This window comes from Gastrolobium bilobum, unplaced genomic scaffold (assembly GCF_033153095.1).
Source record: "Gastrolobium bilobum isolate Gb01-03AN ecotype WA unplaced genomic scaffold, APGP_CSIRO_Gbil_v1 utg34604, whole genome shotgun sequence".
NCBI lineage: Eukaryota > Viridiplantae > Streptophyta > Magnoliopsida > Fabales > Fabaceae > Gastrolobium > Gastrolobium bilobum.
Window position 1 is genome coordinate 738 of NW_026895416.1, and position 72089 is coordinate 72826.

Sequence of the window (72089 nt, forward strand, 5' to 3'; positions counted from 1 at the left end):
GTGCATGGAATGCTAAAGCTCCTTGGATCCTTAAGCTTGGTAGGTAACTTCTTTTGGATAATGGCACTGCATTCCTCTGTCAGAGTTACTGTCTCACATTCCTGCAACTTACGCTTTCTTGATAGTAGATCTTTCATGAATTTAGCATAGTTGGGCATGTTCTCTAAAGCTTCAGCAAAAGGAATGTTAATCTGCAACCTCCTGAATATGTCTAGAAACTTTGAATATTGCTGCTTCTGAATGTCTTGCTTCAATCTATGAGGATAAGGGATTCGAGCATATGGAGAGAGATCGAATGGCTTGTTCTGTCTTTCTAGAGCTTTCATCTTCTCCCACTTGAATAGTTTCTTTTCGGCTTTATCAGGATTTCTTTTGTCAACTTCAATAATATCATTTGCCTTTTCTTTCTTCTCTTCCTCAACCGATGCTTCTTCATCCTTTTTCTTTTCTTCGGGCTGCTTCTCTATAGGCTGAATCATTGCCCCACTTCTTGTGGTAATTGCATTGCAGTGGTCTCTAGGATTAATGATAGCGTCTCCAGGGAAAGTGCCCTGATTTCTTTCAGCAAACTGTCGTGACAACTAGCCAATCTGAGTTTCAAGATTCCAGATAGAAGCTTCTTGTTTCCGGAATGAAGCTCTTGTTTTATCTCTGAAGGCATTTGCATTTTGAATATAGTCTGAGGTGGTCTTGGACAGCTGTGCAAAGGCTTTCTCCCACTCTGAAGTGTTACCTTATGTGGAGGCTGTTGTTGCACTGGTGGAGGAGGATTCAACTGATGATTTGATTTGTAACTAAACCATGGGTATTGATTTTGATTTTTCCACCCTGGATTGTAGTTATTTCCATATTGGTTCCTCTTCGAATTATTCTGGTTATGTTGATCATACCAGATTCCATTGACTTCTGCATTTTTAGGTGCCTTCATGAAATCGCAATCTTCAGTAGAATGAGTACCTGCACAAATACCACAAGTAACTCGAGGATTATGAACAGAAGAGACTTGAGAATTGACAAATTGCTTTGTGAGAGCATCTAATTGTGCTTGTTATTTCTTATTTATTTGCCTTATTTGTACATTCTGGGCCAACTGCGCATCATAGCTGTCAAGCTTCATGATCCCTTCTCTCCTTTGTGTGACTAGAGCATTATCGAACTCCTGAGAGGCTAAAGATTCCAGCAATTCCAGCACTTTCTCTGGGGGTTTTGTTTTCAATGATCCCCCTGATGCAACATTCACCAAGGTTCTTGTGTTGGGTGTCATTCCTTGGAAGAAGATTCATCATTTCTCCCAAGCTTCAAAGCCATGTTGGGGACACTTCCGGAGTAGTCCTTTAAACCTTTCCCATGCCTCATACAAGGATTCATTTTCTTTTTGTTCAAAAGCAGTGATCTCTGCTTTGAGCCTTGCCATCTTTGAAGCTGAGAAGAATCTGGCCAAGAACTTGGTCGCCAAATCATCCCAGTTGGTGATGCTTCCTTGAGGCAGTGACTGCAACCACCATCTTGCTTCTTCCTTCAGTGAGCATGGGAAGAATCTGAGCAAGATGGCGTCACGTGAGACTCCATTCATCTTCAAGGTGTCACAGTAGAGCAAGAAATTCTCTAAATGATTGTAGGGGTCATCGGTGCTTCCTCCATCGAAATGATCTTTTTGAATCAGTTGCAGCAGTGCTGGCTTGAGCTCAAAGTTGTTAGCTTCCACATTGGGTCTAACAATACTCGTCGTCTTTAGAACTCGGGCTGGAGTCATGTAATAACCTAAAGTTCTGGGAGGATTCTCAATTGCGTTGTTGTCAGCCATAGTTTCTTCCTTTGGTTCCATCGAGCTTGATGCTTTTTCTTCTTTTGCTTTTCTTTCTTTTGTGCTTTTTCTGAGTTTTCTGGCTGTCTTTTCTATCTCGGGATCAAACTGCAAGGATCGTGGGTTAATAGCACCTCGTATAAACTAAGAGTAAAAGATTATGCAGAAAACAGGAAAAATGATAAAAAATAAAATTAAAAAATAAAATTAAAATAAATTAAAAATTTAAAAATTTAAAAAATTAAAAAAACAAAATTAAAAAAATTAAGAAAAAAAATTAATGCAGAATTTAAATTGCAGAAATTTAAAACGTCCAATCTAAACAGTTTTTAGTTACTTCAAATGTTGAAGGATCCAATCCCCGGCAACGGCGCCAACTCGGCAAGTGCACCGGTCGTTAAGTAATAAAAGTGTACCGTAGTACGAGATCGTTCCCACGAGGATTGGGTTTCAAACACTAGTTCGCTAATCGCGGTTTAGTTGGACAATCAATATTTAGATGAAGAAAATTGAAATTAAAAAGAAAACAATTAATAACATGCAAATTAAAATTCAGAATTAAAAGCAATTGGAAAGATGATTGATTTAAAGATTAAAAACAAGCGTAGTTAGGGTTTCGACTTCCCTCAATCTCCTCTATATGTTATGAATTAAACTGTCAAGAATCTGCTCTTAATATAATGTCAATCAATTCTTTCTAAGTTAATTAGGGCTCAATTCCTTGTTACCCTAAATCTATGTGATCTTGAAAGAACTCTAGTTCTCCGATTATTCTTCAAGAAAACATGCATTAAGATCAAGAATTTAAAGATTGCACAATTGCCCTATGTCTATCCTTAGATCACGAGGATTGTGATAAATTTATCAAATCAGGATTCATGCATCAACATCCATATTGTCATACAATTCCCTAAATCAATCTATAAGGAGCAAACTCATAGAAAGAATTAAAGACAGATAAATCTATTCAAATATAAAAAGAGATGAAGTCAGAAACAATTTAATTCAAAAACATAAGGATTCAATTGGGTTCTATCTACCCCTAACTACAAAAACACTTAGCCTAGCATACTCAATTCAAAAGCAATAAGAAAGAAAATAGTTTCCCAAGCCTCCATTGGTATGATGTTGACTTGGCTCCCCAGTGCTCCAACGCTCCGCAACAGGATTCCTCTTTTGGGTCTCTGTGTATTTCTCATGGTGTGTGTGAATGAGTGAATTTCATTGACCCCAAGCTGCCTATTTATAACCTTTGAAGCCATATCTTTTAATTCTTCATCAAATTTCCCCATGAATCTCTATCAATTCCCAATCAAATCTTGATTTGTTTCTGTTTTTATTTAAGATCCTGCAGATTGGGCTTGCATTGGTTTCTTTTGGTTCAGATTGAGCTTCAAATCTTTTGTTATGATTATTTGATCACTTCTTAGCACCAAATCTTGTGAATTTACCTTCAAAATATGCAAGATATCAAAACATTTGCTCAATTTTCAAATCTTTATGATTTTATCATATAACACCTTGAATTCCATGCAATCTACCATATAATTCTTGTAGAATTTAGCATAAAAATATGATAAACCAAGGGTTTAGCAGAGAGCATTGCTTGTGAAATTGAAGTAAACTCTTGAAACTGGGGTTAATCCCCTTGCATGTTCCACCATGACAAAGTTGGGGGTGATCGTTGGATGTATGCTCTTTCATAGTGTGTGTAATAGTATGTTCATGCATTACTGACATGTTGGTTAACATGCGTGTGGCATGTTGTGTGATATTGCAAATGTGATCTCTGGCCAGTAGATGTGTTGGTTTGGACTTTCGCCGGTTTATGCTCCTTTGGGAAGCTCTAGTCGGGTTTCGCCGTAGAGTCATCTTTGGAAACGACACTAGGGAGCTCCGAACATGGGGCTTCCACTGGATAGGTCTCCTTGGGGTTTCAGTTGGGTTTGCCATGAAGTCTCTAAACCATAGGAGAAGCGCCAAGAAGCGTCCCGGGAGAAGTTTGATGAGGTCCTTGAACGGAATCCTTGTAGGGATATTCTTGGACTGTCCCGGTTGGTTATGTGATTTTGTATGTTATATTGTTCATATATGTATCATTACATGCATAGTGAGAGACCTATTCGGTGGAGTGACCCTCCAGTAACCTGAGTTTACTGAGATATATGTATATCTCACCCCATATTTTGGGGCACTATTTTAGGTTCAAGTGAGCACATTGGAGCTTCGAGAAAGAGGCCCACCTAGTGGTGGAGATAGATTTTGGTGCATGAGATTTATACGTCGTTTTGGAAGATTTGTATATGCACATATTAGCATTCATTGTGTAGAGGACTTAGTATATGAATATGGTATTGCATGTAGTTATATTTACCATGCTTTTGTTGTTCATATGTAATTCTTTTTTTTTTTTGATATCAGTTCATATGTAATTCTAAGCCTCTTGATCATTAGTTGTATTACGAAATCCAATTGTATATACCTCATTTTATCATTTTGGATATTGGTGAGCATGGGGGATGTCCATGTCATTTGGATTATGTTTAAGACTTGGTTGTTGTAAAGAATATCATATGGAGGGTATAAATTGATGGAAGGTTCAATGACCTATTGGATATTATGATACATGAGTTTAATGTTGTTTATGTACCAATAAGTTGGAGAAGAAGGAAGGAACTCCTTCAATTAAACCACTAAAAACAGGGGAGATCAAGTCTGCCCCAAGAGGAGCGCGATCAAGCGCTGATAAAAGCACTCAAGCGCTGATAAAAGCACTCAAGCGCGCCATGTGCGTCAAATAGAGGAAAAATCTCTGCCCTTGGGCGCTCAAGCACGCTGAAGACCTGGAGATGGCCAAAAAAATTTCCTCTAGGCGCTTCAGCGCCTAGTAGAGCGCTCCCCGAAAATTGCACGAATATAATTTGGTAAAATTGGCATAACTCGAGCTACAGAGCTTTGAATTGAGCGCGGTTTGAACTCACGTGAAGCTAATGGAGAGATCTATAACATATTGGAAGATGAAAACCATAAAGGAAGTAGAGAATTCCCAATTTAATAAAATTAAAGATAGCTTAGTATTGAACTTGAACAAAATAAGAAAATGATGATAAACTTAGTTTCATTTATTCCACAATATCATACAGTTATGGTCACACAATTGGTTATTTTAAATTCGGTGTTGTTCAAAAGGAAAATAGTAATTTTTAAAAAGAAAAAGTTATCCGAGTTTTTAATTGAACTAATGTTATTGTAACTGTGCTTAGTATCATAAAGCAATGTTAACAAACTGGTTCTAGAACGGGGTGTTATACTTGGTCCCAAGCACCAATGGCTTCATAATGGTCCAAGGAGTATTCTCCAAGCTTTATATGAACCAAAACTCTTCTCCTTCCTTCAAGGCACCATGAAAATTGCCACCTTCCCATCATGTTTTCTCCTCCCACACTTGCTTTCACTAGGCTTTCTTTACATGATTTTGATCACAAGAAACTAAACCATTTTCATGTTGGAAGTTTGTTGATTTAGTAGCTAACCAAAATTTGCAAATCCAAGACTAAGTAACTATGGTGGTTCAGCCCAAATGAAGAGAAGCACGAAAATAATATAGTTTTTAACCCAAAAAGATGACTTAGTCTTCATATAATTAACTTTGACCAAGTCAAACTTCTAGTAAATATCTAATTTGGCTATTTACATAATTAACCTTGCCTTAAATCCTTAATAATTCAAGACGTAGACATATTTTCATAATTCAAATCTTCACCAATGAAGTTTAATAATGTCATACTACATTACTTTTAAGTTTCGAACAACTTTTACATAATTATATTTTGTCCCAAAACTTTTATTATTTGCACTTTTGCTTAAAAGTGACTTTAATTGTTTTGCTTAGATCTCTCACCTAATTAATTCATTTAATCCATGATTAATTCCCTTAATCAAGTCATAATTCTATAATTCACAAGTTAGGATTATTATAGCTTGAATAAAAGAAGGTGGGAACATAATTATAGGAAATAGGTTATGTAAAAGGTTAGAGTTGACATATCTTCTTCCAAAAGGAAAGAAAAAAAGTCTAGGAGATATTTGGTTTGTTCTATGTTTTTATTTTTATGGTTTTTTTAATTAAGTACAAAATTGTCAAATCCCGAAAGGAAAGAAGCACCAGGAATATAATTTTTTTATTATTTATGAAGATATATTATCCAAAAATGAGAAGACAAAATGAATCAAACACCTTTTACATTCATGAATTTCATTATTACGTTATTTATTTTAAATTAAATTGAATCCCTAATGGTTACAAAAATGTGTATCCTTTGTTTCCTAATTTTTATGAGGGAAAAAGTTTAGAATATTATATTGTAAATAAAAAATTATGAAATTCAAGGAATTTTCAAAGTATCTACAAAACTAATGCAACCAATTGTGCATAATGTTAGAATTTTTTATAATCTTTGTAGGCTTCGACCAATTGTTTTTTTTCTTGTTTTGATAAAAATAGGCTAAGTCATTATACATATAAGGATGCAGTATGAAGACCATTTAATTAAGTGATCTTTTGGTTTAGACTTGGATTTTGTAAATTAATTTATGTGGGTAAGAACGTAGGCATAACCCATCGACTCATGATGGGAAGGGGGTTAATAAATTTGGTTAGGTTCCCTCAGCATTCACAATGTGTAGAAAAACTATAACACCTCACATATTTGAAATGTATTTTAATAATTAAATTGTGGGTTATATGGTGTATTTAGTGAAAATATTAAGTTTTAAGTCAAAACACATTGACAAATATGTAACCCTGATTTGTGAAATGGTGAAATTAAACCTAAATTCTTTTGGTGTTCTAATTTCATATAATCATATTTTATGATTTCTTATGCATAGATGTACACTAAAATGTTATATCTAGGTGACACAAAATTATTGAATGTATTAATCCAAATTTTTTAAAATAAAGAATTATATATAACCAGTGTTATTAAACTTGACTTGAACCAGCCGGGTTGTCCCAAAAATCAATAAATAGGTGATACAATCGGTCCGACTGAGTTAACGGATCAGCCATGTAACAAACCTGGTGAGAATTGATTCAACTCGACCATTTTTGGCAAAAACTAGTGTCTCGGCCAATTTTCTTTAAACCTGTTGAATCAGTGGTCATATAATTTTTATGTTAGAGTAAATATCATTTTGGGTCCTCAACAAAAAACACTGAACTCATTTTAATCCCTTAGAAAAAAAAAGTATGACTCGTGGTCCCTCTGAAATTTCAGTTCTTTGAAATTGTGGTCCTCTGAAATTCAAAGAAGACCCACGTCAGTCCCTCAAAAAGGACTAATATGGGTACTTTTTTTCTAAAGGATTAAAATGGGTTCTGCGTTTTTTGTTGAGGATCCAAAAGAGTATTTACTCTTTATGTTAGAGAAAAATAAAATCATTAATGTAATCGAAGTCGATTTGCTTTATAAAAAGAGGATATCAATGAACTTCTATGAAATGGTTTCACGGGATTCAGCCAATTGTCTTGATCGTGGGATTTACCCTCAACCAATAGCTTAAGCTTTTAGGTCACCATTCAAGCCCAATGAGCTCTCGTATCAGAGGACATATTAGAGAAGTATAAAATTATCAATGAAATCTCACTCAATAGCTTAAACTTTTGAGTTGAATTGATTCTTTACATTTAAAAAAAAACAAAAAAACAGTAAAATATTGTGTTTTTACATCATTACTAATAACCCAAATCCAAAAATTGCAATATATATATATATATATATATATATATGAGTTTATATTTCTGCAGCTGCTGTACGTGCATCAATCAAATAATTGTCATATATATATTTGAAAGCATTAAATGCAAGAAATCACAACCATACAAAGGATAAAAGCATTAAATATGGAGAATTATAACCATACACGTGTTGTTGTTTTATGTAAAGCGGTTGCAGAAATGATTTTATCATATATATATTTAAGTATTTGAATTCTTTATAAATTTTAAATATAAAATATAAATTTACATATATTTAATATATTTATTGGTATCAATTGATTTAACTAATAATCCATTAAAACGATATTTCGGCCGATCGAGTTGATAAACAAATTGGGTTGAATAACATTGTACATAGCCATGGGAAAGCCTGGAAATGGCAATCAATTGAGCCATAGCATGAAGGCTAGACTTTACCCGATAATAATCATGAGGTGTGGTGTCCACATATAAGAAAGATAAAGAGAAGATTTCCAAAAGAAAAAAAGAAAAGAAAATTAGAAAGAAAGAAAGATAAAGAGAAAGCTGAGCTAGTTATCTAAGGAATCTTCAGGCTCATAGAAATAAAGGAAAGATAAGAACATGTCATAGTTACAAACCCACAGGATGTGGAAACTGAAAAATACAGTGGCTGTGCTGACTCTATGTCATAATTGTCTCTCTTCTTGTTGGTCCTACACCTTGCCAAAGCATATCCATATTGGTTTTTCGGTATTTTCACCATTTCAATGTTATTTGAAAAAAAAAATTCAAAACTAAAAAAAATTACACAAAATAATACGGTAAAATATACATTGAATAAATGCGTGTTTAGTTATTGGTCGAATTAATGAGTGTTAACTAATATAAATTAAATTAATCACGATTATTTTGATAACCTATCACATACTCATTTCATGTGCAATCGAGGTAAATACCACACCTCTCCTTAACGAAAATTATGGCTAATATAATTTGTACTAAAACCATTGATTCTAGGCTTTTACACCCTTTTGCCCCTCATTAATTAATTAATAATCATTTTGCTCCTGATTCGAAACTATATACCAATATGTCCCTCTTTAATCGACTACCTTGCATTTTTAATAGATTAAATGGTCAAAACAGGCAAAAATGACTGTTGGGAGATTTAATCGACTAAATCTCCATATTTAATCGATTAAATCTCCAACAGGCAACAAAGGGAAACGAGTCAGTATGATTTTTAATCGATTAAGTATGGAGATTTAGTCGATTAAATCTCCCAACAACCATTTAATCGATTAAAAATGCAAGTTAATCGATTAAAGAGGGGCAGATTGATGGATAATTTTGAATCAGGGACAAAATGATTATTAATTAATTAATGAGGGACAAAATAGTCAAATAGCCATTGATTCTACCAATACCTAATATGCACTCTATGCAACTTAAATATGCTTTTTACTGTATTATTTTGATAATTCATTTAAATTTTGGATTGTTTTGATTATTTATTTTTTTTCTAAATAAATGACTTTGCAATGGATAAAAGGCCTGGTTTTTCGTTTCAACTTGGCAAGGTTTCATTTACTAGTTCAAACTGATCATTTTTCACTAATTTAAAATTTTAATAGCGCATCACTTGTATTGCTAAGTATGGTATAAATGGACAAATATCTTTATCTTCGTCTATTTTGGAAGCTCACACTAGCCAGTTACTACACGCAATTCAGAAAGCTGAAAAGAAACACAGAAGATAATTGTTTTTTTAAAAAGAAAATTCCAAATTGAAGGCCATAATTGAGTGACTTTGATGTCCAAACAAGGGAAACTGCCTCCAATCTCCCACAGAAATTGCAAATGGCGTGCAATTTGGGGAGGAGGCGAAGACAGTGACCTCATGGGGCCAAATACTATCTTCAGAAGGGAAAAAAAAAATTCTTATATGTTTTTAAAAGAAAGATATTTTTCTTGACTATGAGTGATTATATGCGTTATTGTAGCATTATTATCTCATATTTCAATTATATTTCTAATATTATAATTAATGTAGCATATTTAATCTCATGATAAGATTAAGAGTATACCTCTTGGAATTTGATACTTATCCATCAAACAAGGGACCCACCCACGCCCACAACTTGCAGACAAGGCCACCTTAACCACCCCAAACTCTTCTTGTTCACTTGGGGGGAAGTACTAGGTAATCCATATAACTAGGAGTGTCAAAACGAGTTGATACGACACGAATATATTAATACTAACACGACACGAATTTTTATTCGTGTCAAAATTTTCAACACTGACATGACACGAATTTTTTGCGGGTTGATACGACACGAATAATACGCAAAATAGAGGTCAAAACGGCAATTGACAAAAAAAAAATTTAAAAATGGATCGAAATTAAAAAAAATTTAAAAAATAATAATAAAAAATTAAAAAAAAATACGGGTCAACACGGACACGAATAAATCAACACTAACACGACACGAATTTTTTATGTGACATTTTTTCCAACACGAATACGACACGAAATTTTTTGCAGGTCAACCCAACACGAATTTTCGTGTCGTGCCGCGGGTCGACCCGCGTGTCAAAACCTATATTGACACCGTTATAACCATATAAATATACAATTACCCTCCCTTGACAATCCCTGCTTTCATTTTTTTAACTTGTGTAGCTAATTGGGATTCATTTTCCCTATTTTGAGGCCTGAGATATTGGTGCAGAATCAAAATGTTGGCAATTTTCCACAAGGCTTTTGCTCATCCACCTGAAGAGCTAAACAGTCCTGCATCTCACAAAGGTTCCAAAAAGCCTAAAGTTCCTGAGGAAACTCTTAAGGATTTCCTTTCCCATCATCCTCATAACACTTGCTCTATGAGCTTTGGTCATGCTGCTGTGTTGGCTTATGTTCGACCTGATAAGCCTTTCTCAGTTCATCAAAGGTTATTCATCTGCCCTCTTGAACAAAGATCAATATTTCTACTCTTAAAGCTTGTACTTATAAGTAGTATGTGGGATCTTGGAACAGTGATAAAGGTTTTTTTTTTTTTATGATTAAAAGGTTATAAATTCGAGTGTAGAAATAGTCTTTTTGCAAAAATATAAATACTTGCAAGTGCGGGAGTGTTGTGTACCGATTTTGCCTTTTTGCATATGAGTAGTATGTATGAAGAAAACTCATTTTGCCTGGTCACAATTGCAGGTTGTTTTGTGGGGTTGATGACATATACTGTCTCTTCTTGGGAAGCTTGAACAATCTGAACTTACTCAATAAGCAATATGGTTTGTCAAAGGGTACTGATGAGGCCATGTTTGTGATTGAAGCTTATAAGACTCTCCGTGACCGTGGTCCATACCCTGCAGATCAAGTTGTCAAGGACCTTGATGGAAGCTTTGCCTTTGTTGTCTATGACAGCAAAATTGGCAGTGTCTTTGCAGCACTGGTATATGCTAAGCTAGCTAGCTAGCTATCTACCATCTTCTTCTTGCTTTTTTTATTTTTATTTTCCCATCTTTAAATATTCTAGTGCATCTATATAATAAAGATGTTGATCATGGTTTGTAGGGCTCTGATGGTGGAGTGAAGTTGTATTGGGGTATTGCAGCTGATGGATCTGTGGTTATCTCTGATGATCTAGATGTCATTAAAGAGGGTTGTGCTAAATCCTTTGCTCCCTTTCCAACAGGTGTACTATTTTAGCCACAATTGATTGGTCTTTTATCTAGAAAAAAACAGTTCAAATTAGTGAAATTGCATTAATTCAAAGGCTAGTAAGAGTTTCAAATAAAAGAGGGTGAGTCTTGATTAGTGATAAATCTGTTATTTTGTGACCAGAAAGTTATGAATTCGAATTTGAAAAATAATTTCTTTTACAAATATGTAAAAGGAAGATTGTGTATAGAAATTACCCTTCGTCCTATCTTCGTTAGTCTGGATTTAATAGAATTAATATAATATGAATTTTCAATAGACTTTTTTTTGAAAAAAAGTAATAGACTAATTGTATAGATATGAGATGAATGACATGTTGGTATTGGTATGCAGGGTGCATGTTTCACAGTGAAGGAGGTTTGATGAGCTTTGAGCATCCAATGAACAAGTTGAAGGCAATGCCTAGGGTAGACAGTGAAGGGGCCATGTGTGGGGCCAACTTCAAGGTTGATAAGTTTGCAAGAGTAAACAGCATTCCTCGAGTTGGAAGCCAATCCAATTGGATGGAATGGGACCAACATTAGGCCTTAAAATGTAAATACACCCTTATGTATGGTTCATATAAAATAAAAATGTCATCAATGCTCCTTTCCTAACTTACCCACCCTACCCTTCTGAATTTGTTTTATTTTCTTCTTACTTGTGTTGTTTTCCTGTTTCCTTCTGAGTAATCATGTATACATATTGAAGTGCTTTTCCAAAGATAGTGTCATGTTAACTGTTGAACATGGTGACCGAGAGATATTAACTTCTGTTCTATCTGTATCTTTATACATGAAGATGCAGTAAGTAGGTAATAAGAATTTGGAAAAGGATCCGTTTATAAATTTTTTTTACAAATTACGTTAAATATGACGAGTCATATACTCTTGATTGAAATATGACCAGTCATACTTAGTGTAATTTGTAAAAGTTTATAAACAAATAATTTATAAATATAATATTTTCTTACGAATTTATAATGTATTATGGATGACAGCGTACCAAATGTGAAAAATGGATGAACAGTCACAGCTGTCAAAGTTAACACGTGCTTCCACTGGCTTAATGCCATATTAAAATTCATACGACAAAAAAAATACCAAATCATCATGCTAGCCTCATTTGTCTTGTCTTAACTCTCAATTCCCATATATATTAAAATAATTATTGTCTACCGTTAGTGTAATATAGATTTATATTTTTATTTAATAACATATTACACATTATTTATTTGAGTTTGATATTTTATATAATTATTAACATATTTTGAATTTTTAAATGATATATTAATAAAAAAATTGGATAATGTAAACCCCAAAAATATTCATTTGACTAGTACTAATCATAATGCAATGACTTAATATAATCTTTCAGGTTATTATCAATTGATATTTTGTACTAGTCCACAAAATTAAAAAAGGATTAGCTATTTACCGAGAAAAAAAAAAAAGGATTAGTATGTACCAAAAAAAAAAAAATGATTAGCCACACTTGCGTGAGGCTTCGACCCAAAATAAACTCAACAACTTTCCCTTTTTGATAGCATGCATGGGTTGTAGTATCTAGTTAGGTTTTTCTTCTATTTGATCAATCATGTTCAGATATACAGAATTTAATTTTATTCAAACACATTATAATTTTAATATAGTCATTCTATTTTTTTAAATTATTTGCCTTATCATATAATAATATAACGATGTATTATTAAAAAATAGAATAAGGATGATTTTGCACAAGTAAAAGAATCATTTAGAGGTGTCAAAACGGATTGACACGACACGACACGAATTTGACACGATGCGAATTCAACACGAATTTTTATTCATGTCCAAATTTTCAATACGACACGATACAATTGACACACAAATTATGGGTCAAAATGGTAATTGACCTAAAAAATGGGTCAAAATTTAAAAAAATTAAAAAAATAATAATATAATTAAAAAAATATGGGTTAACACAAATTTGATGAATTTTTTGCGATTTATATTTCCCAACACGAAAATGACATGAATTTTTTTGCTCATCTACTCGAACATAAATTTCCGTGCCTTGTTGTGGGTCAATATGGGTTAACACCCCTAATTTGTACCGGTATAAATTATAGTCTCAATTTTCATCATTAATCATTTTTATATCTAATGTTTCTAATTTATTAAATATATTAACTATTACATGCAATGAAATCAATAATTAACGGTTCACTTTTTCTGCAGTTACTCAGATAAGTTATATACGACATCGTTTTGCGGTGGAAATCATGGTATTTTTGTAATTTTAATTTATTTCAGGATTATAATAGTTTTTATATTTATAATTATTTAAGATTTTAATACCAAAACAACGTCGTTTTGAGAATAAATGCAGATAACTTATCTGCAGTAACTCTGCATAAATATTTTTCCTATAATCAAATTCCATATAATAATAACCTGCCAAAAAAATATTAAACTTTTTAAGCAGTTAATATGATGGTCTAACTACTTTAATTCTAAACTCCTTATCATCCATTTTATAGCAATTTGACAATTTCTACACTCTTCTCTTACGCTCGCACTGCTGTTTGGTGCCTTTGGTTGGTGATGGCCGATCGATTCTATCGCAACGATATGCCACGTTTCGTGGCAGAGACCACACTTGAAGAACAACAACAAACTCCAACAACAGAATCACTCAACACCCTTCTTTCTCTTCCTTCCCAAACGCTCTCTGCAAAGTTCCAATCAGCAGCATTTCACTTGAAACAATCGGTACTTTAACGCCACCCCAACTTCATTTTTCAGATTTCTATAGGTTCTTGATGGGTCTTCGGGTTAATGGGTTTCTTTCAATTTGCTTTCTTTGATTTTGGGTATGCTCAAGTTAGTAACTTTTGCGTTGGTGCTATAGTGGGTCGATGTGTGTTTTCCTATCCAAGTGTTTGTGCTTTGTTTTCTAATATTCTTCTTCAGGTGGTGAGGGAGACTTGGGGTTCGAGTGGGAAGCGTGTGAAGGACTATACTCTTTACACTGGGGCTCTTGGTACAGCGTACCTGGTTTTCAAGGCCTACCTAGTAACCAAGAATGGGAATGATCTTAAGTTATGCTCAGAGATTGTTAAGGCTTGTGATTCTGCTTCAGCAATTTCTGGGTACCCTCTCTTTCTTGTATCAGAGGTTATCATGGCTTAGTTATTCTGAAGGGTTGGTTTAAAATGCTCATGTAGGATTTTATTTTTTAAGGATTGCTTCACTTGAATGGTTGGATTGAAGAACAAAAGCGTTTGCTTGGATATTAGCTTACCTATTAATTAAAAATCTGATATTGTCTTGTTATGTACTTGTGAAATTTCCACTTGTATTTATTCCTTATACTTAAGTTAGGGAAATTACTTGAACCAGAGTTTTAAACTAGTGTTTGGAAAAACCTAAAAGTAAACAGTTATAGGAATTTATTTTAGTTAAATTTGCTAATGTATTAGTTGCAGCCGTGTGACATTCATCTGTGGGCGTGCTGGTGTTTGTGCTCTTGGTGCTGTCATAGCTAAGCACATTGGTGATGAAACACTACTTAACTATTACCTAAGACAATTCAAAGAGGTATTTTTATTTTTATATTTATTTTTTACCCTTATGATACTTCCAATTTATATATATAATTCTGTTGATTAACTGCTTTTCATATATGTGCCTTTTCTTTGAGAACAGATTGGGCTACCTCGTGATTCGCCCTATGAGCTATTGTATGGCAGAGCAGGTTACTTATGGGCTTGTTCATTCTTAAACAAGCATATTGGTAAAGACACCATACCTTCTACCAACATGGTAAGGCATATGAGCTTCATGAGTCATGGCATTCTTCTTTTGCAATTTATTTTGATGAAATCATTTGGACTTGCCATGAAAATGGGTTTTTAACTTTTATAGAGATCAGTTGTGGATGAAGTTATCACAGCTGGTAGACAATTGGCCCACGAGGGAAGATGTCCTTTGATGTATGAATGGCATGGGAAGAAATACTGGGGTGCCGCCCATGGACTTGCAGGAATTATGAATGTTTTGATGGACATGGAACTCAAGCCAGATGAGGTTGAAGATGTCAAGGGTACACTGCTTTACATGATTAAGAATCGTTTCCCTAGTGGCAATTATCCCTCCAGTGAAGGAAGTGAATCTGACCGTCTTGTGCATTGGTGTCATGGAGCCCCTGGAGTCACTCTCACACTAGCAAAAGCAGCTGAGGTAATATTTTCCTTAGTTACCAAATTCAAATGCAAACTGCATGTGGAGTCTATAAGATGTGAAGGAACTGATAAATTGATAATTTGCATGAATGTGGTTGCAATGGATTTTATATCTTTTTGTTTCATTTCAAAAGAATGACTAATGGTAATTAATGCATATAGTGGTAATGAAACTGAAGAGTGATATAGGCAATTCAATTAGTAAATCAAACCACTCCCCATTAAACTCCAACCAGCGAGGGTGGGATGAGGGCAATCCTTGTACATAGCCTTACACTTGCATATTTGCATAGAGGTGGTTTCCCGGATTCGAACTTGTTACCTTTCAATCACAAAGGAGCAATTTTACCACTCCTCGGAATGAAATTACGTACTATATCGTGATTTTCTTTTAATTCATATAACACTATTTATGCAATAATTATCGAGCCTAGATATCTAAAATCCAATGTTCAGATCTCATGAATTGATTCTTTTCCATAATCATTAGGTGTTTGGGGATAAGGAATTTTTGCAAGCAGCCACAGATGCAGGGGAAGTAGTATGGGAGAGGGGTCTGCTTAAGCGAGTTGGAATTTGTCATGGCATCAGTGGAAACACCTATGTCTTTCTTTCTCTATACAGATTGACAGGAAATGTGGAGTACTTGTACAGAGCTAAAGCATTTTCTTGCTTTCTACTTGATAGAGCACAGAAATTGATCTCGGAAGGAAAGATGCATGGAGGAGATCGTCCTTATTCCTTATTTGAAGGTCTTGGAGGAATGGCATATACCTTTCTAGACATGGTTGAACCACAAGTGGCAAAGTTCCCAGGGTATGAACTTTGAAAAGAAAAGAAAAGAAATAAACAACTTTTGGGGTTGACAATGATATGATGTAATCTGACAAATTTTGTAAATATGGAAAAAAAAAAAAAAAAAAAAAACTCCGGAGTTGTGTCTTTGAAGTGCAATCTGAGATGTAACAGTAGAGTGTGATGCATTGTTCCAGCTCCTAGTGCTCTATGATACTTGCTAAAATAAATTAGGTTTTCTATTTTGAAGTGTTTCGGCTAGAAGCATTTTTTTTTTTTTTTTTTTTTGGATAAATCACAAATATCCTTTACAGTAAGCAATCTGAATGAGTTGAAACATCCAGATATGGTTAATGGCCCCAAAATACTCCTTTTAGGTTCAATTTGCTATGCCCTTAAAATTAAGAGTGAAAAACATTAAGAATCGACATATATGATTTGCATACGAAACATGTACTTTTCACTCACAATTTTTTTTTTTTTTTTTTTTTGCTAATTCTTTTATTCAACTAATAAACTTACTATTTTTTCAAAGGAATAAGCTCTAACACGCCAATCTGGTTTTTCTCCCCTGCATTTTGCCTGTGCGATTGCTCTGTTATGAAGCAAGATCTCTTAAACCATTTACTCTGGAGTTCAACTTAAATAACTATTACTGAAAATTGAAGAGAAATTATGCTAGCTCAATATAGGCAATAAGAACACCACATAACTTTAGTTTGCAGTCACTATGTTCAGTTATTTCAGAAAGTTTATAAGCACTTCGCCACATGGTTGAATGATTTTATTGATAGTCTTAAATCTCAGAAGTCATCGACTCCTACATCAATGCAAAAAAAAGTTCCTAGCTCACAAAACAATATTAACTCTTCTGAGATGTCATTTTGCTCCATGGCAAGGTCAAATGATACAACATGAATATTGGAGGCTCCCAGTTAGGCCAAACCAACGAGTTTCTCACTAATCTCCCAAACCTTGCGAGCCTTTTCTGCATCGCTGGCCTCTTGGGACAACTGATTTTCAAATGAAGCAGAAGTTTTATTCCAGCTCCAGTAAACACCAGATTTTGTTAGGCTTGGATCACTTACAACCTATATTAAAAACAAACAACCATATATGAGAAATGAAGATATTTCAATAACCTATGCTCTTTTCATCATTGTCTTTTTAGAGTCCCATTACTATTACCTGAGCAAGTCTCTTTCCTGCTTCATCTTCTGATACAAAGCCTTTGGTTATATACTTTTGAAATGGAGGGAATAGAGTCCTGAACAAAGGAATGTGCTCTCTAAACAAGCCTGTTGTGGCAATGCAACCCGGGTAAAGGGAAGCAAATGTGACTCCAGTTTCCTCATGGAATCTTTTATGGAACTCTTGCATTGTGAGCATATTACAAACTTTGCTGTCCTTGTATGCCTTGGCACCATCAAAGTCTCCACCATCTATCATGGATGAAGTGTTTAGCCCATTCAAGCCACCCGCAAGTCCCCTCAAGTCACCAAGGTTAGCCTTGGGAGGTACATTTCCAGCCAATGTATTTGTGTTCCCTGTTTAATCTACACAATCAGCACACAAAAAAGCAACCAAAAGAACTCGACTTCACAATAAACATATAGGAATGTAATAATATAAAACCATTACGTGGCCTTCATCAAATAGCTTTAAGTTTTTGGATTAAATTAGTTCCTTGCATGGTATCCGAACTGATCAAGTGATTACGAGTTTCGATTCTTACTACCCCTATTCTATTAATAAATAATTAAATATAATGAAATTTCTTAAGACAAATAGGTATGTCTGTGTATTATCCAATGGACTCTAGTGTAAAGAGACATGTTAGAGAAATATAATATAAAACTATTAATGTGGCCTTCGTCAAATAGTTTTAAGCTTTTGGGTTGAATTAGTTATTTATACATACTAATAAATTGGACCTGTGATTGAGCCAACAATGATCATGCGCTTTGAAGGGTAATCAGATTTGTTCAAGTCCTCAAGCAAGAGGCGTGCAAGGAGAAAATGCCCCAGATGGTTTGTGCCAACACTAAGTTCAAAGCCTTCAGCAGTGAATCTAGGTTCCTTAGCAGTTGGCAAGTAAACAGCAGCATTGCAAACCAGCACATCAAGTGGCATCCCTGATCTTCTGAAGTTATCTACAAATTGGCGAACACTGTCAAGAGAGGCAAGGTCTAAGTGCATAATGGTGTAGTTTTCCTTAGCTATGCCAGCAGATTTTGCAGCTCTTGCAGCTTTGAGGAAATCCCTGCAGGCCATTATAACATGCCATTTTCCTGTCTCAGCCAAAGCCTTAGCAGTGGCAAGGCCCAATCCAGAGGAAGCACCAGTTATCACAACACTTCCTTTCCTCAATGTTTTCTTGCCTTCTGGTGCTGACTTGTTAACTGCTGGAGTGGTTGTAGCCACTGTCTCTGCCCTCACAGCACCAACTCTTTGTTGGAATTCCCTCTGATAAAAGAAAACAAAAATTAGACAATGGCCCCAAAAACTTAGGGAGGAGATTACATAAGTGCTTTGTTTTTTGTTGTTAAACTCTGGAATTGATTAAAGAATAAAGATCAATAACCCATTTTCAACAAGTATAATCACATATCAGAGGCTAACGGATTCTTAATCCTTGTGGTACAGTGTTTTGACCATTTACTAAAATTTACATGAGAAACCTTAATACATGTGGAGCCTTAAAAAAAATCCCCAGAAAAGGAATTAAGCCAAATTTGTTAATATACTCAGATATAAGTAGAAGATAGCAAAACTTTAGTTACACTTACCTTGTACCTCAATGCAGAAGAGCTGAAGTCAGCTTTGAGAGGTTCAGACAATGAAAGACCAAAAAGGGTGGAGTCCTTGAGAGATAAACTAGACTTTCCCTGCAACAAAGACAAAAAGGAATTTCCCAAAAGCTCAATTCAATTATCACTCTGGTAAAGTAATATAAGAAGGCGAAGAAGCAGCATGGGAAGTTGAAGCAAACCTCTTTAGGAATGGAGAAAGAAGCAGGAACCAAAGAAGCAGCTTGGAGAGCCATTGATTGTAACTTGCAAGGAAATAAAAAATTAAAAACTTGGTTTTTTTTTTTGGTTGTACAATGTAAGCACTCAGCAAGAAAATCTAGTAAGTGGTGCTACCCACTGGGAATGAGTACTTGAAAATGAATTTATAATTTTATATAGTGAAGTGCTTATTTTGATATGAGTGGATAAGATAATTAGCAGCATGTGGACTTGCCACGTCCTTTCAAACCAACCAATGGGGTGTCTAGTTTTGGATTTCTTAAAGAAGGGATATTTTGATGCGTTACCAAAAGAGCCAATCCATGTCCCACAACTAAGCCAACAATAGTAATGGCCTATGGACTGTGAATATCAGAGCTGAAAGTAAGTGGGGTATTTAAGGCAAATACATGTCTTTTTTGGCAGCTTCCTTAATGGGGATATGGGGGGATTGTTCATTTCTTCTCAAAAGAAGAAACTAGAAGGTTTTGAACGCTCCATCATGTGTGCAAGTTGCAGCCTCACCATGTTGTCCTAACCCAATTACCTCATGGGAACCCAATGAGTTGCTACATTGGGCCTAATTTTACAGAATGGGGCTTAGTTTGTTGTAGTCTAAGCCCAGTAAACTGCAGTTCTGCCAATACAATACATAGATAATCGACTAGCCTAGAACTGTGGTGCTACTGTTCAAATATGTTCATGGTCATTATTTGTGTGCATTGTTGACAAGAAAAACGACTAGTGAATTGACGAATCCTAAATAATGAGACAAAAAAGACCCAAAACTAGTTTTAACACACAAAGTATTTGACATGCCAGCTTGTGTTAAATTGATGTCAAAGATTGTGCTCTATTTTTTAATTTCTATATTTGGAATTAGGGATGTGTAAAGGTCGAACCGAATCGGATTTTTTGAAAAATCGAACCGAATTGGTTTAAATAGTTCGGTTCAAAACTGGTTCGGTTCGGAAGTAGTTCGAAACCGGTTCGGGTCGACCCACTTTTGAAAAGAAAAAAAATTTAAAATTTAAAAAATAAAGTTATAAAAATTAATTTGGTTCGGTTCGGAAACGGTTCGGTTATTAAACCGGTTCGGTTCATGAACCGGTTCTTTAAAAACCGGTTCGGCTCATGAACTAGTTTTTAAAAACCGATTATTTTATGGGGCGGTTCGGTTCGGTTTGGTTTGGTTCATGGTTCGACTCAATTTTTTGGTTATTTTGCACACCCCTAATTGGAACGTTGATATTCCAGGAATATCCCATATTTTGGAATCCAAGCTCTTCGCATTTTTACGTACATGTAATTTTAAGGAATTTGACAAGTTTTCCCCGTAATGAGTTTAACTATAATGCCATGAACTTGATTGTCATAACCATGCTCTTGAATCTTTTAACATTTTGGCTCTTCAGCCAAGAGAGGTTATCAGATCAGATAGCATTTTCCAAGTGCCTTGCACGATTAGATTCTATTAAGTTTTATTTGAATGAATTGAAAATTATATCTAAGACACCACACGCTTAAAACGAATACACCATTATCTTCATCACCGCCAGTAGCGTGCGTGGAATATGTAGGTAAATTAGCTGATGAGAGCAGAAAAAATTGGCACGCCACGGTTTAATCACAACTTGTAATTAAGCTATCCCAAACGCAACGTCAACACTTAACAAATAACAAAGAGAATAAGCAACTAGGCGCTTCAGCCTTGAAATTTTCTCACAAGATAATCTTTAAAATCTTTTATCTCATACTGTTGCAATTAAGTTTCTAGACTGAACAATGCTCTAGTCACACTAATACGCCATGCTGTTATCCTGCAATTGATTAACTTGGACAAGATAATGAATTTCCATGACAAAAGAAAAGTATAAAAGAATCATCATTTCTAATTTCAATAAGCTTTTCTCCAGAGTAACTCTACATTTCCTGATTACATAAAAATCCATCGGTTTCTAAATTCTTGGTGTGCCTTTTTTTTTTTTTTTCTTGTTTGACAATGTTTCCCCATTTTCCCCCATCAGTGGCTGATTGGAATGGCAACCTACCTTCATCCAACAAGCACAATATCAAGAAAAGAAATAGAACCCCGCTAATATTACAAATCTCACCCACTTTCTGTACAGGTTTTCGCCAACTAAAGAAATGTGAAGCCTACTGCCTTCTGAGCTGATATTATGAACTCATTCCCTGCCATGCCCATAAGTATGCATATCCAATCACCTCTTATATCCGAAGGGGCAATCCAAAATTTTGGAAAGTTCTAATTTCACCTCGAAGGCCGGCAGTTACAATCACCATACCCCAGGCTGACATTTTTTGACTAACCCCATTAGAGAAATCCAAACTGACACGGGGGCTATGATTTCTTGCACTTAGAAGAAGTTTTTCTTCTGGCCATGTTGCAATTCTATCAAAAAAGTAACTGTTTGTCGCACTTCCAATGGTTGCATGACGCGGACTATTGTTGTAAACTGAGGCAGATCGGGAACCCTCGGTACCAAAGTTTTCATCTACAGGGGTAGGAGGATGATTGGCCGATGAGACTTCATCAGTGTTGTTATCAAGCTCAGGTTGTTCTCCAGAAAATGCATCATGCATGTCCCATGCATCACCAATGCCAGGCCAAGGAATGGCCACTGACACATCTTTACAGTGAAAAAGTTCATATGAACGCGTGACAGTCACACTTTTACTTCTGTTAGGCCTGCAATCGGCTTCATTTTTCCAGATGTATACATGAGAATCCTCACTCGCAGCGACAACATATTTACCATTTGCTGTGAGGGAGGCTGAAATTGAGCTAGTTGCATTACGAAAGCCTGCACAAAACTTGCATCAGTTTGACCAGCAAGGAAATAAATATACTGAAGGCCTATTGCCATTTGACCAAAGTTGCAGACCTAGCAAGACCACAATTCTTTTTCATCTGTCAAAATAAATTTACAATATGTCTTTCTGCCTTAGTAGAACAAATCACGGAGAGATAAATATTCCCCCAATCCAGACAAAACGTAAAAAAATTTGTAAAAGTTTTGCTTTGACCACAGAATAGAGCGCACCAAATCTTGACACGGATGAAAGCAGTTTACCAAATGGTTTATTCACTTGCTATATTATCTTTTTGAATAAATTTCACTTGATATATAACTAGTGTTACATAACAGAGGGCGAACCAAAGCAGTGGTAAAGCTATTCCTTTGTAACTGAAAGGTCACGAGTTCGAATCCGGAAAACAGCCTCTTTGCAATGATTTGCAAGGGTAAGGCTGCGTACAAGGATTTCCCTCTCCCCACACTCCCTAGTCGGGTTTAATATAACTAGTGTTACATACCTTTAAACTTATGAACCAGATCAACACCATCAACAACCCGTATTCGTGAATCAGCAGATGTGATAAGTACTTCTGATGAACTTCCTGGGGCAAACTGTTTATAAAATTCAGTGTGGAAGACAAGCATAAGCATTGTAACTTAGTCAAAGCAAATCCACTATAGTTGTGCACCCTCCCATTGCTTTTTATTTCCCCCCTGTTCAACATTTTGGAAGGGGATACAAAAAAAAGGGAGCATATCATATAACACAGCAGTAAATCATTACAATACCTGGAAACCAGTAATTTTCTTGTGATGTGATTTCTTTTTCTTGTTCTGCAGATTGATCTGACTTTTCTGTTGCAACTTATTTTCTGAGTGAAATATAAAACGAATATGATAATCAGTGGCTCAACAATAACCACAATATAGATTGATAGACAGAGTTATACGGAAAAAAGAGAAAACAAACGCCTTTCACAGTACCAGATGTATTATATAAATGGCAGCTACCCTTGTATGAACCAACTAGGGCACCCTGCACCAGCAAATTTAACTGAGTTTAAAAATTGAAAATCTGAGCGTTCAAATAGATGCATATTAACCTTGGACCAACCTGACCGTCAGGAGTATAACAAGCAGCAGTGACCATCTCATGCAGATCAACCCAATCAACAACTTTTCGTTCAGGTATGCTCCATATGCGAACCTTAGCATCCAAAGATCCGCTAATGAAGTATCTATCATCAACAGGATTAAACTGGATGCAAGTTACTGTGCCAGACAAAAACAGATTGAAGCAAACTTATAATTAGCAAAGAACAAAAAAAGGGGAGGGAGAGGAATATTTTAAAAAAATGGGCCGGTGGGCCGTAATGTGGTAACCCAGTCGTAAAAAAATGGGGTCTATCTTGAATTAGATTGGATAGGGACCGGATGGACTGGGAATCTAATTTAAATTTTAGTTGGGAAGAGGCAGAAGAAGTTCTGATAAAAATGATTGAAAATATATCAGTGTTCTGCCCTTTAATCAAAATTATGTGACCATAGGAGTGGCTATGTGACATTTACCCAGATTAAGGGTTAGCAAAGATGAGAGCATTACAAGATGTAATAACTGCATTTACTCACCAAAGTCACTGTGTGAAAAAATTTTCAAACAAGACTTGCTCGACAAATGCCATAGCCGCACTGTTTTGTCCATTGAAGATGAAAGCAAGTGCTGAGCAAAGTGGAGGGAAAAAAATATTAGAAGGATGATCCAAAATTACACACTTTAATTCATATTTCTAGAATACACTGCACTTCTTTATGACAAATATTTGAATTTTAAAGATTATTCAACAAACATTAATCAAGAACATTGAATAAATAAATAGATGGTAAAAAAACCCCATTGAAGCTTTTCAGAGGCATTGTCAGAGCTTGCAATAATATCAATCGTTAAAATTTTTAAATTTTAATCACTCCGAAAGGTTCTCATCCTAATCCCACTAGTGTTACTGTATCTATAAGGTATGACTCAAATAGGGATATTATGTATTAAAACAACCTGTTTAGGTATGCGTCCACTTCTATGTGGATAATAGAGGGAAGTTTGGCAAATGAAAAAATCCATTCAAAACTTTTGAAGTTGAATGTGGTTTCATAACAATATAAATCAGAACCAGTTTCAAACATCTTGAGTTTGTATAAACATTGGGTCTGAACTAGTTCACAACAATTATTATTTGGTACGTGTAAGCCAATCATTTTTTAAAATTTTAAACAAATTAGGAGATCAGGGGAGATAAATAAAGATTTTTTTGTAGGGAAAAAAAGATTGCATATAGCCAATTTAATTTAGAATTTGTTTCGGGCCAGTTTTGACTTGGAAACTTATTAAATAAAAACTGATTTTTAAAATTTGAGTCTCTAAAGTACCTAACTAGTAGTTATCCACTTTTTTAAGTTTGGCAAACACTACCTAAAACTAACATAGGGAATAATGATAAATTGACCTGAAGTTAAGCTTAAAACAAGATAAAATCTCAGCCGGTCATCATAATGACATCAACAAACCATCTAATAAGCACTCTTAAGTTACAAATAGAGCATCCTAAGCAAGTTACTGACCTGAACACAATTTTTCTGTCTTTTAAGCAGTAAACTTCAGTTCCATTTTCCTTATAGCCAAGCCAAACTATCTCTACATTTATTATTCACTATAGTGAATGCTGGAAAAATTGGATATACCCGTGGAGCATTTCACAGTCAAAGTAAACATTAATTATAAAGAAATCTTAACATATACCCACCATCCTGGTGTTTATAAATTACCTCCTTAAATTGATAATTTTTAAATGCCTTTCCAAGGAACTCTAGGAAAAATCAACCATTTTAGACTCATTAAATTCAAAAGTTTAAAAATATAAATTTCAATCTGATAGGGAGTAGAAAAGAAAACAATCCGAAAAACCTTCTCACTGGGACAGAACTGTATCTATTTGTTCCTCCAATATGTATTTTAAGACTACACTAACTCAACCCAAACTAGTGCCACAAAAAACTAGCGATAGTCTAGTAGACTGTGTACTGTGCACAAATATTTTCCGCAATGTAATAACCAGACATCTCCCTCAAATAATATAACCATTGTTGCGTAAACTGCAGATTAAACGCAACAGATATTGTTAACACTAAATATATTCTAATGCAATTTGAAATCCATATTTGTCCCTTGATGCCTATTCAGCCACTGGAAAACTGTCCTATTCCAATCAATTATATAACGAATACTGAATCTTTGTGGTACAGATACAAAGCAGAAAACTAACTCAAACTGCCAGTAAAAGTGAATTAATCAGTTAACAGGGAAATATAGAAAAACCAATAAAACAACAACATATCCAACACAAGATCAACTAAGGCCATATAAGAGTGAATAATAAACTTTACAGACACACTGAGAAATTAAACACACTGCCGGAATTACAGAATAATAAGATCAAGACCTATCTTAAAAATAGAAGCTAACCTGAGACTTTGACCAGGAAAGGTCAAGCACATCATCGACATGGCCTTGAAAGGAGCAAATGGGTTTTTCTGTGAGTGCAAACACAGTTTCTGGCACCACGAATTGGTCCAAGCTCAGTGACTTTCTGCTAATGGATGACCTCCCCTTTCTCCTCTTCTCCGGATGGTTGCTATCCATGGTAGGGGACAGAAGCGCAGCAGATTCCGGCGACGCATTTACGACAAACAACATATTGACATTCCCATCGTCTGGTCTCTCCATCAGCAGCTCCCCTTTCCTCTCTGACTCCACAACCTGCCAAACATGAATCACAGAATCCTCACCAGCACTGGCAAGATACTTCCCATCCAAACTAAACTTAATACTCCATATAGATCCATTATGAGCCCGTATCTCCTGGCTCTTATACATTGCAGTAAGCTCTTTACATGACTTCCCATACTGTCTAACCCTCACCCTCTCAGGTCCATGAAATGAAGTAGCAGCAGCAGCAGCATCCTGGCTATCATCAGTGGCAGAACTCGACCTCCTTCCACCCTTCTCCGACGAGGTATCCCTCTCGTCGCTACTCCGCCTCTCCTTATGACCCGCCATTGAACTTGCAACACTCTTGATACTCTTCAACCACCCACCTTTCTTCTTCACCTTGAAACCACCACCACCACCACTACCACCGCCACCTCCTCCTCCTCCTCCACTTCCATTCCCTCCATTAGCATTGAAAATGTTATCAACATTGTCCTTAGCATTACCATTACCATTACCCTCCTCCACGTTCTGCCGGCGCATTAACTCCTGAACAATCGGCGAGTGCCCCACCACCGTCATCTGGAACTCTTCCATGGTAAACTGCCTACCTGTCTCGACCTCCCTGAGCTTGTCCCACATCCCATCTTCCCTAACCTCCTTCACCACAAACTCCTTCCCATTATCAAGATCTCTTATGGTGCACACTTGTTGTTCCTTTTCCTTTTCCGTTTCCGTTTCCTTCACCCTCTCCACCTCCTCCTCCACAACCACCACCGCCGACGGCGACGATTCGCTCCCCTTGCAACTCTTCCCCGAAGGAGGCTTCCCTGGGGACCCACCCTCGCCATTCCGGTTATTTACAGAAAGAATGGAAAGAATCGAAGAAGACGAATCATTATTATTATTACTGTTGTTGTTACTATTATTATAATTCTCACACGCGCCGTCTGATTTCGATCGGACCATGGAAGCGGCGGCTGCTGCGGCGGAGGCGGAGGTTTTGGGCGGGTGTTGGTTGAGGTGATCGGAGGAAACGGATCGGGAGAAGTCGGCATTGATGATGTCAGGCTTGCCACGTGTCAGGGAAGGGTCGTCGGAGAGTCCCATGTTTTGGAGGAGGCGGGTGCGGCGTTCGGAGACGGAGGAAGGTTGGGAGATCCATATGTCGTAGTTGTTGAGGGCGAAATTGTAATTGTAGTAATTGTTGTTTGTGGAGTGTTGTTGTTGCGGTTGCGGTTGTGGTTGTGGTGGTTGTTGCGGTGGTTGTTTTTCGTCGTCGTCGTCGTCGGAGTTGGAGGCTGAGCATGAGCAAGAGGATGAAAGAGAAAGCAAACGGTCTTGTGACTCGTAGAAGCACTCTTCTTCTTCTTCTTCTTCTTCTTCTTCTTCTTTACGCACCGTTTTGCTCATCGTTCGTGTTCCTCCAGATTCCGATCGGGCATTCCCATTTCAATAATGAAAATGCCTAATCGATCCGATCACGTTCCCAAACCCCCACTTCGATTCCAACTCTGACCCGATTCGATTCGTTTCGGGTTCGGTTACAGATCCAATTCCGAAACCAAAGCGAGAGACAGAGAGAGAGAGAGATTTGGGAACGAAGCCCTATGCTATTGCTGTGTATGTGGTGGTGTGAAGGGGAAGTTGGGGTTTGGACAGGCAGCAATGTTTCTGTGTAGAGAAGAAAGACACAGAAAGAGAGAGAGAGAGAGAGAGAGAGAGGTTTTCTTTCTTTTGCAGTTACAATAGAATATGTCTGAGAAAGGGGAAACGAAATTTCTTTTGGGTTTTTTTTTTTTTTTTCACGATTTTCAGATGCTAACACTTAACACACCAATTTCGAATATGGAAAAAATTTTCTACCCTTTTGCTTTTGCTGTTTATCTTTTTCCCTCCCTTTCAACACTATATAGACTAGTGTTATTATGGATTTCATTTACTTTCCAACTTCGTGAGGTGTTTAATGGTAGTACTTTCAACTAATAAAAATAAGTTTAGTCAAAATAATTTATTTATTCATTTATTTAAGGATTCATAAATATGTTATATTATTTTAATATAAAATTTAATGAAATACTTTTGACCGATCCCGTGATTTCCTGGTCAATTTCTAAAACGTCTCGTTGACTGGAAGATTGATATCGTAATCAAGTGTTAAAATATCTTATTAACCGAAAAGATTGATAGGTCAAATGTTAAAACGTTTTGTCAACCTAAACATTTATTGTATAACCCAAACATTTATTATTTGACATTTCTGGTAATCAGTTGCGGAAACGTTTCGTGAACCCAAACATTTACTATATAATACTTCTCGTAGTGAGTTGCCGAAACGTTTCGTCAACCTAAATATTTAATGTCTAAAAATTCTCGTAGTCATGAAACGTTTTGTCAACCCAAACATTTACTATATGACACTTCTTGTAATCAGCTGCGAAAACATTTCGTCAACCAAATCATTTACTATCTAACGCTTCTCGTAGTGAGTTGCGAAAACGTTTCGTCAACCTAAACATTTATTGTCTAACACTTCAACCCAGAAATTTACTATCTAGCACTTCAAACAAATGAAGGAAAGATGCATTAAGACATTAATAATCAAGTAATAAGTTTACGTCAAGATCCATCTAACCCTAGACTACAAGAAGATTTAGTCAAACATGTTCAAATCAAAAACACGAAAGAAAATAAAGCTTCCCCAAAACTACATCTCTAGATGTTGAAGGTAAAGCTCCTCTTGATTGTGCCTCCAAATCTCCAAAACATTGTCTCCTTTAAGTTCTAGTCGTCTCTCTGTCGCTTCTCTTTTCAAAAGCTCTAAAAATCTCTTTTATATCAGATAAAATGAGCTAGGTTTCTAAGAACGCACAGCTGCAAAATTTGTTCCGCAGGATAGCGCGTTTAAACGTGCTCTGACAGTTCCTAAATTCTATTTTTCTTCTTTAAGCACGCTTAAGCACTCTATATCACGCTTAAGCGTGCTATGGCAGTGTCCGAATTCTCTCAATCATCATGATTTTTTCATATGCTTCCTTAACTCCCTTTTGTCTTTGTCTTTGTCTTTGTCTTATCCAAGCACATCCTTGCTCCAATTAGCTCCGTTCATCTACAAAATTAGCAAAGATTACTCAAATATGCCGAGAAAGAAGGATACAACTTCCTAACCAAATAACAATAACTGTTTATGCTTTAGGCTAGATTTGAAAGTTAATAACTATGATTTTAGTCCATTAAAGCATGATAAACTATGAGTTTATTAGAGCTCATCTCGGTGAGATTATTATCAATAGGTTAACCAATAATTCACCACAATAAGTAAGCCAACATTATATCTTAACTAAAATCTTTAAGGCATTAATTTCATGAATTATTACATTTATATAATTCTGACTTGATTAATTTTTTATGAATGTAAGACTTCACCACTTAAATTTAAACTACCAACATGGAGAAGGGGAAGGCAGAGAACTGTTTTTGGGTTAAATAACACAAACATATTTCACGGGGTAACATTGATTCCCAGCAATCCCATTTGCATCATCTTTTGCTAATTGCAAATGTCTTGGTCATTCGTTTTTTTTCTTAGTAATGAATATTATAATTAAATATGAGTGCCATATGTTTCAATGATTTTGTTTTGTGTCTTCCGAATATATTATATTATTAAACACATAAACATGACTTTCCACGATTTAAGTTCAAAGTAACAGCGCTGTAGATCTCCAACCAACAAAAGTTTTCGTGCTTTATAATTTGTCCCTTAAACAGTTTTGTGTTTCTCAAAGCGTATTGTAGTCTAGTGAGGCATTATGATTATGTCTTGGATTAGCACCCAACAAAATATTTGTTTTGTTTTCGGTGATTCACATGTACCATCACAACAAAGTCATTAAGAGAGGATTTTATTGCTAACCGGGGACAAAATAAAAGGTAAAGGGGTGTCATTATGCGATAAACACTGTATCTTTGAAAAGTAGTGACTTCCACCCTCCTTACAAGGCTCACCTGAATCATGTATAGGTAGGGATCACTAAATATCTTTTTTACAATTAAGGACCATGGACTATTATTTTAATAAATCTATCTTTCCTTTAACTTTTTAAGACTATTCTTATGCTGAATATGATAATAACTCAAATCCATGTACATTAATTATCTTTAACTTTCTTTGAGAAATAATCCAAATTAAATATGTTGGTTATTTATACCTGAAACTGAATTAATGAGGTCATTAGGGCTTTGAATATCGATTAGTATTTATAATAAAAATATTGGTTATTTATGACGCTATTTTATTTGTTTTGAAATAATGAAAGGAAATTTTACCCGTTACAAATAGTATCCGATCCTTCATTTTTAGGAAAATAAAATAAAAATAAAATTGTTCAAATAAATAGTACCTGATCTCTCAATCATTGTACCAAAAAATTAAAAAAGAAAACAAAAGGTTCGGCTTAGCATTATACTTTTATTTTAAGTTTCCTGAATATAAAATTTTAACATAATGACAGCTGCACGAGAGCATTGGGAAGTGAGAAGAATTATAACAAATACATAAGAGTTCAAGTAAAAAATTTATTCCATGGCTTAAAAGAGAAAAATGTGAGGAAATTCGAAAAAATAAATCGTATATGTGTAAGCAACATTAGTTTATTGATGGAATTAAATAAATTGTATTCACTGTTACCAGAAAATAAATAAATTTTATTCATGAGCACAAAAATAAATTTTGCATAGCGCTTACATGAGGAATTTTTCCAATAAACTTTATCCTTATTTCTTTCATTTTTTTCGTAAATGATGATGGCATGATTTATTTTCAAGATTCTGTAGTCATTATTCCATTTCAAAAGAACCTTATCAATGAGTCTTAGCCTTCAATTTGAAATATCTCTCTCTCTCTCTCTCTCTCTCTCTCTCTCTCTCTCTCTATATATATATATATATATATATATATATATATATATATGCGTTTGCAGTATCCTCAAATAAAAACTTGAATTTTCACATGGAAGATTTTTACTATCTACTAACACTAGTTACTACTACATGATAAAAACAAATTAGCTCTTTCCAATAACATATGAAAGGAATATCCATATAAGGAAAAGGGGGGAAAATTGCAGAAATCTTTACCCTTACATTTTTTCCAATATAAAGCCATAATGTCATAGGATGCATTATTATGGCAAGCACAATTTATAGTATCCTTGTAGCTGAATGTTAGCAACAATCTATTATTATTTTTATTTTTAATGTCAATTTATAAATTGATGTATTTCATAGACAATGTCTATATATATTTTTATGACATTAGCTTAATCGTATCGCTTATAGCATAAATTGTCCATAAGTGAAGACTAAGAATAGTAGAAAAATTGCAAATAGTATTATTTAATTAATTACTTTACAGATCATCATAACATGGAGACATATAATGAGCAATCAAGGCGTAACAAGTGCAAAATACATATACACACGGGTATATATTCTTAGGACAAGGTGACTTCTTTCCAAATAGCTGACACTTATTCTTCTCCTCCTTCCCTTTCTTTTTCTACTTTTCCTGGTCATAGTTCTATACTTTTATTTCATCCTCTAAGAATGATCACTTTTGTTTCTTATAAGTTTGCAATTAAATGGTCATGAAGCATCTTCCTTTGTTCAAACCACCCCACAAAAAAGAAAAACAGAACAAAATCAAACATAACCAAGCACACATAAGATGTTCAATTGCTTATGTCAAATAAAATGTTAAATAGGACTAGGTATGCAGTTTATATACATATATATATATATATATATATATATAGTATGATGTGAATAATTTATCTTGTTCATAATAAAAATTCAATTAAAAATATTAAATGCTGGTGGCTCAGTTGGCGCATAAGAGCTAAACAGGTGGGAGTGAGAGCATGTTCGAATCTTCCCAGTACCACTTTGGAAGAGGTTTAAAACCTTAATCCTGAACACGCCCTAAATCGAATTAGTTGCGAAGTAATGAACCGATTGGAATATTTTTAAAAAAAATTCAATTAAAAATAAATAGGTGAGCATATCATTAAGAATATGAAAGTATGGCTGCTCAAATATATACAAGAGTTCATTAACTTCACAAAATTAAATTGGACTTCTTTTTCAACATAATTACAGTGAATTACAACTCAATATATAACATATGGAAACATGTTGAAGAGAGAGAAAAGCCTGTCTTGTTTTTTATTTGTTGCCTCTTTGCAAATGAAAGCACTGTCCAAAAAGCACTCTGTCCATGGTAAATAGTTAGAAAGGAAAAGAAAGGTATAGAATATTATTGTCCTAATAGTGACATTCCTTGCATATGTCATGCAATGATTGACTTCATCTTCATCTTGTAGGTTCTGGTCAAAGTAAACCTTGCATAGCTCACACGCTATGTACATATTTGTATAATTTAGTTTAATAATTTACCCCTTCTTTTTGGTATGTGCAAGCGGGAGAGAGTATTTTTTTTTATTCAAAAAATAAGTCCAACTTTAAGGAAATCCAGAGCATAATTAGCTAGAAATACGGCAAATAAAATATAAATAATGTAAAGGGGGCGTTTGGTACGCGACATTTGGCCGGATTCCCGGGAAACTGAATTTTTCTAAATTTTAAATTTTCGAATATTATCGTAAACTGAATGTAAAAATCATATTTTTGAAAATTGAGATTCCCGGACAAATAAAAATTTCTCCTGTACCAAACACCCCTAGAAGACAAATTTTATGTGTTTGAGGGAGTAAACCAGATATCTTACTTCTGCATAAAATTATTTTTTTCAAAAGCAAGTATGATTACTCTCTTGATCATATGACTCATACACTCACACAAACAGTTAACTGAAAACCTATATAATTATTCTGTGATTGAACAGGTAATATGAATTAGTTCATTTATCTACTTAATTGAATTCAAATATGTGTAATGTTCTTTTGCACAAAAATTAATTTGCGAATATCAATTATCATTGATTTCAGTGGTAAGAAACTTATTTTTTTTTAAAAATTAAAATACCAAGTTTGAGTATGAAAAAATTTTGAGACGAATTTTAAGAAAACATTATCTCAAAAGCTAATTTGAAATATAGTTAAAAGTCTATATAAACTCCACACTAGAATCTTGTGTTTTTGATACGAGACTCATGTCTCATACTTTACAATTGGATTATAACATCCAATTATGCTCTGCATTCTCGATGCTCACGCAGTCTAACTTGACTCTAATTTTTTATTAGCTCTAGACAAACACTTCAGTGCTAACATCATATACACATCATTTGATTGCAGCTAGCAAATATAATGAACTTTAATACCGAACTTTTGAAGTGAGGCTTTTTCAAAATTCGTATGAATTCTTATTAGACTTTTCTTTGCCCTTCGTCTCTTTCAATTCACAGGGAATTGAGATTCAAACCTGGGTCTTCTATATCCTTGTGAGGAAAAATAATTCCCTGCTTCCCGTCTCTCTCCTCCTTCTTTCTTTCTCTCTCTCCTCTCTCCTCTCTCAATGGCGGTGCATTATACCAGGACCACTACATATTGGCTCCCTTGTGAGATACTTTTACACCAATTTGTGTGCTATGTGCTGTTGGCATATAAACATTGATTGTTTGAATAGTATTAAGTTACGAAAAAGTGTATATCCTTTTAAAAATACAAATTTAGGTTCTTTTAAAAGAGATATAAATATAAAGAGGTGTGAGTTTTATTGAAAAGAAATAAAGACAAAATAAAAATAAAAATGGTTCGCTTTTTTTTTTTTGCAGTTATCACAGATAAGTTATGTGCAGTAAGTCTAATACGACGTCGTTTTGGGACAAAAACTATGGTATTTTTGTAATTTTAATTTATTTCAGGGTTATTATAGTCTTTATAATTATAATTATTTAATTTTTCAATTTTAAAACAACGTCGTTTTGGAAGTAAATACAAATAACTTATCTGCAGTAACTGCAAAAATATTATTATGAAATAAAAATATAAGTCTCATCTCTTTATATCTATATATCTTGTAAAATGATTTAAATTTGTATTCTTTAAAAGCATGTATATTTTCCCCTTAGATTATAGGAAAAAGTATGTATTATTTTAAAGGATGTAAAATTGTGTCATTTTAAGTGAGAAAAAGAGATAGATAAAGAAGGAAAGAGAGTGGACAGAAAAATATAAAGGTGTGAGTTCCACCTCTTTGTGGAAGTGAAAGAATATAAGTTGTGTCATTTAAAAGTACAATCCCTAAATTATATCATATAAAAGTAGCTCTTAATTTTAGGGGACCAAAAAGAAAATGAGGTACAAAATCTAGGGGTTGATGAGACTAAAGAGGATAGAAGTTGGGGGGTTCAAACCACCACAGTGTGGTTTTTATTTACTTTTATATTTTCAGTTTATCACTGGAGGGACACAATGAGATATTGTCTTTTATTTGTAAAGTATATTAATTGACACTTTCTAAAAGCAGTAAAATTTTAAACTTATGAGCAAGAATAGTTATGTTTATTTTTTCAGTAAGAATTGAAGAAGTGGGCTTTAACTTAATTGTGAAAGAGAGAGCCCAGGGAAGGGTGGTGTTGGTGGTGACAGGAGATTAAAAACCAGTGCAGGCTGGTGTGTGGCCAACAACTTAAGTTACTGTTCTCCCACTTCCACATGGTGTCCACTTCTTAGCCCATTGTGTTTACTGTTAACTGAAGGCGACACAATTTGCGTCTTTCAAAATGCTTGTGTGTGCGCCTTTTGGGACCGTCTTATTAATGTCTCCCATTCCCCACAGTTTTTTTTTTTATTAATGTTTATTGTATTATAGTAGATAAAATTATCTTCTACACACAAAAAAATATCTGAAGTTCATGTGGGATTATGTGAAAAGAAAAGAGGAAAAACAAAAATATAGATCCCTTAAACTTTTATGTCTGTATAAGAACTAAAATTATTTTCTATAATATAAAAAACATCAATTTTTTTGTTGTTCTCTTTTCTTCGGATCACAAAATTCTCCGGTGCATATATTTTTATAGGTTGGTGGATTTGTGGTCCAAATAACAAGAAGCATAAATGGCCAACATCTACTCCTCCTGTTAAGGGCGTTTGGTTGAGGAAATTTTTTTTGAATATTAGGAGAATGTAATTGATAGAGAAATGGTTGGAAAGTGAGTTTGGTAGAAAAATATAAAAAAAATTGTTTGGTTGAGTAAAATTTTACCAGAAAAATTATGTGAAATTCCTGAAGAGTGTGTTTGGTTGAATAGAAAATATTGATGGGAAACTAATTCGAATTACGAAACTATCCCTTTAAAAATAATATTACCTTTGTAACTTTTGCCAACTTTACGGTCATGGATTTATAAAACTTTTGCCACTTTTGCAACTTATCTGGTTTTTAGAAATAATACCACCTTCCAAGAAGGAAAATGTAACAGTGATTTTTGGACAAAAAACGTGCAATTCAAGATAGATAGGGAACAAGAAAAGCTGGGTAAAAATTATAAAATAAGTGAACCAAACATGGATTAATGATAATGCAGGCATCACTACCCATGATTATTTAACAAAATCCTGCATTTCTTATAAACTGGAATTAGCCATCTTGCTTTTCAGATTGTGATCACAACGCATAAAAAGATATTTAATAAAAACAATTTAAAACTTCTTGAGGTTAAATTTTGAATTCTTTTGCAATGATATTCTTTTTCTTATCAAAGAAAAGAAATCATTCCTTTACCAATGAGCTCTGATTAATATGGGTGTGTATAACCCCGTTTTTAGAATTTTCTCTCTCTCTCTCTCCCTCTCTCTTAATTTTTAGTTTGGGAAATAAAAAAGATTAGAAATAAAATTTGATAAAATATGTTTATTTTTCTGTTTTAGAAAATAAACCGGTTTTTTGGGAACACAAATTGTCAGAAATAAGTAAAAAAAAAATTACTTTTTTTTGCCTAACACACTATATAAATACAAACATAATAAAATGTATTACCAATATTAAATACATATTATTTATTAAATAAAAAGAGTTATATTTACAAATTTTTCGTTTACAAATATGTATTTCGGGCCGAAATACATAGTTAAGTTTATAAATGAAAAGTTTGTAAATATAACTTTTTCTTTATTAAATACATTTTGTCTCTTTTTTTTTATACAAGTGAGAATTGAATGCATAATATAATATAACCTACTCAAATTTCTTATCACTACATCAATCCTAGTAACTAATAACCTAATATACTTTTTCTATTTGGATATAAAAATAAGTTGTATTTTCAAATATATATATATATTTAAGAAACTCTTTTTAAACACAAAAATAAAATAAAAATTATTTTCAGAAACAGGAAAAAGAATTGTTGTGATGCACACGTTAGTTCGACCAAATTGCCCTTTAATTCAATACATACTTATAAGTATTTTATCCAAGCTTTATGATAGCTAAGGTCCTAATTTTATATATTGTTCAAATAAATTTAAAAGGTGTTGGATTTGGAGAGTTTACTCCAACCCCATTCTTTAATTCCTCACTACCACACATACTACAGGACAAAATTTATTCAAAAACGCTCAATTAATAAATTTCAATTTCAAGTTTTTTTTTTATGAATTATCTAATAATAAGACTTAAGTTTGAATACCTAACCCGTGAATAAACAATAAACTATATATAGGTTATTCTCTCGAAAATGGTGCAATTCAAAGCAATCGAGTTATAATATATATATATATATATATATATATATATTTACATTTTGAATCATATATACAATACGAGTAGGGTTATGTTTAAAAACTTTTGCTTACAAACTACACTATATATTATGGGTAGTACATTTTACTTGAGCATGTATTATCCATAATATATAATGTAGCTTGTAAAAGTTTATAAATAAAAAATTTATAAATTTAACCTTCCTCGTACAATATTTATCATTGAGTATCACATTTGTTTATCTCAAATAAATATTTTTTATTTTATTTGGAAAGGGCATTAATATATTTCAACTAACAAGGGATCAAATATGAACAAACGCTTTTACCAAAAAAATAATAAAAAGGTGAACAAATGCTGCTGAACTAAAACCTATGTTTTTGGTGGCATTTGGGTAGGGAGTCAAAAAATTACTCAGTCCAAACCTAATGACTAGGTCGTAGACCAAATTTGTCAACTTGCATTTAATGGGACAAAGTCAAACAGAGTTACAGCTCCCATTTTTCAGTTCTTGCTTATCAGTATTAATACCTCTCCACTCACTCATCAAGCATTAACCTTCAATCACGTGTTGCGTGCCAGTGCTAGTGGCTTACCCCTACCCACATGAAGAAATAACTAGTCTATGTTAATTATAGAAAATTAAGAGCTTTTTATATTTTTGAGGAAAATTTCCCCCACAACCAAATGGTGGAAAACAACAAATGAAATATATCTTAGTCAAATACTCAAAAGTCTCGGCCAAAAGATATTATCCTCCCTCAACTTATCTTGAAGGGAGAGCCCTATATCCAAACATGCCATTTATTTATATGTTTTCTCTTATCCCTTTGGTTATATAGAACTGTGTAAAAGTGTCTTAATAAATAGTTGTATGAATTGTCCAGCTCAGAATGACTTTTTGACCAACTTGGAAAGAGCATTACAACTCATTCTTGCGATTGAAGTTTTGTGAACATCGTGCAACATTATTTTAAGTTCTTTGAGAGGAAGAAGAAGCAAAAGAAAGAAGAGGGGACGGTGGTGACGGTGAGGATATATAGCACGAGAAGCCAAAAGATGCACCTAGTCATATTAGTGTTAAAGAAATTAATATATAATATAAAATTATTAATTAACTTTCACCTAAAATCTTAAACTAATTCTTTACAATACATGATATCAAAGTCCTATGTGACTAAGTGGAGTCTTTCATGATTAAGTGATCAGAGTTTAATTAAATATTAACTATGAATTTTCTTACTATAAGTAAGTAGATCTATGCATTATCTACGTGAGAGAATGTATTAGAAAAATCTATTATAAAACTATTAACCTAGCCCTTACTTAATAACTTTTGAGTTGAAATAGTTTTTTATAACTATATAATGAGGAGGAAAAAAGTATTTGTGGAAATTTGTAAGAGACATTTAGGATTTTTTTAAGCTTCTCTTTTTCTTATTAGGAGATATTTAATCAAAAATATTTTTATAATTTCTTTTTTTATCAAAAAGAGCTTTTTTATAATAAAGAAATTAATAAAATCTAAAAGCTCTCAGTTTGTTTTTAACATGTACGTCAATTTTTTTTTGAGTTCGCATATTTTTTCCCAATTATTTCCTTATTTTAAAATTATATTTACAAATTTTTTTCTCAATCTAACGACAAATCATTCGATTTCCTCTTCCCTTTCATAATGATGAAAACTTCAGCATGGAAAATAAAAAAATTATATCTTATTTATTATTGGATTTATTTTTTCCTTTAATTTTTTTTATTTCTTATCATATTTGTGTTTATCTAAATAATAGAGATTTCTAATACCCTTTATAATAATTGTAATTAGAAACAGAATTTAGAAAAGTTATTTTACCTAATAATTTATTTTCGATTTAAGCTTTAAAGTAATTTTTAAGTTACATTTTTTTAATTATCACAAACAATTTTTAATTTTATTTTTTAAACTCTTATTTATAAGTTTAGCTTAAAAGTAACTTTTAATTTAAAAAAATTACCAAACCTTATGAAATTTAAAAGTTTTAAGGGTTGGAATCATGAAATCTAAAGCAATTATGAGATGCTTGGCAGTTTTGGTCAGATTGTCAGGTGAGTTAATCATGTTCTTTGGCCTGGCTATTTATTTAGACATCATTTGGTTGAGGCACATGGCACAGGTATTGAGCTATAAGAGAGTTGTTCATGTGCATAGCAATTGGCTATCTGTTTCTTGTTGAGTAGAGAGTAACATGGATTTGGAAATTTTGGACTAGTTTGGAGTAGTTCCTAGGAGCTAATGTAAATAGCCCAAGGAAGGAAAAATAATCATTATTGCCCTACACGTAGTTGGTTGAAGAATTTATATACATGATATTTAACACCCATAGGCGTGTTAGGTCTTCTTTTATTGGGAAATCGGTGGAGAGGCTCCAATTTTCCATTGGTCACTCGTATTAGATAAAATGGTTATTGTTAAACTGAACAATTTGTTATGAGTTGCATTTTATATTGGGGCAATTGTTATTAGGGTTTAAAGTTTTTCATATTGTGCCAATGAGGTTTGGCACAATTGGTTACGGGTTCACTGCCATCCCAAAAGGATGGTGGTTCGAACCCCGCTGACCGATGTGAGGTCCTCTTTAATGAGTGATATGTAATCATTCCCGGAAATCCTCAAAGAGGTTAGGGGGTCTTTCCTGACCCTGGTGGGATACCGGTACCTACCCCCACCTAAACTTTTCTTTATACAAAAAAAAGTTTTTCATATTGTATGAGATAAAATTATCTATTTTACACACATAAAATTATATGGAGCATGACCTCACATAGATTTCACATATTTTTATGTGTGTAGAATTTTTTTTTAACTCTTATAACATAAGAAACTTTAAACAGTTGTTATAATTAATTGAGGATATATATATATATATATATATATATATATATATATATATATATATATATGAGGCAGGATCCTTTGACACCTCATCTGATAGCCATTAGATCAAAAAAGATCAATGGCTCTGATTTGTAAGCATGTGACACCATTGATCTTTTATGATCTCATGACTCTCATACGAGGTGTCAAACTTTAAATTTAACACTGGTGTCAAAGTATCCTACCTCTATATATATATATATACATATAGGGGTAGGATATTCTTACACCGGTGTAAGAGTTAGAAGTCTTACACTCAATCTTGATCATTGATCCTCTTGTATTCAATGACTCACATTACTAAAAAATTTAAGCCCTTAGATATAAGTGGGATCAACGGACAATATTGAGAGTGTAACTTACACTGGTATAAAATGATCCTGACCCATATATATATATATATATATATATATATATATATATATATATATATATATTGTTACAAATGTTGGACCTCTCATTCAAAAATTTTGAAAAAGATTTTGTTGGGGCGTGCCGTAAAGATTTAAAGTATCTAGTGAGAGTAGCGAAGGATTGGACATCATTGATTCAGTTTAATGTGGATGCATATCTTGAAAAAGAAAAAGAAGCAGAATCCAATTATAGTTCCTTTGGATGTCTCGAGGTGGACAATGAAACTGTTTAAAGCATGGTATACTTTTAAAGGCAAGTTGTTCTGAATTTGTTTAGAGTTTTCTTTTGGATTTTAAAGAGCAGCTCAATTTCTTTGTATTGTATTTTTATCTTCTCTTTATTTTCTAATTTCAAAATTGAAGTTTACTATTCTTCTTCTATTCCAGATATTACGTCTTCGAAGTTCGAACAATAAATTTTGTTTGGTTAAATCAATTGTGGTTGTTTGAGGTTTTACAAGATTATTATTGTCTTTGTGATCATATCACAGTGTTATAAGTTAAAATCTACCATATATTTTTCTGTATATTTTATAATTTACAGTCCATATATTGTGCTTGAAGAAGTATTTAATCTACTCGTAATGAAAAGTATAAGAATATATATACATGATTAAAGCATTGCCCTTTCTTCTAATAAAAAGCCTTGCCATACAAATTCAAACTTTTATAATAGATTTCAAAAATAATAAATCACATATCATAATACCGTGAGAAATTGTATTTATCATCTAATTCGTGAAGCATTGCTAAAGCCCATCTAACCTCATGGCTTAAAAATGAAAGCTTCAACTTCCCTTAAAGTTAAATAAATCCTTTAATCAAATACAGTAAAAAAATTATCCATTCCTTTATTTAATTTAAGTTTAGGGATTTTTAGATAATAAAGTGTATTGTAGGCGCAACTGGATCTGCGAAAGCGTTTAGATCATCACGGTTTGAATTGTGACGGATCGTCATCATTCTAATTTATATCTTGTCGTGCAAATATGTGCACTAACTCCTCGTGTTTGATTCCTCTTCACGAGCTACTCTGCTTTGCACGAACAATCTCCTTGAGGTTGGCTAGTGATAGATCTTTCAGACTATTTCTCAAGGGGGATCGAGCTGGTGTGTGGGCACTCTCTCACTATCAAGGAGATAACCTTATCTCAGCCTTTGCAAGCACAAAGTAAAGACTTTGGAGGCTGATGACTATAAATGTAGAAAATATATGGGTTCTAAGAAATCCTAGGCCTAAAATGAATGGACTTTAGGTTTCTTGAGCTTTTCTTAAACAATAGGCCCAATTGGGATTTAGTGAAAGAGCAAAACCCAACAATCTCCCACTTGCTCTTGAGTACAAACTTGAGCCCAAAGCCCAAGATCATGTAACTCACTAGTTATCATCAACTGAAAATGCCTCATCTCATGTCTCGAGCTATCCTGGGAATTTACCAACTGTTATTAATCAAGGCTCCTGATAATCAACGAATGATTATCTAATTCGGTAATATTCCACTAAAAACCCGAACATCAACTCCAAGACTAATAACACATATAACATGAATACGCATTGCCCCTTTTGTAGAATGTCGATGATTGGCTGATGAGCTTTCTGTTACTCAATCAATTATTTATTCCTTTGACTGTGATAGCTTTTCTAATAGATTACATGCACTGGCCAATGTCTTCAATATCCAAGTACCGAAACACATCAATGAGACATATCCTATAAATTCCATTTTGGCTGTCAAAAGATCGAATCTCACCCGTTGGTAAATCAAAGAATGAAAACTATTCAATTACCTATTTATAATAAACTCAGGATTAAGAGCAATTACATAACTATAGTTAACTGGAGATTTGATACCTTATAACAGAAAAACAACCTTAATCAAATCTCTCCTTGATCCTTTTCATGTTAATGTTAATCCACTCCAATATTTTACAATGATTTAGACAAAAAAAATTCATAAAATATTGCAACCTAAATAAAGAATACCTCATTCGTAAAATTCAAAAAATGATTACACTGTTTTATTGTCTTACTCCAAGAGAACAACAAATATAATATCTCCTACTCGCTTAATGCAAGTATGAGATCCTCCTAAGATCCAAAGAAGTAACATGCATGTCGAACACAAGTTCAGGCAAACTCTTAGTAACTGGGTCTGCAAGATCCACCTCTAATGTTATCTTAGTTTAGTGAAAAATTCATAGCTCGGGATTGATTTTCTTGAGTCAATATCCACTAAAAAACTGAATCTGTGAAAGCTCAGCTTTTTAAAACTCCCACTAGAATATACCAGCATATAATCTCTCGTTCTCCGAAGATACTTGAGTACATGCTTAACAACAATTTAGTATTCCTCTAGGACCAGAATGGTACCGTCTCACTACTCTCATTGTGCGATAGATGTCTGGTTTAACACCCAATATGGTATGTATGAGACTACTTATTGCCAAAATATAAGGTATTCTACTCATGCATTCTTTCTTCTCAGGAGTTGTTATAGGTTACTCCTTATGAAGATGAATTTCACATTTGAGAGATATAATTCCCCTCTTAGAATTTTCCATATTGAACTTTGGCAAGAGTTTTGTCAATGCAAGTAGCCTAAGGTGATGCCAACAACTTATTCTTCCGGTCTCATTAGAGTTTTATACCAAGAATATAATTGGCTTCCCCATGTCTTTCATATCGAAACGCTTACCCAACCAACTCTTTATACTTGACATTACCTCCATGTTGTTTCCAATAAGGAACATATTATTTACGTAAAGTATCAGAAAAGCTACTCCCTCTCCTTGGATTCTTTACATACAAGTACACACGATTGATCAAGGTTTTCTCAAAACCAAAATTTCGATTTTGTCTGGCAAAGCCTTGGCTTTTCCCTTTTGAATTTAACAAAACTCTTAGCAATGCCTGCATTAACTGCATTTTGTCTAGCATGGCTGCTAGACACAAGATATACATTATCAAGAGTCTAAAGCATCTCTACTTCACTCTTAACCATGTTTACTTGCTTTTGCAAGTGTTTGGAAAGAGTGACAAGAACACAACAGTGAACTGCTTTATCTGCCATTTTCCAATTTGAGTATTACGTCTTTGTTGCCTTATACGCATCCTTTGCAGGTTGCCATGGCATTTGGAATGGTCAGGACAAAATCTAACTTTTCAAACTTAAGAACAATATCGAGGTTTGCTTTTCACTTTTCATAGTTGGTACCACCTAGAAGCTTTTGACTCAAAATTCATTTCAAAATGATTGCAGGAAGATATTTATGGAAAAACATACAAGGCACACAATCACAAACAAATAATGCAATAAAAAAACTCAATGCAAGTAGATTTTATTTTCTTTATTGTTAACAATCCTTCAATTTTCTTTATAAGGCTTACGTTAGGTAAGTCACTTGTAAAAACTAAAATTGTTATTTGGGCCTACGATACCATTACTAGAGCCTTGTCGGGAGGGTTAATAACTTTACCAAAGTTGAATGTAATTAACTATTATTTAATTTCAAAATTATCCTTAGTATCCAAGTATTGCCGATGTAGGGTCGTACAATACCTAACTAAAATTTTGAAATTATTAAGATCCAATCAAATGAAATTCGGTCATGCTTATCCGTTGGAGCTTCATATGAACATTTTATTAATGGACCCACTAATAGAGCCCACATTTTTTAAATTAAATACTTAATTTAAAACCTTCACCCATTCAATATTTTTAATGAGAATTTTCATAAGCTTTGTTGAATGTAAATTTCATTGTTTAATTTCAAAATTGTCTTTAATAACTTAGTATTACCGAGCGATGAGCCATACAATACTTTATTAATATTTTTTATTTATTAAGGCCCAATAAAATCCAAGCATGCTTATCTGGTGGGGCTTCACATGATTATTTTATTGATAGGCTCACAATACGCCTGAAGGTTAAATTAATTTCTTAATTTAAATCTCCTCCTATGATGATGTAGGTCATATCTAATGAAATTCAATTATGCTTATTCGGTGGGGCTTCACATGATTATTTTATTAATGATCCTATAATGCGCTTGGAGGTTAAATTAATTTCGTAATTTAAATCTTCTCCTGTGATGATATAGGTCCAATCTAATAAAATCCAATCATGCTTATCCGGTGGGGCTTTGCATGATTATTTTATTAATGGTCCTACATGTTAAATTAATTTTGTTGAACCTTTGATTTAACAAGCTTGTACATTGAAGTTTTGATGATTATAAAACACCAACAAGCTCAATATGAATAACATATATAGAAGGCCATGCAACAAGTCTCAAATGGCACTAGAAGACCAAGGTAACCTTCTAAAGTGGAAGATTAACTTAGAAGTGCAAAGTCAACATCAAAGTCAAATATTCAAATGAAGAAAGGAACTAGAAGACTCAAAGGATGAAGACATTTGAAGATAATTGAAGACTTGTGTTTTAATTATGTGTCATGTACTTTAGAGTCTTGGGATGTATGAAGTTGAGTTTATTGAGCCATATCTCTCTAGATTGCATTTGGAAGCATAAACTCATGCATTGACATACAAGTCTCACACACAGGGAAATTAAGGAAAGAAAAAGTAAAAATTTTATTTTTAATCCAAATAGATTTTTTCAATATTTGGTTTTTGATTTGGAAAATAAAAAGTTGATTTGAAATTAATTTCCTTTTTAAAAGATTTGATTTAATTTAGTTTTTGATTTACAAAAAAAGTTAATTTGAGATTAATTTCCTTTTTAAAAATTTGATTAGATTTTTGAGATTGATTTCTTTTTTGAAAGATTTATTTTATTTTATCTAATTTTGGAAAGTTAATTTGAATATTTTGATGTTATTTTCAAAAAGATAATTTGGAAAGTTTTCTTAAAAAATGATGATACAATATCTAGTACATAAATCTAGAGATTCTTCATAAGTATTTGATTTTGAAAAAAAAGTCTATAAATACCATACCATGAGTTCTTTTTGAGAATTAAGAGAACATAAGAGAGAGCGAATTAAACTTGAGAAATCCTTATGGTTTGATAAGAACATCATATAGGGCATATGTTTAACATCTAGAGAGAAAACTCTTTAATTCTTCTACTACTTCTTCTTCTATTTCTTTGTAATTCTGAATTTGGGGAGGAAGTTCTGCTGTGTTTGGTTCAATTGGAATGATCCTAGGGTATAGGTTAAGAGTGATCAAGGGGTTGATCACGGTCTTGTAAAATTCCAATTGAGGTTTGGTTCAAGGGAAGTGATCCAAAGGTTTAAGTTAAGGGTGATCAGGTAGATCACAGTTCTTGTAAAAAATTTCTTGTAAAACGATTTCTTCAAATACCGATTGAAAGCTTGATGATAGTGGAACGATCGGCCTCAATCTGGATGTAGTTCTTAGTGGTGGAGAGTGAGCCAAGATATATCCCGGTGTTATCTTCTCTTCCTTTACTCTTTTATTTTTCGCTGCATATTACTCTTCTTTGATTCATTGTTATTGATAATATGAATTTGTTTTAAGTGTTTGAGAATTTTTGTTAATTGTTAATCTCTCTTGTATGCTTTCTTGAAAAAAGGATTTTTAATTTTTCAAAGTTTAAAACACAATTCACCCCCTCTTGTGTTGTTATTTAGCCATTCTTTATTTACAAATTTCTTAATTTAAACCTCTTTATATTCAACATTAGTCAATTTTTATTAATTTTCAAGAATTGTTTAATTGAGAGTAGCCATTGTTTAATTTAAAAAATTATCCTTAGTATCCAAGCATTGTTGGCGATGGGCCGTATAATATTTTATTATTATTTTTTGAAATCATCGAGGTTCTAAAATTCGGTCATGACAGACAGCACACAAGACCATTTTAGCATACCCACAATTTACTCGCAAAATAAACAGTTCTCGTAGGAAATTTTCTCAATTATTTATATAGATTTAAATTATTATAAATACTTAACTTAATTATTAATCTAGATTTCATGAATCATAGTAATTGTTATTTATGAGAATAATTTAAAATCAAAATAATTGCCATAACGATCATCAATCATTTATTTCGTCATGCACATATTTCGAATATTATAATAAATGACATAATTACCATTAATGTAGCCTATCAAAATGTCACAATCATTACATTTAAATTTTGAAATATTAATTATCATAATGACTATTAATCTAGTCGTTCAAATGTAACAGTCATCATGCTCATGTAATGAACAAGTTATGCAACAATATGACACCTCTTATTTTATATGGCATGTTATCAGACCATATAATTCATACATTCATTAAAATAAGAAAATTATAATTAGACTTTAATTCATGGTTCCCTAAAGAGAAAAAAATTACAAAATAAACAAAAGAAAACTTTCCAGCCCATCTGCTCCTTCTTTTTGGTCCATAGGTTCTGTTTTAAGCCTTTTTGTGGTAGCCATGGGCCCAAAAGCTTTGAAAAAGAGCTATGGTATTTATCTAGTATATTCATCATTCTTCAACTTCATTCTTTGCTTTCTTTGCATATTCATTGTCTTTTCTACTTTGTTCGCCTATTTTCTTTCGCACTCTACAATGGCGAATGTTCTTCCAAACTATCTGACGAATCCAGGGAACCAATATTTTCTTCACGTTGGTGAAAATCCATCTATAGTTTTAGTTTATTCGCTGTTAAATGGCAGGAACTATCGCTCTTGGTAAAGAGGGATGGAAATGTCTCTTTGATCAAAGAACAAGCTCAGTTTCGGGGATGACATCATTCCTAATGATCCAATGTACGTCGCATGACAAAGATGCAATACAATGACCCTCTCGTGGATTCATCCCTTAGTCAGTGAATCAATCGTTCAATAAAAAATGTGGATCGAACATGCTACAGACGCTTGGAGGGATCTTCAACAAAGATTCGCTTAAGTAGATATTTTTAGCATAATAAATCTCCAAGAAGAGATCTATCGAATTCAATAAGGTGAAAGGTCAGTCTCTGATTTCTATACTTAATTGAAGGAACTTTGGGATGAGTTTGAGACTCTACAACCTCTTCCTACATGTATCTATGCTATTCCATGGAATTGTGGATTATCCAATCACATACGAGATGCGAGAGAGAGGGATCGTGCAATCAGGTTCCTTAGAGGATTAAATGCTCAATTTTCTAATGTTAGATCATAGATTATGCTCATTGTAACACCCCGTGTGCACCCAATGTATTATCTTACTTTATGGTATTAAGCACAGCTAATTAATCAAATAATTGCAGAAGCTAATCATCTTAATTCATAATTAATCTCATGTAAAAACATGAATAAACTTTTTATATTCTATATTAATTTATAATAATTACTTGCATGTCAAGTTAGTTGCACTCTATATTACTTGTTCTTCCAATTATCTTATTTTCAATTTACATACATGATTATTTACATATTTTATGAACTTTATCTTATGAGAAGACGTCCTTAAGCTTAATGCCTCCTTTTAAAACATACAAGTCTTGATATCTCTATTATCAAATTACATTCACACTTGTCATATTTGGCCATACTTAGCACTTCATTACTTATTTTATACAATTCACACAAACATTCCTATTTCTTTCATTTCTCAGTCGTTAAGTTAAACATGTGAATTCTAGGTACTTCTCTTATGCATATTCATACATTTCTTAATCATTACATCTCAAAATATTTATACAAGTTATACATACCTAATTGCTATTTCCTAGCAATTCGTTGTGTAGATTATTCTATACATACCATTATTAAAATGATCATCACTTAATGAAACATGTCATAACATCATATGACCTACTACAATAACTCAATAACATAATCTTACTCAGAAGGCATAGACAACCCCTATGCTCACATCAAATATAAACATATACAATATGTATCCAATTGGTATTCATATCTCATACAGATACCTAAAAATCTCAAATGATAGCAATGCATGTATCATGTCATACTAAAATCATTACGCCGGCCTCACGCCACGAGATGCATCAACATCAATAAGCTCAGTACCTAAAAATGTTCCCCAAATGAGGTGAGATGACAATCTAAGTAAATTGGAATTCTCGAAGGATCACTCTGCCCTAAGTTCACATACATGTATAATATAAGTATGACAATATGAAACAATATAAATATGCAACATATGTATATAATGTAGGTGCACTAAAAATCACAAGTCTACTAACCAGAAAACAAAATAGACATTACACACGTCTGTAACCTACAGACAAAGTATAACGATCCACCTTATACCCACACTGCTGGAGTTCTACCCCTTGTATGGAATCACCATACTCAGGAACACCATCCAGGTGTTGCTGCACACTACCCCACATATATACATATGAATACAATGCACAATATCTCATGCTATCATGTATTACCAAATACATCAGATAAACATCCATGCATAACCATTTTCAGAAAAATATACCATACATTTAAATCAATCTCCCATGGAATTTGGTGGAACAAACAAAGAATTAACCCTGAGAACACGAAGTGTACCTGTAAATGCTAAGTGTCCAACCCAACCTTAGGGTACAAGCCAAACACCGACTCAACAACCAGCAGTGTCACAATCTATTTCCACAATATAAACATCATCAACAAATATATCCCAGCCCCTCAAGTCAAATGGGACACTATTTCTTTTCATTTCGCGTACTGCAGGCTTCTTCCAAAGCCCCCAAGTACAAAACTGTATTTACTATTTTTAAACTGAAATTGCAACTCTTTACCAAAAATTCAAATATTTTACTATGTTAAATTAGACATTACAAGCTTTCCAATGACATATTATATTGTACTATTTTACTATATTTTTCGCAAAGTGACAGTTGCAAACTGAATTTTTAGCAATTAATACGCGACTTCAAACCAATACCGCGATCAAACCACTTATCTAATGGCTACAAGATTTTACAAGGTTGTATCCCTATTTGTTATCTTCACATAGGTCCAAACCTCACTCAATTTGGAGCTTTGTAGCGCGAGATATCACAATTTACTAAATTAGTGCGTTGTTGTCATTTTTTCCAGGAGGGAATCGATTCCTCCGCGACAGAATGCATAAAATCTGCATTTTTTACTATTTTGGAGGTGCTTCAATGGCATCCCAAAGCCTCCCAACTCAACCTTTTTTGTTATCTAACCTATCTTCCCACATATTACCAACATATTATCAACCTCTAAAGCTTATGTTATCAAAATCTCTACTTTACACACTCAATGCATGAATTTTACATGTTAAAACCCATTCTTTTCATAAAACTCAAAGATAAAGGTTCGAGGCATATACCCAAAGCTCAAAACAGCAAGAGGAAGTGTCTTCAAGGTCAAAAATCCACACTTTGCTTCTGTCCTTCTAAGTGCACGAGTTTGGCTTGGTAAAAGAGGGTTCTTGCTTCACAAAGGCACTTCCTTGGAGCTCCAAGAATGCAACAATGGCTCCCACACCCTTAACCAAGGAAGACAATCCCACAACTCACTCAAACAGAAACCACAACCTCACAATGAGTAGTTTTTCTCCCTTACAAAGCTTGCTCTCAAGTATTCACAAAGTTGGAGAGGAAAAAACAAGAGGAAAAATGGTGTCTTTGGTGTTTTTCTTGAAAGGAAGGCTAAGGAGACTATGGTAGAAGCAAGTGGCAGCCATAAAGGGTCTTGAAAGATCAACGTGAATGTTAGCAAAATAACCTAGGGTTTAGTGCCCTTTCTATTTATAGATGCACTCACTTAAACTGTCGATATTAGTTCTAATAGCTCCACTAATTATTTTTCTACCAAACTTTATATTCTTAACCTAGATATTTTGTAGGAATTATCATATTTTAATTTTAATTTTTCGAGACACTTCACTGGTATGCATTTATACCGCAAATTTCGCAGTAACTGCACTTTTCTTCCTAAAAGAGATTTTATTTCTCAAAAATATTCTTCTATAATTATCCTAAATTGATTCTGGAATATTTTCTCTAAACTAATACTCTTTCATTATTAAATTTATTTATTTCATTATTTAGCAACGTGGGTTATTGCAAATACGCAAAACCTCACTCGCTTAAATCTCTAATCATTTTGGACCGTCGTGTCATATAAAATTTATAACGCATAAATTTATTTTCAGTTCCGGATATTTTTCTATATCTGCTGTTTCTACTGCGGTACCTGCAGTATCAACATTTATCACCGAAAATGACTGAATTCCACAATTAATATTTCATATTAATATTATCATAATTATTTTATTGTCATTAACTTTATTAAATTTTGAAATAATAATTGCTAATTATCCTTTACGTTTCGGGCAATTCTGCCTACTCCATTTTTACCGCGAAATCATCAATATTTAATCTTTTTCTCAAAAAGGTGCTTTAACTTTAATAAATTAAAATAGTTAAATCTTCCATTTAATAATCCTCATTTAATTATTATCAAATTTCTAAAATTACAATTTAACGGTGCGAGTTCTTACACTCATACGACCTCTCCCTTCAGTGAATGAATTTTTTTTATTAATCTCTCAATGGGAAAGACAATTAAATGTTGATTTACTGTTGCTACTAAATTTTCTGAGGATTCAATGTTGCTTTTAAATGCTTTTGTTCAATGATCTTTTAATCGTGGTGGAGGAAATGACATTTGTGGTAGAGGTCGAAATGGCAACTTGAAGGGACGATGAACTAAGTTATGTACCTACCGTGGTAGGAATAATCATATCGTGGAAACTTTCTTTGAAAAGCATGGTTATCCACCCGGTTATAAACAAAGATATGATTCAAGAAATGCTCCGAAGGCTGCAAATCTTGCCACACAAGATGATGCCAAGAACACAGAAGCATAATTACAAAAAAATGATGTTTTTTCTCAGACTCAATATCAACGAATTCTTGATCTGATTCAATCCAAAATAGGAGAAGTCAACACTGACGTGTATACTTCGAACCACATCCATACACCTTCCACTTCTCTTAACAATGTCCAATCCTCACCAATATGTAACATTCAATTTTGATGGGTTATTGATACTGGTGCTACAGATCACACAACTCATCTGTCCTCTCACTTTAAGTCTTTAAACCAGATAAAACCTATACCTATATCCCTACCTAATGGTTCTAAGGTATTTGCAAATTTATCTGGAACTATTCAATTGTCTGATAATAATATACTTCATGATGTTCTGTTTGTACCTCAATTTCATGTGAACTTGTTGTCTGTTAGCAAGTTTTTAAACACTATGCCATGTTCTTTAACTTTCTTTAACTCCAAGTGTTTTCTTGTCCAGATGAATATCAGGAAATGATTGGTATAGCTAAGGAGAAGGATGGATTATTCTTCATTGATGTTCCCAAGCGTACTTTGTCAGCTACAAATAGCACAAGCACTGTTGATAAATTAGCCATTTGGCACTTGCGTCTAGGACACCTTTCACACTCTGCTCACAAGAATATGTCAAATAAGTTCCCTTTCATTCCTGATTCTCATGTAACTGTTTGTGATAAACTCTCTTTTGATTCTGGTGTCACAAAATCTAAATTTGCCTTTGAATTGATACATGTTGACATCTAGGGACCATATGCAATCCCTAATATACATGGTTTTTGTTATTTTTTAATGATAATAGATGATTTTTCTCGATTCACTTGGACCATTTTAATGTGAGGAAAAGATGAAGCTCATGGGCATTTGCAACATTTCATAACTATGATACAAAATCAGTTTTATATCACAGTAAAAACAATCCGTAGTGTTAATGAAAGAGAATTTGCAATGCCATCTTATTATCAAAACAAAGGCATAAATAACAAAACATCATGTGTAGATACCCTTGAGCAAAATGGAATTGTTGAGCGTAAGTATCAACACATCCTTAACATAGCTAGAGTCTTTCTTTTCCAAGCAAACTTACCAATTCAGCTTTGGTCATACTGCATCTCTCATGCAGTTCATTTAGTCAATCACATTTTCACTCCTCTTTTAAACAATCAGACTCCATGTGAAGTCTTGTATGGAACCCCTCATATTCTCATTGATCTAAAAGTGTTTGGATGTTTATGTTTTGCAAGCACTTTATTAAATCACATAACCAAATTTTCTCCTCATGCTTTCAAATGTGTATTTCTAAGATACAAAAAGGGCACAAAAGGGTATGTTGTTCGTGAACTCTCTTATCATAAAATCTTAGTGTCTCGCAATGTTGACTTCCATGAGTTACAATTTCCTTATTCAAATTCTAATGCTGCCTCTGATAACACGTATGTTTATCCTACTTTCTCCAACGATGTTGATCATTTCATGTTGTCTCCAAGTCATACTGATATATCTTTACCTGAACTCCACTCCAACATCACTGATTCATTTATCATCCCACAAAATCAAGTCTCATATCAGTCAAGGCCCTCACGTAATCATCATTATCCATCATACCTTCAGTTTTATTATTGTAATCTGTCCTCATCCAAGGCTATGGCTTCATCTCCCTCAGGTATAACTTTAACCCTTACAACACCTTATCCTATTTTCTATGTTGTTTCCTTTGACCGCTGTTCACCAACATACACCAAGTACTGCCTCAACATCAGTACTATGATAGAACCAAAGACCTACATCAACTAAGCACGAATGATGGTGTCAAGCCATGGATGTAGAAATATTAGCACTTGAATTAAACAAAACATGGGTCCTAACTGATCTTCCTCATGGAAAATAACCCATCGATTGTAAGTGGGTGTTCAAAATCAAACATAAGAAAGATTGCAGCATCGAGAGGTACAAAGGCAGACTTATGGAAAAGGGTTATACTTAGCTTGAAGGTGTTGACTTTTTCGACAGTTCGTATTCTCCTCGCCATTTTTGTTGTGAATAATTGGCATTTAGAGTAGCTCGGTGTAAATAATGCTTTTCTTCATGGAGAGTTACGTGAGGAGGTCTACATGACTCTTCCCCCTGGCATCTCAAATTCAAAACCAAATCAAGTGTGTAAGTTGACGAAATCACTATACGGCTTGAAACAAACAAGCTGTCAATGGTTTTCCAAATTATCCACTACCCTCATAGCTATCAGTTACCATCCTCCAGCTGCTGATCACTTTCTATTTATTAAGAGTTCTGATTCTTCATTTACGATTCTTCTTGTATACGTGGACGACATCGTCCTTGTTGGAAATGATATGTCCTAGATTTCCCATGTCAAACAGTAGTTGGATAATCAGTTTCGAATTAAGGACCTTGGATGCCTTCATTTCTTCCTCGGTGTTGAGGTTTCTCGTTCATCCAATGGCATAGTCATGAACCAACAGAAGTATGCATTAGAACTTTTGGATGATAGTGGTCGTTTAGGTTATAAGCCTGACTCCTCTTCCATGGATCATTCGAAAAAGCTCCAACGAATTCAAGGTTCCCCTCACTCTGATCCTTTAGCTTATCATTGTTTAGTTGGTAGATTACTTTACCTCACAATAATTCATCCAGATCTCTCGTTTGTAGTGCAATAACTTAGTCATTATGTTTCCAATCCTATGGAGGCATACATGCAAGATGCTATGCGGGTTCGGTGATACATTAAAGGTTCTCCTAGCAACGGATTATTTTTGCCATGCAAGAATGATCTTCTTCTTTCTAGTTTTGCTAATGCTGACTTGGAGGTGTTTGTTAAATACCCGAAAGTCTATTTCTGGTCTATATGTCTTCATTGGCCCTACTCTTGTTTCATGGTAATCAAAGAAGCCGACTACAGTTTCTAGATCATCTACTGAGACGAAGTATCGTGCCTTGGCCAGCATAGCGTGTGAGCTTCAGTGGGTTAAGTATCTGTTGCAGGACCTTTGTGTTCCAATTTTGAAGCCAACTTCAGTGTATTGTGATAGCCAATATGATATCTATCTGGCTCATAACCCAAGTTTTCATGGACGCAACAAACATACTGAGTTGGATTGCCATATTATTAGGGAGAAGCTTCACACTGGTTTAATCCACTTGTTGCCTATCTCCACTTATGCATAGCTTGCTGATGTCCTCACAAAGCCCTTGCATCCAACTCCTTTTTGAAAAAGAGAAAGATGGATAAACAATCACACAAGAGAGGGGATGAATTATGTGTTACTTATTCTTCAAGAAATAATTCAAAATTCAACACTTTTATAACAAAATCAACCACAAACGAAATTTACAGAGCATCAAACATTTCTTAACCCTAAAACAGAATTAAAACATAACATATAACATTCAATTTAGAGATTAAAACAACGGAATCAAAATTGAATGGAAAAAAAGAAGAAATCAATGTCTATGACACCATTTTTCAAGAAAACATGCAAAAACGAATTTAAACAGAAATTTTATGATTCCCAATCCTTAAATAGATTCAATATGATATATACAAAGAATCAAAACGAAATTAATTGATCAAAATAAAAAATATAAGGGTAAGAAAAAATCACACCGACATATATTCTGGTTCACTCTCTAACCATTTGAGAGCTACATCCAGACTGAGGTTGATCTGTTCCACTATGTTCTAGCTTCCAACTGGTTTCAGAAAAACCAATTTATAATGGAGTCTTTTACAAGTCTATGACCAAACCTTTGATCACACTCGACCTATCACTATAGGGACTCTCCAATTCACTAAAATCAATTACAACAATTCACTCTTGCCAAACAGATGTAGAGCAATCTCTCCACATCCAGTACAAACAAAAAGATCAGAAAAAGATTGAATTTTTTCTCAAAGATATGCAAAAGTAAGTTAATATGGGTTCAATTCTGAGTTTTCTGTGATTATGAGTTTTTCAGTGTTAATTCTTGTGTTCAAAACCCTAATTATATGTATTGATAGGTGCCCAATGAGTTAGTAGTCGCTTATAACCGTTGAGCATCTTAAATTTCGAATTTAAGTCACTTTAATGAATTTACGGGGGTAAATGTCTAAGACTTCCTCGGGTAAATTGTTCTTAAGCATTTAATCGGGTAAATCAGAGTATTTCCAAGGGTATATTATTTCCCCTGGTAAATACCCTATTTTACTCGGGTAAATCGAGAATAGTGACAGCTAAAAATACAATTTTCGATCCGATTCATTTCCAAATGATTTCTAATGACTTCTAACACATGTATGATCATATTTCATACTTATTTAACAACTCTTGAAGTGTGTGTGACTTTGTATGCATGATCAAAATGAATATGTGTCACTTATATAAGTTTATGGTTTAATTATGCAACTCTCAAGATAAATCTTAATAAACTCATTCCTAAGTTCTATGACTCTAAATAAACATAACAAATAGTAAGTACATGAGTCTTGTTTGTCTTCTCTTTGTCTTCATTGTTTGAGTCCTCTAGTACTTCTTTTGAATTTTAAAACTTTGACTTTCCCAATTTGAGTGTTATTTTGTACTTTGCACTTTGTTATAGTCTTCTAATAGTATTTAGGACTTGTTCCCATGTATTTCATTGAGAACATCTATGTTGAGCTATGTTGATCCTTTGGAAGTGCTTTGTTATCATCAAACTTCAATATCATAGTCTTCTTGACCTATGGTTTAACACTTTTCACTCCATCATGTCCAAGTTGGGGCTCATTGATATTCACCTTCCAACTTGAGGGGGGTATTAGTGATATAGCCACAACTTTTATCTTCTATTATACATTCAGGTTTTTGCTGTAATCACATTAAGTAGGTTAGAATTGTTATTCAGTTATTTTCTTATCAGTTAGTTTGTTAGCTTATGTTAGTAGCTTCTTATACTTGTTAATCTATATATCAGCTTTTTTGTACTTTCTTCAATCATAATATGGAATCATGCTTTTCCTCATTTCATGATAGTTTTATCCAGAAACAACTTTCTTATAAATTCACAAAGATAAAATTGTATATAAAAATTATTTTCACACTACTCTCGCTAATCGAGATTTAATAGGAAGTGATTGTATCATCTACCAAAAGTATAATATTATAATATATTCTTCCGTTTCCATTTTTTTGTCTTCAAACAGTAAGAATAATTCCATGAACACTACCTTCCAACAATTGCCTTCTTCCACTTTCTTTGAATTGAGCGTTTGCATCAATCAAGACCAAAATTTTGATGAGGTTGTTGGAATATTCAAGTGCATGAAGTTTCACATTTGTTGATAATGAGTTAAGTAAAGTTGTTATAAGTAAGAGGACCATGAACCCAATACCTTAAGGTTTAGAATTGAGACATGGTATTAAATTCACTTATTACGGTTCATGTAACTTAACATATTGATGGTGGTCTCTCGCCATGGCTCTCTTGGCATGCTGACACAAATATTATTAGAGAGAATAAAGAATTGTCACTTGGAAGGCAAAGGAAGGGCTTGAATACTATAACTAAGAAAAAAAGTGCTTTGGTCTAGTGGGGGAGCCAGCCAAGGAATCAAGTCAGTACCAAAAAATTTTAGGTGGGGTCAAACAACAAGTCTTTGAAACGTGGCTAGCTACGGTTATTTAACTACTTGTAAACTGTGCCTAATTTTTAAATTTAGGCAATGCTAAGGTACTGGCTGGAGCCAACGGGGCTCTGCCACTGCTTTAGTCGCGATCAAGTGGTGGTTACATAGATTGGAAAGTGAGCAATACTCAGATCACGTCAAACTGGTCATATCGTTGACCCATCTTTAGATAATGCAATTAACACTTTTTTTGGTAGGCTGCAATGAACATTCTTAACAAGAAAGCAATATATGATGGTTCTGTCCATTTATTTATTTATTTTGTAAATGTTGTCCATTTATTTTTTTATTTTTTTATTTTTTTCAGTAACTGAAGGGTATCCCCACCTCTTTGGGGGTGAGACTAATCCCAAACCGAACACCGTAAGACCCTTGCGGGGGCGGCTCTACCCAATCCTTTTTTTCCATACCCAAGACTCGAACTCGAGACCACTGGTTAAAGGAACACAGCCTCCGGACCAACTGTGCCAAATTGTTAATGGAATGAATTAAAATCCAATCTTGTTTTTCATATTTAAAAAAAAAGAGCTATTCATAATTAGTTAATCTATTTTTTATCCATCGTCATGAGTTACTCTAGTAAACTATTACCTATTTTTTTTTTAATTAGCTAATACTTTTTTATTGTAAGTTTTACAAGTTAAGCAACTAACTCTTTCTCGATTATGTAACCTAAACAATAATAATTATGGGTTTTATAAGAGTTATGTTGTAGGAAAAATGATTGTGTAATGTTATAGAGATTAGTGTTGCGTGCCTTAATTTTTTATTTATTTTTTTGTTTTAAAAAGTGTGGGCTCCACAAAATGTTGTGAGTGTAGGAAAGTTTGTTGTGTTATGTTAAAGGATAAAACGAAAACCCAATAATTATTCCCTTACTTTTAATATGAAGCAATATAAATAAAAAATTATCAATTCTGGAAGCTCGTTAGTTTTCTTAAGTCCACAACAACAATGTTGGTCATCTTCACTCAGAAATCTATAACATGCGCACTTAATTTTAGTCGATTGAAGATTTTCAACCTAGTCATACACAATAATTTAGGATGTGCATGACAACCATCCGAGAATTTATTTTATTTTTTTAATTTTGGTTCTTGTGAACAAAAACGGATAGAAATAATGTTTGGCAAAACCAATTTATCTTTTTATTTCTGAGATGAACCGGTTTAATTTTATGCTAGGGAATAAAAAAAATAAACAACTTTTTTTTGCTTCTCCGTTCTAGGGCACAAAAAGAGAACCACTTTTCTGTTTTTCTTTTTTTCAATCGCCACTTTCAACCCTTTCTCTAAGAAAAAATTGAAACAAAATTAAAATACAAAAATTTAATTTAATTTTTGTTTAGAAACCTAAATCCCTTCCCTTTCATCTTCTTCCATCAACCAACAACCCCCATTGTCCTTCACCTCCAACAACCACCGACCTCCATAACCATCATAGAAGTCAGCCATCACCTCCCATCTTTATTGGCAAATCGTATATCCACCACCGTGCCCAACCAAACCACTACCATTAACCCTATTCCTGTTCGCATATCACCATTCCACCTTTCATTGAAACCCAAAATATCATCTTCTTTGCCACAAACCTTGATGACCATCACCAATTTCGTCCGACCAAATCCCCAACCCTTCGACCACTAGCCTCCACCACCGCTGAATCTACAAAACACCCACCACCGTCCCACAAACAAGTCTCTCAACCGACCCAACCATCTCCCCTCTCCTTCTGTCAAAGTCATCACCACCTTCCTCTATCATCTCGTTATTAACCCCGCAGACCAAGCACCATCGTTTGCAAACCACAACATATCATCGGCCATCCATCTCTTTCTCTCTCTCTCTCGTCCATCGACGTTGACAGCCACATTTACTGGCCAAACACCTCAGTTGCATTGTGTTATCAAATGTAATTCTGATTATCGAAATAAAAAAAATGTGTTACTAAACGTAATTCTAATTCTCAGAATAAAAATAAAATGTGTTAACAAACGTAATTTTGATTCTCAGAACTCTTCCAAGGTACAAAATAAGAAAAAACCATTTCAATTTAGAATCAGTGCTGGGGAGCAGAATGGTTGTAATGCAAACCTTTAATTTCTTTAGAAACAAAACAATGCAATATGAATAAGGGGGATGTGTTTCACATGTTGCATAAGACAAATTATCTCGTGCAACACAGAAAAAAGTGGGTGGAACTCACTATTGTTTCTTTCTCTCTTTTCTTTAATAGATCTCCCTCATTTTTTTTATGTGTTACATGATAAACATATTTTCCTAAGAATAATACTAAATATGACGAAACTACGTTGGTGGAATGACACAAATTCCCAAAAAAGAACAAAGGACTAAGGGCCCGTTTGGATGAGCTTTTTTTAAGAAAAAAAAGCACTTCTTACTGTAAGTTCGTTTGGATGTCTGCTTTTAAAAAAAAAGTAGAAGTCCCAGAAAAAGCCAAAAACCTATTTTTTTAAGCTAAAAATTTAAGCTTTTAAAAAAGTAGAAGTCAAAAGACAAATAATTTTTTTAAAAAATCTAAATAATTTTAAATTTTGTAAAAAATACTTTTAAAATAAGAAAGACATAAAAACTGCTTTTTTTTTTTTTAAATGCTAAACAAACGGGCTCTAAAGGAGTTTGTGTTGTCAAGTAAAATAAGAACATGACTTGCATTTTTTTTTTCTATTTGACTTTTTATAGGCAACAAATTTTGTGATCAAATCCGTGAAGTGTAATTCTGGATAAGTAACATTATCTTTGAATGTATTTGTTCTTGATTTTTTTTTAAAGTTATTTAATTAAAATTATATATGTTTTAAGATAATTATCTAATGTTTTGAAAAAAAACTAAAAAACATAAATAAATTTTGATTTTTTTCCCTAAGTTAGAAAAAAAATTCTAATTTTTTTGAAAACAGTTACATCATATAGAAATATTCTTTCTAACCTCCAATGTAGCTTTGTTGACAATTGAGTGCCTAATGGTTTGCTTTGACAAGGGATTCAAACCTTGACCAAAGCAAATTCTTAGAATTCTTAGGGGTCATAGAGAAACCGCCTCTCCCTCGAAAGGGGATTAGTCTCACATTTTCTCCGGTGACAATGGTCTAATGTACCCTTTATTTTAATGAGGAGCTAGTCTTAGGGGTCGTACTCCCAGAACAAGGTGACTGGAGGAAGTTGTGTGGGGATATCTCCAGGTTATCTACAAAGAAAAAAAAATTCTTTCTAAAAGTTTATATAAAAATGAGAAAATTAAAAAGATAAAAAGAAAAATACGCCATTTTATTGCCCAAAAAGAGCGCCATATTATCTAAAATAAATGAATGGACATTAATTGGTTGTGAAACTAGTATATGATAAAAGGAAAAAATGTTTATATTTTTGCTACAGAAAGCGTTTTTCTGCCACACTCATAAAAATAAATGGATCCCATTGTAAAAAGAAGAGGGAGAAAAAAGTAGTGAACATATTCTCTATTTTTTTAATAAATTTTTTCTGCAGTAAAAATAGAATTTTTTTTTTTCAGATACACAAAAATAGAAACATTAAACCATATAATAAATTAGAGTCTTCATTTTTAAAAGTGAGATAATTTGCGGACTCACATGAATCTCGATGTCAATTAGCAAGCTTTGGGGGCCATCTTTCATCGCTTCAGAAACATCGTTTTCAAAGCATATGGACAAGAGAGCATCAAACTAGCATAAGCAAATCCATTGATGGCACCAGAGAGCAATCAACACACTTCCCTTCAGTGGGCCTTCTTTCGTTTTCAACTTTTTCAATTTTTTGGCTGAGAATTCAATGAGTTCAGTTGAGAAGGTGCATGATTGCATCTTGCAAAATCTCATGGAGTTGACTTCACAGAAGTTCCCGAGTATGTAATATGTGTTATTGAAGACAGTGGGTGATATTAAATCACTAAGAGGTTTGAACCCATGTAAAGAACAGAAGGGGTAGATAATCAGAATTATCACTGTGCAATTATAAATATTAAAAAACAGACTTACTTGATATGTATGAAACAGACAGAATCAGAAGAATGGAAAAATGCAGTATAAGAGGAATAAAATTCGAGCTCACAGAACGTGTCTCCTTAAGACAATTTGCCCCCTCACAGATGCCAAAGGTTGATGGACACTTGTCTCCCAGGATAGAACAGATTTCGTCTGAAGAGTGGCGGCACTACCAGTAAACAGCCAGAGAAAATCACACCGGAGTATGACAAGGAATATGCCAAACCGGAAGGAGAAAAATTCCGGCAGAGTTTTAGTGCAGGAAAAAATTGGATCCATTTTCTGAAGGTGTCAGTGTCTATTTATAGACACTGACCGGTCACGATGAACAGTTGTCGGCGACGAACCGCAGTGTCTGACGGCGGCGAACGGTGACCGTTTTGACGAACAGGTACAACCGGTGACTGGTTCAGCGAGCAGACACAACCGGTGACCGGTTCGCGAAAGGGAAGAACCGGTTCGGTTCAAAATTGCTCAAAAAACCGGCGGGCAGAAACGTTTGGGTTCGAAATTTTGGAGGGAAGCAACGGATACATTTTTGGACAAAATATTAAAAAATTATTTTTATTACACACATATGAACCAAACTGAACCCAACCGAACCGATCCGAGCCGACCGGACGGCGGCGACGCGCGCGTGTGGTGGACCAAAGCCCACCTAGCTCCTTCCCCTCCACAAAATGTGTACTGACCCAAGGGCCAATCTAGGAGAGTGAGGTGGGAGCTTATACACTCTACCACTTCCTACTAATTGTCCAATGTGGGACTTGTTGAAACCCACACACCTCTTCATCTTCCTTTTCTCTTTTCTTTATTAACACACTTCTTATTCATAACCAATAGATTATTGTACATAAATTCCAACAATCCCCCACATGGATAAGAAGTCAAATCATCGTGACAAAAATGCATAAGAATATAAATGCAAAGTGTAATTTCCTCAACGAGAAACAACTGCATTGAGATAAGTGGAGTTACCTTTGAACCTTCTCTAGTGAAAACCTATTGGATATACTCGGTCAATCGGTGGTCTAGGTCGACTTGAACCGTCAACCTTTAGTGTATACCTAGACAATAGGAGTCACACAATTTCTTCTCTAGCATTGTTGGTCCTTTGTTGTGCCCATTTTGGCCGTGGGAAACCTGTCTGGTTCTGCGAGTGTTTTAGAGAATCGGCCTTTGAAAGATTGTCATAGAAACGGCCCTTACTTCACACTCACATAGGTGATTTCTTGTGATGTAACTCACTATACATCATCTGAACACAACAGATTAAGAAATCATTAAAAGCCTAAATGCTTACCCTCATAATACACTGTCTTGTCATAGGAATGAGTATGAGTTTTAAAACTCCACAGTGTTTGGACAGTCGAACATCACTTAGTTATCTCTTTGAACCTAGTTCATGGGATCTCCACTCTTCTAGGTAGAGTTACCGCAATGCTCAACAATTGATAGGCCTTAAACCCATTCCTTTCGACAAATTTTCAACCAACTCTCTAGGAATCCCTTTGGTTAATGGATCCGATATGTTCTCTTTAGACTTAACATAGTCAATTGTAATATTCCATTCGAGAGTAGTTGTCTTACGGTATCATGTCTACGACGTATGTGTCTAGACTTACCGTTATACATGACGTTATTGGCCCTCCCAATAGTTGCTTGGCTATCACAATGTATGCATACGGCTGGTACCAATTTTGGCCAATTAGGAACTTCCTCAATAAAATTACACAGCCATTCGGCTTCTTCACCGGCCTTATCTAAAGCAATAAATTCTGCTTCCATATTTGACCTTGCAATGCAAGTCTGTTTGGACGATTTTCAAGACACAGCACCTCCACGAAGGGTGAACACATATCCACTTATGGATCTAGTGTCGTTAGAGCCGGTGATCCAATTTGCATCACAATACCCTTCTATAACTGCGGGGTATTTCTCGTAACGCAAAGCATAATTTTGAGTATACTTCAAGTATCCCAAAACTCTTACCATAGCTTTCCAATGATTTTCATTTGGATTACTGGTAAAGCAACTTAACAGACTTACTGCATAAGCAATATCAGGTCTGGTGCAGTTCATAACATACATACGGCTTCCCAACACTTGAGCATATAGCATTTGCGCTCTAGCTTTACCATTGTTCTTTAATAAACTAAGATTAGAATCTACAGGGTTCCTCACAGGAGTTATATTCAAACTTTTGAATTTCTCAAGAACCTTAGCTATATAGTGAGCCTGTGATAAGGCCAACCCTGCAGATGTTCTATGGATTTTAATACCTAGGATAACGTTTGCTATCCCCATATCTTTCATATCAAACTTACTTTTAAGTAAATGTTTAGTAGCATTAATCATTTGATTATTACTACCCATGATCAACATGTCGTCTACATAAAGACAGACAATGCAAATCCTTTTTCAGTATTTCGAACATAGACACATTTGTCACATTCATTAATTCGAAAACCATTTGATAACATAACTTTGTCAAATTTTTCATGCCATTGTTTTGGAGCTTGCTTTAACCCGTAAAGGGATTTTATTAAGCGACAAACTTTCCGTTCTTGTCTTGGAATAACAAAACCTTCAGGTTGTTCTAAATATATCTCTTCTTCCAGGTCGCTGTTTAAGAAGGCGGTCTTAACATCCATTTGATGTATTTGTAGTCCATTTAATGCATCTACCGCGATCAACATTCTAATGGATGTGATCCTTGTAACAGGTGAATAAGTATCGAAATAATCGAGACCTTCATGTTGCCTGTAGCCTTTTACCACAAGCCTAGCTTTATATTTATCAATAGTGCCATTCTCTTTCATTTTTCTTTTGAACACCCACTTACTTCCTAAAGGCTTATTGGCAGGAGGAAGATTTACCAATTCCCAAGTGTGGTTGGACAAGATAGACTCTATCTCACTATTTATAGCCTCTTCCCAGTTCCTTCAGGGGACGTTATAGCTTCTTTATACATCCGAGGCTCATTTTCTAATAAATATGTCATAAAATCAGGTCCAAAGGATGTGGCGGTCGTTTGTCTCTTGCTACGTCTAGGTTCATCTCCTACATCCTCTACAGGATCAATATCAGTTGTAGCATTTCGAGGTATCACAACCTGATCATCATTATTACCACTTGATTCATGTATTTTCTTATACGAAAATACGTCTTCAAAGAAAGTAACTTCCCTTGACTCAATAACCGTATTAACATGTATATCTGAGACATCAGATTTATAAACTAGAAATCGATAAGCACTACTATTAAGTGCACAACCGATGAATACACAATCCACGATTTTAGGTTCAATTTTCAACCTTTTGGGTTTAGGAACCGCAACCTTAGCCAAGCACCCCCACACTCTAAAGTATTTCAGGGATGGCTTCTTTCCTTTCCATATGTCATATGGTGTGTTATTTGTCTTTTTGTGAGGCGTTATATTAATAATGTAGTTAGCCGTCAAAATGGCTTCCCCCCACAAATTCTATGGTAAACCAGACATAATCAACATGGCATTCATCATATCTTTCAATGTCCGATTTTTCCTTTCTGCAATCCCATTTGATTGCGGTGAATATGGAGCTGTTGTCTGGTGTATAATACCAGACTTTATACAGAATTCCTCGAAGGGGCCATCATATTCTCCCCCACGATCGCTCCTTACCATTTTAATTTTCTTGTTAAGTTGATTCTCAACATCATTTTTATATTGCTTAAAAGCAACAATAGCTTCATCTTTACTATTAAGTAAGTACACATAACAATATCTACTGCAGTCATGAATAAATGTAATAAAGTATTTCTTATTACCCTTAGATGGTGTAGATTTCATGTCACATATATCAGTATGTATTAAATCTAACAACTTAGTTGATCTTTCAATTGATTTAAAAGGTAATTTCGAAAATTTTGATTCAACACATACTTGGAACTTATTATTTAAACATTCAAATTTAGGTAATAAATCTAAATGAATTAAACTTTTAATTGACCTTAAATTAACATATCGTAATCTATTATGCCATAAATTAGACGACTCAAGCAAGTAAACAGAAGTAGTAGTATTATTAATAATATTGGAATTGTTTACAGTCATCACATTCAGTTTGAAAAGGCCCTCACTAAAGTAGCCCTTTCCAACATACACATCATTCTTAGTAAGTACAAACTTATGAGAAAAAAATACAAGTTTAAAGCCATTCTTGCTTAACAAAGATCCAGAAACTAAGTTCTTGCGAATATCAGGCATATGAAGCGCATCATTCAGTGTCACTATCTTGCTAGATGTCATCTTCAAAGCCACTTTGCCCACACCTTCAACTTTTGAAGTAGATGAGTTATCCATATAAAGTTTCTCATCATTATCAGTAGAAGTATAGGAGGAGAACATCCCCTTGTTTGAATAGACATGTCTGGTGGCACCAGTGTCCATCCACCATTCCTTAGAGTCTCCCATCAGATTGCACTCCATCACCATTGCTGCCAGATTCAGTTCTTCAACCTGATCAGCAATATCAACCATATTGGCTTGAGTGCTCTTCTTTTTCTTATTGAACTTTTGTGGCTTCCTCTGATCTTTCTTTTGTTCCTTCTTACAATCCTTTGCACGGTGGCCAGGATCCCCACAATTGTAACAGTTGCCTTTGAACTTTTTTCCCTTTCCTTGCTTAGCATTTCCATCTTCATAATATTTCCTTTTCTTTGACCTTGATCCCTCTTGAACTACATTAGCCTTAGAGATTATAGGATTGTTGCCATTCCTCTTGTCAGACATCTTATTGTCTTCTTCTATTCTCAATCTCGTAACCAGATCTTCAAGTGACAATTCCTTGCGCTTATGCTTCAGATAATTCTTGAAGTCTCTCCAAGAATTCGGTAATTTTTCTATGAAAGCAGCAACTTGGAAAGACTCACTAAGAGACATTCCTTCTGCATGAATTTCATGCACAATCACTTGAAGTTCCTCAACTTGACTCACAACAGATTTGGAGTCTTGCATCTTGAAGTCCAAGAATCTGCCAACTATGAATTTCTTCAAGGCATCATCCTCAGTTTTATACTTCTTGTCCAGACTATCCCAAAGTTCCTTACTAGTCTTCAGGGTACAGTACACATTAACAATGTGTTGTCCAGAGCATTGAGAATATAGTTCCTGCAAAGGAAGTCAGAATTCTTAAAAGCATCAATGGCAGCAACCTTTTCCTTGTCAGATTCTTCTCCCTCATTCAGCTTAGGAGCATCTTCCTTGAGAAACGGTCCAGACTCAGAGTTGTTAAATAGAACAACATCTTCTGTTGCCAGCGTTTGAAATTTGTTCCATTCAGTTTTCCAGGCTTGTGAACATGCATTGGAACAGAGGCAGTAAGATTAGCATTGTTTGTACTTACAGTTGCCATTTCTGTTACACAAACAGAATCCGAAATTAATCACACAGATTAATTGATCACACAGATTAATCACACAGTAAATAAAACAGAAACAATATATAAAATAAAACAGAATATACTGATCACAGGTTCAAAACACCAAATTGTCTTAAGATTGTTATTGAAGACAGTGGGTGATATTAAATCACTAAGAGGTTTGAACCCATGTAAAGAACAGAATGGGTAGATAATCAGAATTATCACTGTGCAATTATAAATATTAAAAAACTGACTTACTTGTTATGTAAGAAACAGACAGAATCAGAAGCATGGAAAAATGCAGTATAAGAGGAATAAAATCCGAGCCCACAGAACGTGTCTCCTTAAGACAATTTGCCCCCTCACAGTTGCCAAAGGCTGATGGACACTTGTCTCCCAGGATAGAACGAATTTCGTCTGAAGAGTGGCGGCACTACCAGTCAACAGCCCAAACGAACACAACTGAATGCCAAAGGAAATCATACTGGAGTATGAAAAGGAATATGCCAAACCGGAAAGAGAAAAATTCTGGCAGAGTTTCAGTGCAGGAAAAAATTGGATCCATTTTTTGAAGGTGTCAGTGTCTATTTATAGACACTGACCGGTCACGATGAACAGTTGCCGGCGGCGAACCGTCGTGTCTGACGGCGGCGAACGGTGACCGTTCCGACGAACAGGTACAACCGGTGACCGGTTTAGCGAGCAGACACAACCGGTGACCGGCTCGTGAAAGGGAAGAACCGGTTCGGTTCAAAATTGCTCAAAAAACCGGCGGGCAGAAACGTTTGGGTTCGAAATTTTGGAGGGAAGCAACGGATACATTTTTGGACAAAATATTAAAAAATAATTTAATAAAAAATTATTTTTATTACACACAATTGAACCGGTCTGATCCGGCCAGAAGCGGCGGCGCGTGTGTGGTGGGCCAAAGCCCACGTAGCTCCTCCTCCTCCACAAAATGTGTAGTATCCCAAGGGCCAATCTAGGAGAGTTAGGTGGGAGCTTATAAACTCTCTCACTTCTTACTAATTGTCCAATGTGGGACTTGTTGAAACCCACACACCTCTTCATCTTCCCTTTTCTCTTTTCTTTATTAACCCACTTCTTATTCATAACCAATAGATTATTGTACATAAATTCCAACAATATGAAGTTAGTAATATGAATGGTAGCAACCGTTATGATTTCAGTGGACAAGAGGTAGTGTGTATTTGCAAAGACTCTGATGCTTAATTCAGCGTTTGAAGGAGGGATAGTTTGCGTAGAAAAAAATTCGTAGGGTAAAAATATTGTATTTATAAATAGGTTGAGGATGTTACTATGAAGTATGTGAACTACTATTCTAGTTCATAAAGAAATATATTCAAGGCGAATATGCTCCTTACCACTTCAATAAATAATTATTGATCAAATATGCACTTATTTTCTTAACAAGTCAAGCTTATTCTTGTGGAGCTAATAACTTCACATCCACCCATATTTGAAGTTAGAATTCCTATTCCGCGATTATAAATTATAATTTATTAAGAATGCTACCGGTTGGATGGTAAGAAAATTCAATAACGAAGGTAAGTTGAAAGGAGAGAAAAAGGAGATTCATTTTGCTTCCTTTCTTGGTTACCTTTCTTACATACAGCAACATTTCAGGAATATAATTCTTATTCCTTCTGCACATTGATCCCTTATTGGAGTGTTATTCTGATTTTGTTTTGTTTGTAAACTTTATAAAACGAGTTTAGCCATAATTTATGGATTAATGGAAAAGAATCAATCAGTGCAGGATGAGGTTTAACTGTGGGAAACAACCGGAAAATTATTAAAAAATGACAAGTGTCATTTATATAAGGTTAATTTACAATGTAAACATATTAAATTACGTCCAAAGCAAATGACGCACAAAGTCAATAAACACTCTTCATTTTATTTTATATTTTTATGTAGGGAAAAAAGTTTTCGATGTTACTTTAGATAACTTTATCTAATGTTCATCAAAACGACGTCGTTTTGGGGTTGAAAAATTAAAAAATTAGAGTGATAAAGACTATTATAACTCTGAAATAAATTAAAATTACAAAAATACCATGAATTTCGTCCCAAAACGACGTTGTTTTAATAAACATTAGATAAAGTTATCTAAAATAACATAGAAAAAACAAACCTTTTTATCTATTGTGCTTCATAAACCATGTCACCTTAGACACAAAGTGGTTGCCATCTTTCCCAATGCTTTCTTTATATATAGATAAGTACATAATGATTTAAATGTAATATATTTAAGTGCATTTATATAGGAAATAGCTACAACAAAAAGCAAAGGAATATGTGAATTGATTATTCGACTGAATTATCATTGTTCAAAAGAAATTATATAGAACATATGTCTTATGATTCACAGATTTATAAGAGACTTTTCTATAATGTGGGATCTTCCAGTAGAGCGCTCATATGAGATTATATAAATCTTCTAAACTATTTTCATTGGTAGAGGCCATGGGTGGCTACTTGCATTCCCATATGCTACTTTGACAGTAATAAATTAGGAAAAACATTTCTTCCGTAGCCACCTTTCGATTTTCGTGCGACAAATTTTTATTTTTTTTTATTTATCCTACCATAACTTGAGTCTATATACAGTAGAAGATCTCCTATCTCCAACAACAAAAGATCTCATATCTCCAATAACAAAGAGAAAATGAAAAGTGATTAAACATGTTTATATCGGAGATAAGGAAACCCGGCTATCGTATAAACTCTTCTTATATTTTTTAAGTCCTAATTGATCTTTTTCAAATATGAGGCTAAGACCTAAATCCAACAATTTTATGATTAAACTTCACACAAAAATAAAAACTATTTTTTTTTTTAACTTTTAAGAAAAGCATTAAACTTTTTATTTTTTAAACTTTTTTGTAATAAATTTCGTAAACTTGTTTTGTAATAAAAAATTATAAAAAAAGTACAAACAAACAGATCCATCCACAGCATCTAACCGCTATTTATCACCCTGGAAGGCTTTTTCCATTTGTCTTGCTTCGAATGGATTTTACCCTAACGTACTTCTTCTTTTTTTTTTTTGGTAGATACCCTAACGTACTTCAACTACTACTAATAATAAAACTAAACTGAAAATACGGCCAATTAGAAAAAATAAATAAATCTAATAAATAAATTTAGAAAAGCACATGTCTTGATTCTCAACATCCTGTTTGATTATGAAAAGGAATTTAACATTTAAAACAGATAAATATTAAGCATAAAAGAAGAAGCCATCATATGGAGAAATTTGAAGTAGTGGTAGTAATGTAACATGCTATTGCTATGTAGTATGCGTGTTGAACTTGGATTTAATTAATTAAGCTCCAATACATCAGATTGTCATGATCGAGTATCATTCACATTAAAAATTTTAATGTATAAATATTAATTAAATCAGGTTGCCAGTAATTTGATGCTTTATGGTAATCCTTCCATGTGTTTAGTGATAACTCAATATTCTCATCAGTTGGGGGATGCTTCCTAGAAGGTCTATGTCCCACGTCACTGATGACATTTCTACGTTTTATTGGAGAAATTAACTTATTAATCTTATAAAAGCAAATCCAATAGAAAAATGAGGTTGAGACGCCTGGTTTGCACGTGTAATTATAAGATTTCAAAAAAATAAAAATAAAATCTCCATACAAAATTGATTATAGGATTGGTTTTTGTCTAATATTTTCACACTTTCATTGCAATGGATGGAGTTAGTTTGTTTCATTCTCTTGCAACAGAATATTTTTACTACGTGAAATGTGTAAGAATATTTTTACTATGTGAAATGTGTAAAATATTACAGCAACCAGCGACCATTGTCTGCTGTCGCCGGTGACTAGCAATTTCCTATTATTGACAGTGGCAGGTGTACCCTGAATTTTTTTTCCCCAAACCCCAAAACGTTTTGGGGTTGCACAAGATATTATATCTCCTATTGGAGAAGAAATGTTATACATACAAAAAAATATTTCTCCTATCATATGACATAAAATTATCTTCTGCACATCCAAAACGACGTCGTTTAATTTTGAGATTGCAAGAGGTAATTTCATCTCTTGTAACAGGAATATATATATATATATATATATATATATATATATATATATATATATATATGTATGTATGTGGGACATAATCTTCTTACACCGAGTAAAAAAATAATGAATCTTACACTCAATCTTAACAGTTAATTTTTAATATCTGACAATTATAATTTATTGAGAATCAATAATTTATTAATGAGAATAATTCAATTAATTAAAGTCGTTTGATAGATGAAATCAGCGGTTAAGATTGAGTGTAAGATTTGTTATTCTTACACCAATATGAATTGATTATATATATATATATATATATATATATATATATATATATATATATATATATATATATTATAAACACAACCCGAATGCAACATAAAATTTATGTGTTCGTGTCAACTAAAAAGTAACCCAAAAAAACTCGTGGCGTGTTCATATTTGGGATATTCATGTTCGTGTTGAATAACAATTGATGTATTTCACTTTTACTTAATAATTTGATATTATTTAAATATTTTATTTTTCAAAAAGCAAAATTAATGAGTTATTCATGCTGTTTTGCCCAGAAAACAAACCGTTTATGTTAATGTCGAAAGCTGACATGAATACATGTTTGTGTCGTGTTCATTTTGAGGATTTTTATATGTTGTCAATCCAAATAGGACCTTCCAACCCAAATTGTCACTTATAAGAATAAATCTTGTTATTAGTTTAAATTAATTTCAAATTAGATGAAATATAATTAATATTTAAACTTGATTGATATATATCCTCTTTTTTCTGGTTTCTTGAGTTAGTGTTTACGTACTCTATTTATAGCTATAACTGATTGTTTTTATTAATGGGAGGATTATATTTATAAACTTTTTGTTTACAAATTACATTATGTACTTCCTGAAGTATACTATGTACTTCTGGGAGTACATAGTGTAATTTGCAAAAACTTATAAAAAAAGTTTTGTAAACGGATCATTGCCCTTTTATTAATTGGTCTTCAGAACGAAGGATTTGGCTACATTGTGGGGGAAATAACCAGGAAACTAAATTTAAACGGGGAAGGTAATATTTACAAATTTTTTGTTTATAAACTACATTATGTACTCCTAGAAGTAATGTTGTCAAACTCGAGTTTCTACATAGAAACAGAAAGGGGTGGTAGAAACGTGAAACGTAGAAACGACACGAAACGTAAAGTTTCTACTTTCTTCCACTTAAGGTCAAGATACAAAATTATATATATATATATATGCATGTAAAAAAATATCACATAATGAACATCTGTGTTGAGCCACTTATCTATCTAAAAAGAAAAATTATTTTTCATATCAAGTATCAAAATTATAAATAGTGATAATTAACAAGTAATGAATAACCAATCTGCTCTAACTGCTTTATACACTCTGCAGATTTTGGATCATCGCTCATCAGGACATAATTCCACTTCTTTCAATGCACACAATGATCCAAAAACACAAAACGATATTCTCATAACATAACTTATAATAAGATTGCAGTTTTATAAGATATAATTATAAAAAATATATATCCAAACAAAAAGATATTAAGATATGTGAATATGATTTGGGGAAAACGAAAATTAGGTTTTTTTAAATAATTTTTTTTTTGTAAATTTTTTTTTATTAAATTTTTTGTTTTAAGTAAAAACGGTCAAAACGGTAAAAACGTAAGTTTTTATCGTTTTTACATTTTTACGCGGCGTTTCTACCAGTTTTTATCAATGACAGTTTTTACTTAAGTTTTAACATGCACCACTCTAGTAAAAACGTAAGTTTTTACGTTTTTACACTAGTTTTTCACAACAATGCCCAGAAGTACATTAAGTTACACTATGTACTTTCGGGAGTACATAGTATAATTTGCAGAAATTTATAAAATAAATTTGTAAACGGATCCTTCCCTAAATTTAAACAACCCTAAAAAAAATTAAACTTATAATTCAATCAAATATATATCAGTCATTGTAAATGATTTAGATTTAAATTTAAATAATAATTAAATAAAATTTCTGATTTTGCTAACAAATACTCTTCTAAAGCACTTGTAAGTTAAAGAATTAAAATGACAACCTTAAATAAAAAATAAAAAATTTAATATATTAAAAGTTGAAAAAAAATTATTTTTTGATTCAATACTTTTTAATTTTTATTTTGTTAACAGGTAATAGAGAA

The 72089-nt window shown here is 33.7% G+C and overlaps 4 protein-coding genes and 1 non-coding gene across 8 annotated transcripts; 3 read left to right on the top strand and 2 right to left on the bottom strand.

Moving 5' to 3' along the window:
* Positions 1 to 1301: 1301 nt before the first annotated feature.
* Positions 1302 to 1408, top strand: LOC133310390 (small nucleolar RNA R71). The gene has a single exon (XR_009751452.1). It is a non-coding gene; the product is annotated as a small nucleolar RNA R71 (small nucleolar RNA).
* A 6672-nt stretch (positions 1409 to 8080) lies between these two features.
* On the top strand, positions 8081 to 16496 carry LOC133310347 (lanC-like protein GCR2). 3 transcript variants are annotated; one of them, XM_061511277.1, is made up of 7 exons: positions 8081 to 8100; positions 13835 to 14003; positions 14205 to 14383; positions 14720 to 14831; positions 14940 to 15056; positions 15159 to 15473; positions 15966 to 16496. In XM_061511277.1, the coding sequence occupies exons 2-7, from the start codon at positions 13836 to 13838 to the stop codon at positions 16302 to 16304; spliced, it is 1230 nt and encodes a 409-aa protein (XP_061367261.1). In that variant the 5' UTR covers positions 8081 to 8100; position 13835; the 3' UTR covers positions 16305 to 16496. The 3 variants fall into 3 exon arrangements, with proteins under 3 accessions (XP_061367261.1, XP_061367252.1, XP_061367256.1); XM_061511268.1 differs by lacking the exon at positions 8081 to 8100 and having other exon boundaries at positions 13782 to 14003; positions 14714 to 14831; XM_061511272.1 differs by lacking the exon at positions 8081 to 8100 and having other exon boundaries at positions 13782 to 14003.
* LOC133310374 (stem-specific protein TSJT1-like) lies at positions 10221 to 11935 on the top strand. The gene is made up of 4 exons (XM_061511293.1): positions 10221 to 10501; positions 10762 to 11002; positions 11125 to 11245; positions 11605 to 11935. The coding sequence occupies exons 1-4, from the start codon at positions 10290 to 10292 to the stop codon at positions 11793 to 11795; spliced, it is 765 nt and encodes a 254-aa protein (XP_061367277.1). The 5' UTR covers positions 10221 to 10289; the 3' UTR covers positions 11796 to 11935.
* A 493-nt stretch (positions 16497 to 16989) lies between the features above and the next one.
* On the bottom strand, positions 16990 to 19412 carry LOC133310295 (protochlorophyllide reductase, chloroplastic). Of its 2 annotated transcripts, none has more exons than XM_061511211.1 (5): positions 19263 to 19412; positions 19054 to 19158; positions 18205 to 18736; positions 17459 to 17817; positions 16990 to 17361 (listed from the first exon to the last, which is right to left on the bottom strand). In XM_061511211.1, the coding sequence occupies exons 1-5, from the start codon at positions 19314 to 19316 to the stop codon at positions 17206 to 17208; spliced, it is 1206 nt and encodes a 401-aa protein (XP_061367195.1). In that variant the 5' UTR covers positions 19317 to 19412; the 3' UTR covers positions 16990 to 17205. The 2 variants fall into 2 exon arrangements, with proteins under 2 accessions (XP_061367195.1, XP_061367189.1); XM_061511205.1 differs by having other exon boundaries at positions 16991 to 17361; positions 19060 to 19158.
* Positions 19413 to 21197: 1785 nt separating this feature from the next.
* Positions 21198 to 27385, bottom strand: LOC133310367 (uncharacterized). Its single transcript, XM_061511286.1, has 7 exons — positions 25615 to 27385; positions 23730 to 23820; positions 23215 to 23372; positions 23085 to 23136; positions 22890 to 22972; positions 22619 to 22712; positions 21198 to 22106 (listed from the first exon to the last, which is right to left on the bottom strand). Exons 1-7 carry the CDS (start codon positions 27271 to 27273, stop codon positions 21511 to 21513), a joined length of 2733 nt encoding a protein of 910 aa, XP_061367270.1. The 5' UTR covers positions 27274 to 27385; the 3' UTR covers positions 21198 to 21510.
* Positions 27386 to 72089: the final 44704 nt, after the last annotated feature.

What these genes read in the sequence shown, in the direction of transcription:
- LOC133310347 (XM_061511268.1), top strand. Translation starts at nt 13,836, where the DNA reads ATGGCCGATCGATTCTATCGCAACGATATGCCACGTTTCGTGGCAGAG. An exon ending in CCATACCTTCTACCAACATG is followed by an intron (nt 15,057 to 15,158) that starts GTAAGGCATATG and finishes TAACTTTTATAG; the next exon opens with AGATCAGTTGTGGATGAAGT. An exon ending in CACTAGCAAAAGCAGCTGAG is followed by an intron (nt 15,474 to 15,965) that starts GTAATATTTTCC and finishes CATAATCATTAG; the next exon opens with GTGTTTGGGGATAAGGAATT.
- LOC133310295 (XM_061511211.1), bottom strand. Translation starts at nt 19,316, where the DNA reads ATGGCTCTCCAAGCTGCTTCTTTGGTTCCTGCTTCTTTCTCCATTCCT. An exon ending in CATTGAGGTACAAGGTAAGT is followed by an intron (nt 18,737 to 19,053) that starts GTAACTAAAGTT and finishes TTCTTTTATCAG; the next exon opens with AGGGAATTCCAACAAAGAGT. An exon ending in CAGGAAAGAGACTTGCTCAG is followed by an intron (nt 17,362 to 17,458) that starts GTAATAGTAATG and finishes TTTTTAATATAG; the next exon opens with GTTGTAAGTGATCCAAGCCT.
- LOC133310367 (XM_061511286.1), bottom strand. Translation starts at nt 27,273, where the DNA reads ATGAGCAAAACGGTGCGTAAAGAAGAAGAAGAAGAAGAAGAAGAAGAA. An exon ending in TTTTTCACACAGTGACTTTG is followed by an intron (nt 23,373 to 23,729) that starts GTGAGTAAATGC and finishes TGTCTGGCACAG; the next exon opens with TAACTTGCATCCAGTTTAAT. An exon ending in TCTGGTTCATAAGTTTAAAG is followed by an intron (nt 22,107 to 22,618) that starts GTATGTAACACT and finishes AGTTTTGTGCAG; the next exon opens with GCTTTCGTAATGCAACTAGC.
- LOC133310374 (XM_061511293.1), top strand. Translation starts at nt 10,290, where the DNA reads ATGTTGGCAATTTTCCACAAGGCTTTTGCTCATCCACCTGAAGAGCTA. An exon ending in GCAGTGTCTTTGCAGCACTG is followed by an intron (nt 11,003 to 11,124) that starts GTATATGCTAAG and finishes CATGGTTTGTAG; the next exon opens with GGCTCTGATGGTGGAGTGAA. An exon ending in CTTTGCTCCCTTTCCAACAG is followed by an intron (nt 11,246 to 11,604) that starts GTGTACTATTTT and finishes ATTGGTATGCAG; the next exon opens with GGTGCATGTTTCACAGTGAA.